General features: G+C 40.8%; 2 protein-coding genes and 1 non-coding gene across 4 annotated transcripts; 1 reads left to right on the forward strand and 2 right to left on the reverse strand.

Annotated features, from left to right (window-relative positions):
• TRNAY-GUA lies at positions 1,208-1,297 on the forward strand. The gene is given in 2 exon segments: positions 1,208-1,244; positions 1,262-1,297. It is a non-coding gene; the product is annotated as a tRNA-Tyr (tRNA).
• Positions 6,761-59,511, reverse strand: SNX6 (sorting nexin 6). Of its 2 annotated transcripts, XM_018066276.1 has the most exons (15): positions 59,423-59,511; positions 59,221-59,268; positions 44,021-44,125; positions 43,674-43,784; positions 40,347-40,468; positions 38,263-38,386; positions 30,417-30,512; positions 28,053-28,158; positions 24,118-24,193; positions 22,218-22,257; positions 16,336-16,422; positions 12,754-12,913; positions 12,586-12,671; positions 10,126-10,232; positions 6,761-8,438 (listed from the first exon to the last, which is right to left on the reverse strand). In XM_018066276.1, exons 1-15 carry the CDS (start codon positions 59,426-59,428, stop codon positions 8,324-8,326), a joined length of 1,389 nt encoding a protein of 462 aa, XP_017921765.1. In that variant the 5' UTR covers positions 59,429-59,511; the 3' UTR covers positions 6,761-8,323. The 2 variants fall into 2 exon arrangements, with proteins under 2 accessions (XP_017921765.1, XP_017921766.1); XM_018066277.1 differs by lacking the exon at positions 10,126-10,232.
• On the reverse strand, positions 30,621-31,086 carry LOC108638514 (40S ribosomal protein S26-like). Its single transcript, XM_018066278.1, has one exon. It carries the CDS (start codon positions 31,052-31,054, stop codon positions 30,707-30,709), a length of 348 nt encoding a protein of 115 aa, XP_017921767.1. The 5' UTR covers positions 31,055-31,086; the 3' UTR covers positions 30,621-30,706.

Consider the following 72,089-nt stretch of genomic DNA (forward strand, 5'->3'; position numbering starts at 1 on the left):
TTCTCCCCACCTTTCCCCTTTAGTAACCGTAAGTTTGTTTTCTATGTCTGGGATGAGACAGACATTTTAATGGGGGTGGAGGCCAAGGCAGGGACAGGACCTTATGCTGCTGAAAGCCAGGCTTGAGTCTGGTCAGGTCTCTTAGTGCAGGAAATGGTTTGGAGGGGTTGCTACCTGCTGCGAACTCTATAGTTCTCAACTTAAATGCTCTATTTTGTGACCAAAGAAGATAATTCTCCACATCCCCCTGGGCAAACCTTGGCTCCTGGCCCCTTCTTTTATATCCTGATCTCCTCTTTGACAGTACTGGGCACTTTTCCACTCAACAACTATGTACTGAATGCCAGACACTGTTCAGGAATTTGGCAACAAAAAGGCCTCTTGATATTCCTATTTTACTTAGAGAAAGGGGTGTGGGGTGGGAGAAAATTGACAAGAGACACAGTAGGTAAATTAATTAGTATGTTAAGAGCTATGAAAAAGAAAAGAAAAAAACCAAGGAGGAAAAGCGGATGGGAGTTGCTATAAGGAGGCAGGTTGCTATGTTGATTTCGGTGGTCAGGGAAGGCTCCCTGGAGAAGGTGACAGTGTGAGCAGACTGGAGGGAGGAGGGGGCTAGTCATGGGGCTGTCTGGGAAGAGCATCCCTAGCAAAAGGTCAGCTAGAGCAGTGTTCAGGTGGGACTGGGTCTGGAGAATAGCAAGGAGGTCCTGAGTACAGAACAAAATTTAAGAGTGGTACAGAAACAGAGAGGTGACTGCGTGGGGACAAGAACTGAGGGTCTTGTAGACCTTTGTAAGGGTTCAAGTCTGAGTGAACCAGAAGTTTCCAGAAGAGAGGCAGCTTCATCTAAACCCTCCACACCGCACCCCCACCCCTCTTGCCCACACTCCCCTAGCAAAGGAGGGAAAATCACTCTGGCTGTAAAGGTGGCAGAGCGAAAGCAGGGAGATCCAGAGGAGACCTGCGGAATGCAGGCAAGATGATGCTGGCTTTGAAGGGTGGCACAACGTGCCACAGCAAATAATACCATTTTATTCAAATGAGTATTTTGAACTAACGACACTTAAGAGCACTTAAACGGCACTTAAACGCTCTCTTCAAAGGGGCTTCCGACCAGCCCGGTCAGTCTCACCTCGGGCGTCCCAGTGAGGTGTTGCGGCATTTCCGGAGAAAGTAAGGTCCCCGGCCGCTTGGTGGCGCGCACCCTTCGATAGCTCAGCTGGTAGAGCGGAGGACTGTAGATCCGACACGTGTGGTCATCCTTAGGTCGCTGGTTCGATTCCGGCTCGAAGGAGGTGCTGGTTGCTTTTGCGCCCCAGGGAAAGGCACCCCGCCACCGGCGCCTCTGCCCCGCCCGACACCCTGCGGCAGCGCAGCCTCCTTCCTTCTTGGCCAGAGGCGGGAAAGCCTTTCGGGGACACCCTCACAGCCCCGCGTTGGCCGTGGCCTGGGGTCTCGCCTGCACCGTCTCCAGCCCGTAGGCCACGCACAGGCCCACAGCGCAGTAGCTTCGGCCGCGGGCCGAGCCCTCTCTGCTTTTATTCGCTTTCCCACCCCGCCCCCCCATCCCTCCCCCACTCCCGCCCAGGCCCACCAAACGGCAGCTGTGCTCCAAAAGCCCTGGAGCGAGGCCGACAGGCACCCAGGCCAACACAGAGTCAGGGACAGCGGGGCACCCTTCCTGAAACCCCCTCAATATCGGCTCAGTCCCTAGCTCTGTCCCCCAAGGAAGGTCACAGTCTCTGTTTGTCCCAGTACAGCCTTTCAACCTCCCAACCTCTGTCTCTCCGACCCTGCCTTTCATATGGTCTCTGCAGGCGCAGACTCAGGGAGACAGAACACCTTCCTAACCATCTTAATCTATTTGTGGGGCAGAGCTACCACCCGAAGATCTTCGGAACCACTGCTAATGGAACATTCGTAAATGTGATGGAAACAGGAGACTGAAAAGTAGGTGCTCATCAGGACTTGCTCTTATTTGCTGTCCTGAGACCACCATGAGAAGACTGATTTAGCCTATTGGAGGATGAATTATGGGAGTGAAGATGAAATATGTCTGCTGAGGCCCTTAGACCAACCTGCCCCAACTGTCGGACAAGTGACTGCAGCTGTATAAGTGAGCCTACATCAATGCCACAGAACTGCCCAGCTGAGCCCAACTGCAATTGATAACCCAAAGGATGGTGGGCAAATAACATGGTTGCTATTTTTTAAATTAATCACTTTATTTATTTGCCTGAGTCAGGTCTTAGTGATCATTGCCTAGGCTTAGTTTCTCTGCAATTTTTAACCATGGGACCAGGGAAGTCACCCACATGGTTACTATTTTAAATTGCTAAGTTTTACAGTAATCTGTCACACAGCAGTAGATGACTGTTACACCACCCTAACCAAATAATGAATGTTAGCACCATCAATAACTGAACAAACTGGCTTCACATGCTTCCAGTGTGATGCCCACAGGAGAACACTGGATTAACTTGATAGGGCTATCATAATAAAGTACTACAATCTGGGTGGTTTGAAACAACATAAATTTATTCTTTCACAGTTACGGAAGTTAGAAATCCAAAATCAAGGTGTCAGCAGGACCATGCTCCCTCTGAGATTCTGGGTAGATTCTGTCCTTGCTTCTTCCTAGCTTCTAGAGGTGACAGTCAATCTGTGACTTGCCCCTACAAGTCACTGCAAGACCACCGCTACAAGACCACTGCAGTCTGTCCTTTGTTATTACATGGCATTATATATCTCTGTCCTTACACAGCATTTTCCTCTTATAAGGGCAATATTCTTACTGGATTAGGGCCCGCTTTACTGACCTTTTACAGAAAGAAAGCTGAGGGCCAAAGAATTGATGCTTTTGAACTGTGGTTTTGGGGAAAACTCTTGAGAGTCCCTTGGACAGCAAGGAGATCAAACCAGTCAATCCTAAAGGAAATCAGTCCTGAATATTCATTGGAAGGACTGATGCTGAAGCTGAAACTCCAATACTTTGGCCACCTGATTTGAAGAACTGACTCAGAAAAGACCTTGATGCTGGGCAAGATTGAAGGCAGGAGGAGAAAGGGACAACAGAGGCTGAGATGGTTGGATGGCATCACCAATTCAACGGACATGAGTTTGAGCAAGCTCTGGGAGTTGGTGATGGGCAAGGAAGCCTGGCCTGCTGCAGTCCATGGGGTCACAGAGTTGGACACAACTGAGTGACTGGACTGACTGACTGACCTTACCTTAACTATATGTACAAAGATTCTATTTCCAAATAAGATTGTGTTGATAGGCACCAGGGATTGGGATATCGAGGTGTGTTGCTTTTTTTCCTGGTTGGGGGGTGGGGTGGGGCGGGACACAGACATAATTCAACCTGTAGACCGATGCAGTATCATTTATGTTGTCTACCTGTCAAAAAAAATACATACTTGAATGTAATTATGAGGACATACAGGACAATTTAAAAATCAAAGGATACTCTACACAATAATAACTGGCCTGTAATTTTCAAAAATGCCTGCATAATGAAATTAAAAAGATAGGGCTGGGAGTTATATCAGATTAAAATAGGTTTAAAAGTCAGGATACATAATGTAACACGTGATTCTGAATTTCCCTTTGTTATAAAGGATTACTAGGAGAATTGAGCAAATGGAATAATGTCTATAGAATAAATAACATATCAATGTTAATTTCTTGATTTTTATCAAGAAACACTGGGGTTAGATAAGAAAATCCTCTATTTTTAGGAAATATTCACTAAGAAAGAAAACTTCCTGAGACAACCAATAATCAAAAAGGGTGCTTGGGACTTCCCACTTGGTCCAGTGGTTAAGACTCCGTACTTCCACTGCAGGGCGGCGCGCGCGCGCGATTCCATCCCTGTTGCGGGAACTAGCATTGCCCCCACCAGACATCGCGGCAAAAAAGAAAAAGAAAAAAAGGGTGCTATAGCACGTGTTCTAGGATCTTTGAGCAGTCAGGACCCCAGGAAGCCTTCCCTAATCTTAAAATCTCCAGTCATGCCTCTCGCCTCCTGATCGCACAACAGTTCGTTCAGTCGTTTTGCTCACGTTTGAGGAGGAGCCACTTGATTCCGAGAAATAATCTTCATATACGGAAGAGGAAAAGACAAATCTGGCAGTTGAAAGGGCAGCCTAGTCTTTCAAGACTAAAACGTGATATTTGCGTACATTTGATTTTCAGGGACCATCCAACACCTCACCCAGCCCATACACATCTACCCCTTACAGGGACGCTTTGCCCTGATAGTGTGTTTCTTTCGCTGTTGCAAGATTAGATTACTACACAATCAGAAAGAAAGATCATGGACGAGGACTAAATTTCATGCTAAATTTATGACGAAACTCTGCTCTTACTATTTAACGTCCGATTGACATTCTGTTGCGTGTCAATTTCAGTAAAAGTGAAACCAGACCCAAGCCGGGACCCACCCACCCACCGCCTCAACTGCGGGGCGCCGAACGCCGAGAGCTCGCCTTCCCTGGTCCCCTCTGCAGGTCCCGACTTGTCGCCAAGCGCCATGCCCCACCTCCACTGCAGATATCGGCGCGTCTCGGGTGGGGTCAGTAGGCTCCGCGGTCCCCAAGGCGAAGCACGCCGGCGACACCCACTCAGGGGCGTGGCGTATGTAGATGAGCAGGCGCGCAGAGGTTGCTGGTCCCACTTCACCTGGGTCTGCGCGTCCTGCGTGTGGACACGCGGAGGCTTCGGGGGTTGGTCTACGGCTGAGAGAGGCCACGACGATAGGCGTGCAGGGGCTGAGGGCCTGGAGTGTGCAGTCGGCTGAGTAAGTGACCGTGCCTGGAGAATGGACCGAGCGCGAGTGTGCTGGGCGGAAACTCATATTTACCTGGAAAGGGAAATACCGTAATCACGAAGGCGGTTTTCCCAGGGCGAGACTTACTCATTGCACTCTGGGTGTGCTGACCGCTGTGACTTCCCCAAATGTGGGAAGCTCGACTGCATAATTTGGGGTAGCAGGGGACTTTGTTCGCCCTTTCCGCTGGTAATTGTGAATACAGATTATAAGGGACTTATTTGGTGTCTGGAGTATGTTGTGTTTCAATGTTTAATACCCAAAGGGATTTGTAGCGGTGCTCTTTTGTCATTTTTGTTTTCTGCTATAAACTTGCTGTTAGGTATTGTTCAGTGCCTCAGTCCTGCTGATTGTCACCCCATGAACTGCACCATGCCACCTATCGAAGTTTGCTCAAACTCGTGTCCATTGAGTCAATGATGTCATCCAGCCATCTCTTCTTCTGTTGCCCCCTTCTTCTCTTGCTCTCAGTCTTTCCCAGCATCAGGGTCTTTTCCAATGGTAGCCAAAATATTGGAGCTTCAACTTTAGCATCAGTCTTTCCAGTGAACATTAAGGGTTGGTTTCCTGCAGGACTGATTGGTTTGATTTCGTTGCTGTCCAAGGGACTCTCGAGTCTTCTCCAGCACCAATAGACGCTTCTTCCAAAGCATCAATTCTTTGGCTCTCAGCCTTCTTTATGGTCCACTTCTCACATTTGTATGTGACTGGAAAAACCATAGTTTTCTACGTGGACGTTTGTAAGCAAAGTGATGTCTCTGCTTTTTTAATATGCTGTTTAGCTTTGTCATAGCTTTTCTTCAAGGAGCATGCACAGAATTTTGGAGTCCAAGAAATTAGTCATTGTTTTCATTTCCCCCCCCCATCTATCTGCCATGAAGGGATGGGACCAGATGTCATGATCTTTTGTTTTTTGAATATTGAGTTTTAAGCCAGCATTTTTACGCTTTTCAAGAGGTTCTTTAGTTCTTCACTTTCTGCCATAAGGGTGGTGTCATCTGCATACCTGAGGTTATTGATCTCTCTCCTCTACCCATAAGCAGTGAACAATCAATTTTTTGATAGCTTTCCTTTTACACTATGTGCCCACTGAAAACAACTCTCATCCAGTTGGAGCCTCACTGGCTTCAGGCAGGCTTGCCTCACCTTTTTCACTGATTCCCTCTCCTGTCAGTCTGCTCGCTCACCACATAAACTCCTAATCCCTCACATCCTTGGTTCCCACTGCAACCAACGACTCCCCAGGCCGTTTCCACAGACCAGGTTGCTCCACTCCTCTTCCTCGAAAAGCATAAAGCATCTCCTGAGGGAAACCATTTTTTTCCATTGCTGTCCTGTCTCTGCCACTAGGTGTCTTCCTCTCGTACCTTTGCCATGCTAAAGCTTTATGAATGCCACAACTCAATCAAGAGCAGTGAATCCAGGGTGGGCTATTTTTAACAGGGACTAGGAGAAGGAAATGGCAACCCACTCCAGTGTTCTTGCCTGGAGAATCCCAGGGACGGGGAGCCTGGTGGGCTGCCGTCTCTGGGGTCACACAGAGTCGGACACGACTGAAGCAACTTAGCAGCACCAGCAGTGAGCTATGGAATAAATGTTTCAATTGTTCTGGAGGTACAAAGTAAATTTTTGCCATATGACTTCAAATGAGTAACACACATTCTTTCCCAAGACCCTTGGATAGTAATTAACTCATTTATACATGTATTTATTAAGCAGGCCTTACCTCCCCTCACCCATAATTGTCACCTCCAGTTTACCCCATTCCGTCAAGCATTCTAAAATGTAAACCAAAAGGTCAGGGGATGTACTTTCCACTGTACTCCCTTCCTAGAAAAAGGCCACCTTGGTAGAAACAGATTAGTTGATGGCTGTGTAGAAAATTGTGAACTTGCTATTTTTTAGCATTGACACAGCATCTTCACATTTCCAAAGCACTGTACCAACATTTATTAATCCTCACAACACCCCTGTGAGGTAGGTCAGTATATCCTTCATGGTGGAGAAACAGGCAAAGAGCTCAAGTGAACCCTGTGGTCTGAGGCCACAAGGGACTGCCCCTGAATCCAGAGGCTGGGGCCCTCCACCCCACGCTCACCCACTGGTGGGCATCACAGGGGCATATTCTCACCAGTGAAGGGGACATGGAGGACAAAAAACAATCTCTCAGCCAACACAAACATGGACAATTCAAACACACTGAGGAACAACAGTAACAGAGAGAAACATTGAGCAGCACACCAGTGAGGCAAGAGACAAGCAGCAGAGAAGTCGGGAACCGGAGTAACTAGCCCTGAGACCCAGGCAGGCGGTCTTCAGAATGGTTTGCAAAAACAATTAGGAACACACCGCAGGAGTGACCAACCCAAATGCCTGTGGTTTCTACATGGGAGACAACTTAGAATGGAAGAATCCAACCACTCAAGCTAATCTTAAACTAGGAATAACATAATGGTCATTCACATTAGAAAGGTCAATAATATTTGTAAAGTAGCTACTGACATTACCTTAACTTTGTACCCTAACTTTTATTCCAAATATTCCAACTTTTCCCCACTGACAAGTGCTATTCCCTATAGCAGGCCTCTTTCTCTCTACATACCAATCTATACTCCGGCATATGTCTCATGGTTAATTGGCTGAGCTAGAGGTGGAATCCTGGAAATTATAACAGATCAGAGTCTCTGTTCCAGTTTTAGAAACAGCGGTCTCTAACCTGTCTCTGTCCAATTCCATCTTACACGAAGTGCTCAAAGCACCCAGAGAAGCAGTTCATTCTTTTGGAAAGCGGTGAACTTGGTTCCATATGCCATTTTAAAAGAAATAAAGAAAAGCTAAGACCTGCACTGTAAAAGCATAGTATAGGAGTAGATTATAGCTACTCCAAATTTTAGAGTGATACAATGACCACAGAGTTAAAAACTATCACTGTTATCACTGTTTATTTGACAATAGTTGGTTTAGTCTACAAGTTTAAGGCAAACATACTAATGCATTTGCTTTTCTTCAGAAATCATACTTATAAAGAGTACATAAAGCCTGTCCCAAAATTTCTAAGAAATGTTAATTAATTAAAATAAGTCTGATTAAGATGCTTTACCAGGATACAAGAGTGAACTATGGTGGTGTATAATTTTTTAAACAAAATTAACAAAAAAAAAAGAGGTAATGGCAATTCTTATCTTCGTTTAAACCATGTATTTTTGAAAGGGTTAAACTTCAGAAATTATTTAAAGGTAAATAAGATTGGCAGCCAAAAGGAATACTATTCATAAACACAGTTATAGAGGCTACTTAAAAAAGACAGAACTTTGGACTTCTGAAGAGGAGGAGGGCGCGATGATGGGCAATTGTCCAGGGTGCAGGTGCCACCACGCAGCCTGCAGACCCGTGGGTGGCACTGATCCATTATTTTTCAGAAAAAGGAGAGGAGATGCACTCTGTCAGCTGTTTCTTTCATTTCCAGTGAGCAGTAAATGCCTAACATCATTAAGAAAAAATAAAATCTGAAGGAAGGCAGCCCTTTTTAACTGGAAGGCAAGAGTGTGGCTTATGTGTCTCCATTGAGCACTGCCAGGCAGTTCTGCAGCAACTGTAGATTACCCTGCAAAGGAAGGAAACAACAACAGTGAGGTTCAAATAGTGTGAAAGAGTCTTACTGAAAACACATGGCATTAGAAATCACATTAAGATACCAGAATTATGAAAACAGTCATTATGTAGAAATAAAGCTTTAAAGACATAAAATTACAGAATCTGTTCCATGCACAATAATATTTTCCATGTACTAGATGCTTCAGTAAGTTTCTATCTAGACTAATAATATTTGGCATGCTCTAGTAAGGGTTATAAAATATGCCCTTTGTATACAGATTAAACTACTGAGCATGTTCTGATGGTAAGGTAGGTTCTTATTCTTTAGCTATTAAAATATACATTAGCTTAGACTTATAGCAGTTTTATAAGAATAGTAATATCACACAGAAGTATTCTACAAAAGTCATACCTAAATGCCCATTTATAAAACGTGAACTGGCATCCAAATTTAGGAACATACAAAAGTAAATTTAAGTATATTTATGTTACAGTAATATATTAACAGGAGTGAAGCAAATCCTTCTCCTTAGAAATTCAACTAAAATGTATAAAGATGGAATTAGAAAATGAACATTTGGCAATCATCACAAATTAACTGACTCAGGCAAAAAACATGAATGGATGCTATTATGAGACTTAAAATGGCAATACTGTAGCCATTAGCTATGTACAGCTGCATAATTAAAATTTCTGTTAATTAAAATCAAATAAAAACTCAGTCCCTCAGGTGCATTATCCACATTTCAAGGGATCAAGAGCCACACGTGACTAACGCCAACCACACTGGGCAGCGCTGATGAGTACTCCCACCATGGCGTGAAGTTCTGCTGGTCAGTGCTGGTTGAGTGATGGGGTGTTTAACAGTCTCAAGTACCTCCCCACAGAATACCTCTTAATTCCAAAGTATAAAACAGCAACTCGGCCACTGTGAAGCCTGCAGACATCACTTTAAGCAAATGATCAATGCTGTACATTGTACAAGGCAGCTAATCAACAGCATGTATCTCCTCACACGTGATGCAATGAAACCATCTGAACATCACTTCTGTGTGGGACACCTTCCCAGAGTGCAGAACCCAAACCCAGGAATCAGACAAACCCGAACTGAGGGACATTCTACGGGCCTGTATCCAATGCTACAAAGCACAAAGACTCAGCAACTTCTCCAGACACCAGAAGTCTAAGACGACAGGTGCACTGAATACACACAATCTCTCCAGTCTCCTTTTGCCATTAAGGACATTACTGGCACAACTAGGGAAATGTGAATACTCAGGTCTCTGAGTTAGATAATAGAATTATGTCGATATTAATTTCCTCTCCTTTATAACTATTTTAAGAGAATTACTTGGTTTTAGGAAATTCACACTGAAACGTGTAAAAGGAAGAAGCATAGTATCTGCAACTTATTCATATGGTTTAAGACAAAAAAGGTGTGTACAGGGGTGTGTGTGTAAAGAGAAACAGGGAAGAAGGGAGAGAAAAAGACAAAACAGATGTGATAACATGCACATTTGGGGATCCTGGGTGAAGAGTATTCAGGAATTCTTTGTACTTTCCTTGCAACATTTCTGAAAAGTCTAAAATTAAGTGAAAATAAACAATTGTAGATGTTTAAGTTACTGTCAATTTTTGGCCAGTATAACAACAGAACTGACAAATGACTCTAAGCCTGCCTATTGTTATGCGATTACCTTCTTACAGCTGCATCCCCCAACGGGAACCGGTGAGTCACAAGATGTATGTGCTGCAGGCTGACACCTGCCAAAATGCCCCGCAAAAGGTGTATCTTTCTCTGCACCTACAATAGGGTATGTGGGGACTCACGTCACACCCTCACAGTTGGCTCATCACTTTCTTTTGTTACTGCCCCTATCATACATTTTTTATTTCCTTAATAAAGAATCCAAGCCTATTTTCAAGGAAACAAAAGTGACCTAACTATCGAGTTTTCTGTTATAACTCTGCTTCAATTATGTGGTAAAGTCATATATGTCAGTTATAATAAATAAAATCCAAAGTAGTTTCAAACATCTTGCTGTAAATTTAACCATTACCTACTCTTTCTGGAATGGTTTACCTGGATCCTGAGACCAAAATGAGATTTTGTTCAGACTTACAAAATCAGTAAGAAGTCTGAGACAACAGAGTTCTCCAAGCTCAGCACTCCTGACACTGGGGCTGTTCCCCTCTTGTGGGGGTTCTCTGGTGCATCGGAGGATTTTGAGTAGCAACCCTGGCCTCTGGCCTCTCCATAACCTACCCATCCCGATTGGTGACAACCATAAATGTCTTCAGAAATTACTTAATGCCTTCTGGGGGGCAAAATCACTACTAGTTCAGAACAACTGGACTAGAACAGCTGTGAGAAACTGGCACCCAAAGAACATACCTCAGAAAGAATTTGAAAAAGTATAAAACCTGGAAACCAGAGGCTAACACCAATCTATAGCATGGGTCAGCAAACTCTTTTTTGTGAAGTGTTAAACAGTAAACATTTTAGACTTTCAGAGACATTTGGTCTCTGTTTCAACTACTCAACGTTGCTGCAGTAGTAGTATGAAAGCAATCATGGACAAAGCATAAGTGAATAAGCTTGGCTGTATTTCAATAAAACTTTATAGGTTAAATTTGAGTTTCATATAATTAGCAGGTCAAGAAGTATTACTCTTTTGATGTTTTTATAATCATTTTAAAACATGAATGCTATTTCTGACTCACAGGCTTTACAAAAACAGGTTATAGTTTGTCAACTCATCCTTAATCTATAACAAAATCCGTGATAGTTTATAACCTCTTTAAAAAGAACATAAACAGTGAACATCAGAAAACCGACACAGGCTCGATCCTAATGTCCTTCACAGATAAAATGGAGAAATAATGGTGGATAATAGTATAAATAAGTGAATTCATAAGTATTCAAATGAATATAACCAAATAATATTAATTAATAAGTTAATGTCAATTAGTATAGAAAGAACAGAAGGGAACTAAAAGTTTTTTGGTGCCACTTTTATAAATTAGATTAACAAACACTGATTCATTTAATCTTGATCAACCTTTTAAATCAAAACTTAGATGACATAAAAAGGAAGTTCATACAAACTGCAAATATCAAACTGACAGGAAAAACTAGTGTAATAGTCAACTACTACATGACCAAACCCAAGTTTCCAAAAGATCTCAATGAGCTGGGCTAAGACTAGCAAGCTAAAATTTCACAGACACACATGTGGCCTGCAATTACATTTTTAAAATAAATGCTCAATAAATGAAAAAGTTCTAGAGATCCGGTATACAACAATGTGAATATACTTAACACTACTCAAACTTTACATTTAAAACTGGTTAAGATGGTAAACTTTATGTTTTTTAACCATAAAAAATATGAATTTGAGAGTAACATATACACACTTTTTTTTCTGAAAGTCGCTCAGTTGTGTCCAGCTCTTTGCAACCCCATGGACTATACAGTCCATGGAATTCTCCAGGCCAGAACACTGGAGTGGGTAGCCTTTCCCTTTTCCAGGGGATCTTCCCAATCCAGGGATCAAACCCAGGTCTCTCGCATTACAGGCGGATTCTTTACCAGCTGAGCCACAAGGGAACATATACATGCTACTATATATAAAATAAACAACAAGGACCCACTGAATAGCACAGGGAACTATACTCAATATTCTATAATAACCTATAATGGAAAAGAATCTGAAAAAGAATATATACATATACGTATATAACTGAATCACTTTTCTGTACACCTAAAACCAACATAACATTCTAAATCAACTATATACTTCAATTAAAAAAACATGCTGCAACAAGAAATGTGTACAATAATCATTTCACACATGCAAAAGTGTTTCCATTTTAAATGAGTATAGTATTTTAAATGAGCAATGACAGTAGGGTAAAGAAGATTTATTTTTTTAACTAGTCAAAAAACGATACTGTTTTTCCATATTAGGTACTAGAGTCTTGCAGAGCTAACCATTAGAGACACTGCAGATACTATTCTTGCTGAAATTAGATAATCTTTAAAATCCCTCTCAAGTCTAAGATTTCCTATTTTTAAAATTAGTATAAAGTATCGTAACAGACTCATTCCTAAATTTTAAGTCACTTAAATTGTTAAATCTTTAATATGACACTACCTTTGCATGCTTCAGTTCTAACTCCGCCAGTTCCACTAAATTTTTTCTGAATGCAGCAACTCTTCTTGTCTTAAAATCTATAAGTTCTGTGAACAAAACAAATTAGGATTAACTACTTGTGTAACAGTGTAAAACATACCTGATGACTAAAGATTAATATAAAAGTACCTTGTTTTGCAGATTCAGATATTTTTTCAAATTTCTGACAACATAACTGTTGGGATGTTTCAGCCTGCAGAACATCTTTATTTTTCGCTCTTGCTTTATCCAGTGCTTTATTGGCATTTTCATAATCCACTAATGACCTAGATCTTCGATAGAGGAGATCCTATAAAACAGAATGCTTCATGATAACATATGCTGCTTGTGTCTAGTAGCTGCTGCCAACCTCCCCCACCCCGACAATCATCATCGGAGCTAACAATTACACACTGAATGCCACAGGCCAGTTACTCTTCTAAATTTTTTTGCTAACAGCTTTATTGAGGTATAACTCATATCACCATATAATTCACCCATTCAGAGAGCACAATTCACACAGAGTTAATATGCACACAGAGTTGTGTACCTATCACTACACTCAATTTTAGAACACCTCTGTCACCCAAAAGGAAATCTCATATCCACTGGCAGTCACTCTCCATTTCCTCCTACAGCCCCCACCTCCAGTCATGGACAACTATTCACTGGCTGTCTCTACAGATTGCCTATTTTGGACATTTCATTAGAAAAGGAATCCTGGGCTTCCCTGGTGGCTCAGGGGTAAAAAATGTGCCTGCCAATGCAAGAGATACAGTTTCCCTCCCTGATCCGGAAGATCCCACCTGTCGTTAGACAACCAACCCCATGTGCCACGACTATCGAGTCTGTGCTCTGGAGCCCGGGAGCCACTGCTGCCCGCGCTCTGCAGCAAGAGAGGCCACCACAATGAAGTCCTGCACCACAAGCGGAGAGGAACCTCACCTCGCCACCACTAGGGAAAAGCCCACATAGCCACAAAGACCCAGCACAGCCGAATAAACAGTCTTAAAGGGATCATTTCATATGCGGCCTTTTGTGCCTGGCTTTATTTTTTTTCCTTTTTTGGCTGCTTGCCTTGTGAGATCTTAGTTTTCTGACCAGGGACTGAACTTGGGCCCTCAGCAGTGAAAGAGTAGAGTCCTAACCACTGGACTGCCAGCGAACTCCCCTGTCTGGCTTTTTCACTTAGCATAAAATTTCAAGTTCATCTATCTATAGCATGAATCAGTATTTCATACCTTTTATTGCTAAATATTTCACTGTATGGATATACCACACTGATTTATCCATCCATCAGCTGAAAGATTTGGTTTGTTTCAACTTTTTGGCTATTTCATAAAAATGCTGTTACGAACATGTGTGTTTAAGCTTTTCTGTGGACATTTTCATTTTCACTTCTCTTTCATAGCTCTTTATTTAGAAGCAGAATTGCAGGGTCACCTCATAACTCTATGTTGAACCTCTTGAGAAAATGCCAGACTACTTTCAAAGCGACTGCACCATTTACATTTTCCCACCAGAACTCTGAGGGGCCTCGTCTCTCCACATTCCTGTCAACGCTGCTGCCTTTTTTATTAGAGCTGTCTAGTGGGTGTGAAGTGACAGAACTCCATGGTTTTGATGTGTACTTAGTGGCTCAGGGACTCCCCTAATGGCTCAAATGATAAAGAATCTGCCTGGCATGCAGGCAACCTGGTTTCAATCCTGGACTGGGAAGATCCCCTGAAGAAGGAAATGGCTACTCCCTCCAGTATTCTTGCCTGGAGAATCCCCATGGAGAGAGGAGCCTGATGGGCTACAGTCCATGAGGTCGCAAAGAGTCAGACATAAATGAGTGACTAACACTTTCCTTTCCTTTCCCTAACAGTTAAAAATGTTGATAGAAAGGACCACTATCCAAAATACACAAATAACTTTTTTTTTAAACAGGTAGCTGCCACAGAGATGGCAAATAAGCTTGTGAAAAGATGCTTTACATCAAATGTTATCAGGGAAATGCAGATTAGAACAAGGTATCACTACACACCTTGTGAGAATGGCCAAAATCTACAATACTGATAATACCGATTGCTGGTGAGGATGTTATAGAACAGGAATTCTCATTCATTCTGGTGGGAATGCAGTGATATAGCCCCTTTGAAAGACAGTTTGACAGAACTACTCTTATCATATGGTCTAGCAATTTCCCTCCTTGCTGTTTATTACTCAAAGGATCTGAAAATTTATGTTCACACAAAAACCTGCACATGTGTGTTTATAGCAGCTGTACTCATGACTGCCAAAACTTAGAAGCAACTGTTCAGTGAGGTCAGTGGATAAACAAACTTGATGGATAGAGGCTATTAACTGCTGAAGAGGTAAGAGCTATCAAGTCCTGAAAAGCACAGAAGCAACTTAAATGCATGTTACCAAGTGAAGAAACCAATATGAAAAGACTCAACAATATGTCATTTTGGAAAAGGCAAAACTACAGAGGCAATTAAAGTATCAAAAAGTGTTAGGAGGAAGGTGAATGAACAGATGGAACACAGGATTTGGGGGCAGGAAAACTATTCTGTATGATACTTATGTCACCACACACTTGTCCAAATCCACAGAATGGACAACACCAAGAGTGAAGGCTAATGTAAACTGCAGTCTTTACTGTTGGACTTCTTTCACTCAGCAAATAATTTTGAGAGTGACCCATCCTGTTGTATATATGCATAGCTTATTCCTTTTTATTTGTTGAGCAGCCTTCCCTTTTATGAATGTATTACAAACAATTACATATTATAATAATAAGTCTTCAAAGGTGAACAATTTATTTTAACCCTGCCCAACCATGTTAAGCAGTTCATAATACACAATCTGATTTAAAACAAATTTGATATGGACAGTATATCTGCAAGTACTTAAGTCCTCAAAGTTAGAAGAGTTGTTTATAATTTGATGAGAGATAAAAGAAGGATATTCAAAGCACCAGGGACCAGATGGGAATTTTCTGTACATCTCAATTCATAAAGTAACACTGAATTGGAGTATCTGAGTCACTAAGATTTCAGTGCTTTTAGAAGTTTTTGTTAAACATTTTTTTTGACTAGTAAAGAGTATTAGGTTTTACACATGGACAGATTTCCAAAAGGAAATTTGAGATGCCTTAAAATAAAACATATCCTTGTTTTTTGACTCTCTCACCCTCAACAGAGGGCTTCCCTGGTGATTCAGTGGTAAAGAATCTGGGAGACACAGGAGACATGGGTTTAATCCCTGGGTCAGGAAGGTCCCCTGGAGGAGGACATGGCAACCTACTCCAGTATTCTTGTTGGGAAAATCCCATGGACAGAGGAGCCTGGCAGGCTACAGTCCATGCAGTCATAAAGAGCTGCACACAACTGAGCAGACACCCTCAACAGAGGACTTAGACAGGCCAAACTAGGACTCCTCTAGCTGTGCAACTGTTATTTGGGCGTTTTCCTTGTCTTTGCAGGTATTTCACCTGGCTAAATGTATCAAATTCAAAAAAAAGATAAGTTCCAGACAAACTGTATCAGAAGTTAATAGAGGAGACTTTAATGTGGGGTTCTGTGACATACAATCTATAAAAGGAGAAAAAAAAAATCACACTTGAAAGTAAGATTTAAAATCAAGAGATAAGTCATCTTAAACCATCTTAAGTCTAACAACTTCTAAAGAGATGATGGATTTCTGTAAAGCAGTCCATTTTAAAAAACAATGAATAAAATTTACCTTAGCAGCTTGGGATTCTCTTAAGTAATATTTTAAAAGGTCAGAAAGTTTGAGGTCCTCATCAGCTGACACTCGTGCTTCTATTTTCTAAAATAGGGAAAAAAAATTAAGTATTTAATCAGTATTTACATTCTACACTCAGTACTTTCTTCCTTATTGTAAAAAAATTAAAGTTATATCATACATAAAAATAAACTCAAAATGGATTAAAGATCTAAATATAAGACCAGAAACTATAAAACTCTTAGAGGAAAACATAGGCAGAACACTCTCAGACATAAATCACAGCAAGATCCTCTATGACCTACCTCCCAGAGTAATGGAAATAAAAACAAAAACAAACAAAAGGGGCCTAATTAAACTTAAAAGCTTTTGCACAACAAAGAAAACTATAAGCATGGTGAAAAGGCAACCTTCAGAATGGGAGAAAATAATAGCAAATGAAACAACTGACAAGGAATTAATCTCTAAGATATACAAGCTCATGCAGCTAAATATCAGAAAAATAAATGACCCAACCAAAAAGTGAGCCAATAGAACTAAACAGACATTTCTTCAAAGACATATAGATGGCTAACAAACACATGAAAAGATGCTCAACATCACTCATTATCAGAGAATGCAATCAGAACCACAATGAAGTACCATTTCATGCTGGTCAGAAAGGCTGCCATCAAAAAGTCTACAAACAATAAATGCTGGAGAGGGTGTGGAGAAAAGGGACCCCCTGTTACACTGTTGGTAGGGATGCAAACTAGTGTAGCCACAATGGAGAACAGTGTAGAGATTCCTTAAAAAATTGGAAATAGAACTGCCATATCACCCAGCAATCCCACTGCTGGGCATACACATCGAGGAAACCAGAATTGAAAGAGACACGTGTACCCCAATGTTCATTGCAGCACTGTTTATAATAGCCAGGATGTGGAAGCAACCTAGATGTCCATCGGCAGATGAATGGGTAAGGAAGTTGCAGTACATATACACAATGGATTACTCAGCTATAAAAAAGAATGCATTTGAGTCAGTTCTAATGAGGTGGATGAAACTGGAGCCTATTATACTGAGTGAAGTAAGTCAGAAAGAGAAACACTAATACAGTATATTAACGCATATATATGGATTTAGAAAGATGGTTAACGACGACCCTATATACAAGGCAGCAGAAGAGACATGTAAAGACAGACTTTTGGACTATGGGAGAAGGTGAGGGTGGGCTGACTTGAGTTATTAGCATTGAAATATATATATTACCATATGTAAAACAGATGACAAGTGCAAGTTCAAAGCAAGAAGCACGGCACTCAAAGCTGGTGATCTGGGACAACCAACGGATGGGGTGGGAAGGGAGGTCGGAGGGGGGTTCCGTATGGGGGGACACGTGTACACCCATGGCTGATTCATGTCGATGTATGGCAAAAACCACCACAATATTGTAAAGTAATTAGCCTCCAATTAAAATAAATTTTAAAAAATGAAGATAAAGCAATTAAAGTTATAAGTAACTACAGTATCAGTTCCTATTTAAGCTGTTTCCTTCCATTCTTTCTATGAGCCTGTTATTTTGTCTCTATGTGACTGACAAAAAAAATTTAACAGAAAAATGATGAGATCAAATGAGATTAGTGAATTTATGGAAGGACTCTATATTTGACTCAAGTTCTTGGCTGTAACTAGTTTCAATATCATCTTTTAGGTTCACCTGTATTTTTCTATTCATTTTAATAGCAACTGATATGTACACATGACTATAAAATAATAGAGGCTGGCAGTAGTAATGGACTAGGTAATTCAAACCAATCCCCCTGCTGCAGACAACCACAAAACAACATTAAAACATTTACAAAATGTGCCTGAAAATACCAAAGAGTAAAAATTAAAAAAAAACAAAACAAAAACATAGAACTAAAGTGGTGTGGTGAGTCTGAGGTGAGGTGAAGTGGGAAGCAGCCACATCAGACTATAAAGATGAGAACTCTTCATTCACTCTGGAGAGACAGAGGATAAAGAAGAATGCATTCTGTCAACCAAATCTAATATGGGAACCTCATTTGAATCCTGACAAAAGAAAGTCCACCGTAAAAAGCCACTTATAAATGACAACTGGGAACATTTGTAAAACAGATATTGATGACGCTAAGGAGAATCACTGATAATCATCCTGCTACATTAAAATTGATTCTTAGAAAACAACAAAATTCTGTAAAACAATTACCCTTAAATTAAAAAATAAAATTTCAAAATTGATTCTTATCTTTAAAAGAGACAGAGAAATGTACACAAAGGGCAAAAAACAATAAATATGGACCTTTTGGAATAAAATAACTTTAATGTAGAAAATGTTAACATTAAGGGAATCTGTATGCAGGACAAGAAGCAACAATTAGAACTGGACATGGAACAATGGATAGGTTCAAATTGAAAAAGGAGTACGTCAAGGCTGTATACTGTCACCCTGCTTATTTAACTTATATGCACAGTACATCAGGCAAAATGCCGGGCTAGATGAATCACAAGCTGGAATCAAGACTGCTGGGAGAAATATCAACAACCTCAAATATGCAGATGATACCACTTTAATGGCAGAAAGTGAAGAGGAACTAAAGAGCCTCTTGATGAAGGTGAAAGAAGAGAATGAAAAAGCTGGCTTAAAACTCAACATTCAAAAAACAAAGATCATGGCATCTGACCCCATCAGTTCATGGCAAACAGATGTGGAAAAAGTGGAAACAGTGTCACAGTTAGTTTTCTTGGGCTCCAAAATCACTGCAGACAGTGAATGCAGCCACAAAATTAAAAGATGCTTGCTCCTTAGAATAGCTATGACAAACTGAAACAGTGTATTAAAAAGCAGAGACATTGCTTTGCCAACAAAGGTCCCTTTAGTCAAAGCTATGATTGTTCCAGTAGTCATGTATGGATGTGAGAGTTGGACTATAAAGAAGGCTGAGCGCCAAAGAATCGATGCTTTGGCACTACGGTGCTGGAGAAGAGACTTGAGAGTCCCTTGAAGTGCAAGGAGATCCAACCAGTCCATCCTAAAGGAAATCAACCCTGAACATTTATTGGAAGGACTGGTGCTGAAGCTGAAGCTCCAATACTTTGGCCACCTGATGCAAAGAGCTGACTCACTGGAAAAGACCCTGATGTTGGGAAAGATTGATGGCAAGAGAAGAGGGAGACAGAGGATGAGATGGTTGGATGGCATCACCAAATCAATGGACATGAATTTTACAAACTCTGGGAAATGGTGATGGACAGGTAGCCTGGCTTGCTGGAGGTTCATGGAGTTGCAGAGTTGGACAAGACTTAGTGACTGAACAACAACAAAAGGAAAGGAAAACTGGGTGACACGTGTACAGGAATTCTTTTACTATTCTTGCAATCTAAGTCAGAAATTGTTTTCAAAAAAAAAAAAAAAAATCCCATACATCCACCAGAACGGCTAAAGTAAAAAAAAGATACCAAATATTATAACCCTGTGCAGCAGCTCAATGCTCACATTCATTCTGGTGGGAATGTAAGCTGGCAAAATCACTTTGGGAAACAGTTCTCCTACAAAAGCTTTTCACATGGGTATCCTACAAACTATCAGGTCTCCAAGTTACATACACCCAACAGAAATGTATACTTATGTTCCGCTGCAGATAAATAAAAAATGGTCTTAACAGTACTCTGTGTCAAGTACCTCAAACCGGCAACTATCCAAATGCCCACCAGTAGAACAAATAATAAAGCCAGGTATATTCTTGCAATGGCAAACAATACAGCAGTAAGAACGCAGGTACTATACCTACATGCAACACCACCAATGAATCTCATGCATATAACAAAAGAAACCAAAGGAGAATATATACTGCATGTATGTTTATATAAGATATGAAAATAAAACCAATTTTTGCTGTTAGAAGCTAGGACAGTGGTTAGTCTTGCAGAAGGTGGTGACTCAGAAGGCAGCTGAAAAGGGAGTCAGGCACCTGAATTGCTGTAATGCTCCGTTTCTTGATCTGGGTATTCATTACATGGATGTGTGAAATAATAACAGTTCACTGAGCTGTACGTTTCTGTTATGTGCTTTTTTCTACATGTATAGTATACTTTAATAAAAAGTTAGAAAAAACTTTAAATTTCTTTGCGGAGAAACAAACTTAACTTCCTGATATGCTACTTAATGTTCTGTGCTTTTAAACGGGGCTCCTCTCCTGCCATTAATAAGGAGGGTGTGTGTCCTCTCTCTCTGAATCTGGGCTCTATGACTGCTTGGCCAATACAGGAATGACGCCATGCCAGTTTCCAGGCCCCAGCTTCCTCTTCCCATCATTTGGGATGCTCACTTTTGGAACCTCTTTACCAAGCTGTGAAGAAGCCTAAGCAGCTCCATGGGAAAGCCACATGTAGGTGTTACAGCCAACAGCCCTAGCAGAAGTTCCAGCTGCTAGCCAGTATCAACCCTCGCACACAGGAATGATCGATCCTTCAGACAGTTCCAGGCCCTGGCCTTCACAGCCTTCCTGTGGAGGCACACAAGGGGGCAGAGGCAATCATCTCTGCTGCACCCTTTCTGAGTTCCTGAACCAGAGTTCATTGGCTTTATCAAATGGTTGCTGTTTAAAGCTACTGATTTTAGGATGATTTGTAACACAGCCATAGTAACCAGAACATCACGCACATGCTAACGGAAATAAGAATTTGGGGGTTATCGAAATGTGCCGCCTGGACCTTGGTCAAGAGAAATGCTTGCTGAGGCTGGCTGACAGCCTCAACTGCAGTATCTCTGGATCTGGAATCATGTTCATACCAAAGTTATGTTCTGTCCTCCCCAACCAGCCCATTTTTGCCTGATGCAGAACTCCTCTAACGGGTGGCTCTGGCTTAAGGACTCCCCTGTGACCTGGATAAAGCTTTCTTAGAACTATGCTCTAGTCTGAAGCCCTGCCTAGCCAGTCCTCTTTCCTCTCCCTCTCCTTTCACAGGTGCAGACTGGCACTGTCATCTGAAGGCTCCTCCTGTCTATCATTGCTCCTTCCTTTTTCCTTTTCACAATAAATCTCTGTGCATCTAATCCCATCTTTACATCTACTTTTAGTAAACATTTTCACTATTCTATCAATTTATAAAAATGTTAAATAGTATTTAACTATCATAATGATTATACATAAATACAACCCCTAAAAACCAAGACTGTATCAGTATTATTACTCAAATGACTGAAAATTTCATGCAGTTATATATTTGCTTTACATTGATACAACTCACTTTTAACTCAGTATTTCATGGGGGATCAAAAACAATAATCTTGGTAAAGTTAAAGTGAATCCAAGATTTTCTTCTAGCTTACAAAATCCCCAAGAAAAAATGATTTTTTTCATAAAAATACACCCGGTTTCCTACTGAACACATTTTCTGATCAAGAATTTGAACTTAGGTGGGATGATTTGGGAGAATGGCATTGAAACATGTATAATATCATATATGAAACGAATCACCAGTCCAGGTTCGATGCATGATATAGGATGCTTGGGGCTGGTGCACTGGGATGACCCAGAGGGATGGTATGAGGAGGGAGGTGGGAGGGGGGTTCAGGATGGGGAACACGTGTACACCCGTGGCGGATTCATGTTGATGTATGGCAAAACCAATACAATATTGTAAAGTAATTAGCCTCCAATTAAAATAAATAAATTTATATTAAAAAAATTTGAACTTTTACACCATAACAAAAAGTGAATTTCCTGAAAAAACTCATTATTTTCAAATTTAAATCTGTCTTTATTCTTCTAAAGTATAACTCATCTTTCTCATAAAGTTAAACACAGCCCAACAAGTTAAACATTATTGTTTGCAGAGATTTACACTCCCAAAGGTTAGTTATTAGTACTTACTCTTGTCTTATCAAACAGTTCTGAAACTTTAAGAAAAAACCTGGAAGGGAAAAATATTTCATCATAAGCTACCTTTGAAATAATTTTCTATTCCAAATGTTCAAAGAACACACCCCCAAACCATATTAATAATGAACATTTTTATCTCATTACAATAATAATGATCTTTTTCACTGCAGATTTCATCTAGTTCAATAAAAATCTTTCTTTGTACAAGCACCCATATAACAGATTCCCCTTGATGTACTGTTATAGAAAACCCTCCCATTTCAAGGTAACAGTCTAAGCCATACATTAAAAACTTTGTCTTGGGAATTCCGTGGTAGTCCAGTGGTTAAGACTTCATGCTTCCAATGCAAGGGCCTAGGTTCAATCCCTGGTCAGGGAACTAGATCCCACATGCCTACTAAGACCCAGTGCAGCCAAATAAATATATTAAATAAATATTAAAAAAAAAACTTTTGTCTTGATATCCTTTAGTAATATGCTACATAATATTAAATAAAGTCTATACCTTTAAATTACTACAGAAGTACAGAACAATCACATCCAAAGAACTACATTTTAAATATTTTCAAATAGAGCTGTTTTGTTTTGGAAAACAATAGAAAGGAAGAGCCAATTTCTATTTCAGGATTCACTTTCACTTTTTTGGGGGTGGAGAGGGGAGCTGCACTTGCAGCTTGCAGGATGTTCCTGACCAGGGATGGAACCGGGGCCACCACAGTGAAAGCCCGGACCCTAACCGCCAGGCCACCATGAAGTCCCCACTGGTGCTTTTAACTAGAAAGTCCATCTTTCAAATGCTAATTCCAACTAAAAAAATATCCCAAATGCCGAACTATTAAAGGGTATTCTGTAAAATATGACAGACAACATTATATTTGGATTAGGGCATATACTATTGAAAGCTGAATTTTATGAACTTCACTTTACTAAAAAGAACTTGCTTTGACAGGTTTTTGTAAGATAACACATGGCAAGGTTGCCTTTTTTTCCATATCAAAGACTTAAGAACTGTTTGGGAAGGTAGCATGTTAATTAGTTAATTAGTAGGCTATGGTATCTTGTTTTGCTGAAAAATTTGATCTGACATGTCTACTGAGACAGGATATACTAGAGAAAAGTTCAAGGATGTGGTTTAGAGAAAGGCATAGACTATGAAAACAGTTTTTCCTCTTAAATTTTTAAAAGTATGTTTGAGCTGTTTTCAACGGAGAGTTAAGTTTAAACAACATTACACAAGCAACTAAGATTTATGGCTAGATTAAAACTTCAGTTCAGTTGCTTAGTCATGTCTGACTCTTTGCGACCTCATGGACTACAGCACACCAGGCTTCCCTGTCCACAACCAACTCCTGGAGCTTCCTCAAACTCATGTCCATTGAGTTGATGATGCTATTCAATCATCTCATCCTCTGTCATCTCCTCCCCTCCCTGCCTTCAATCTTTCCCAGCGTCAGGGTCTCTTCCAGTGAGTCAGTTCTTTGAATCAGGTGGCCAAAGAGTAAAACTTGGCCTCCAACAAAATATATATTAATATATATATTGTAATTCTAAAAAAGCATTTCTTATTTAAAATAAACTTTATTAAAATCTAAGAACATTTTAATATAAATTGTTTCTCTCTCACACACACAAATTGGCAAATTTTTATCAACTATAACACTGTAAATGTTAAAAATTATATATACTGAGGTCAATTTTTATTTCTCAGATTTAAAAAAGAGAGAAAAGGAAGAGAAAAATAACACCAACCTAAGTTTATAAAGAAGCTCTATACTGTCAGTGTGTTTTGACAAAAATATTCCAAAATGCCTGCTGGGTCAGCAGTAGTGTGTGTGCCCGAGCTGCCAACAAAAATTTTGTTTTATTTAATGTTTTAAATCAGAATCCTTACTTGCATATATCTGTAGAATCCTGAGTTCCTAAAGCATATAATGAAGAACCAATTCTATTGTAATCATCTGCAGCACCTATGGAAAAAGTTTTAAGGATTTAATATATTTATTCATGGATTAAAAAAATTACTGAATACGTACCTGCCAAAAAATGTGTATGTAATATGAGATACCGAAGTCTAGAGAAAGAAACGACACAAACTATAATACATTATGGTGAATGGAACTGGAAGTAGCTATAAACTACTTAAGGAGCAGGGGAAACAGATATTCCACCTGAGGATGTCAGGGATGGGTTTACAGACGCTACAGCAGGAGCTGGAGCTTGCAGGGTGAGGAAATCTTTACTAGGTAAAGTGGAGGAAAGAATTCTAGATAAAGAGAAGGGCATGGAAAAGGACCAGGGAGACATACAAGAGCAAAGAATATTCAGAGAGACTTCTGGGTCTGTAGCACTGTATAGAGGGTTTTTTTTTTTAAGTAAAACAAAAAAAATTTAAGTATTTACTTTTTTTTTTCTTAAGGAAACTACCGAGACAACATTCTCTCCCTCTTACTCTCCCAAAGGAGGAGGAGAACAGTCTTCAACAGCAAATAGCAACTGCAGAAGCAACACCACGAGCTGGCTTCACGCTGAGGAGAGACTGCTGTGTAAAGTGTGTCTCCTCCTCGTGGTTTCAGGTGCTCTACATGTTCAGAGAAACTTCTAGAGTAACAAACGATAGAAACGATCCCCAAAAGTATAGTCTTAATATTTACTATTTTAAAATAACAGTATTGAAACCATTATATGTTAACATAATATTTAAATGAAAAATATTTAAAGTCAGTGACCACGGTGACACTTAAGATTTTTGCAAATCTCTTTTTTGTGTCTGGATTAATAAGTCAATAGCTCTGTTCTCTTATCTGCTTCTGCATTCACTGTACTGTGAAACAATATTTTTGCTCAAGTATGTGGGGAAAAACAGAGAAGGCGATGGCACCCCACTCCAGTACTCTTGCCTGGAAAATCCCATGGACGGAGGAGCCTGGTAGGCTGCAGTCCATGGGGTCCCTAGGAGTCGAACACGACTGAGCGACTTCCCTTTCACTTTTCACTTTCATACACTGGAGAAGGAAATGGCAACCCATTCCAGTGTTCTTGCCTGGAGAATCCCAGGGACGGGGGAGCCTGGTGGGCTGCCGTCTCTGGGGTCGCACAGAGTTGGACACTAAGTCACTGAAGTGACTTAGCAGTAGCAGTGGGGGAAAAAAAAATCTAGCTTCAAACAGGTATGTCACTGGAAAAGCAGGAGGTATTTTACTAATATTTTCAGATAACTGTGGATACTCTACTCAACAAGCAGTAGTTCCTTTAAGGGTTAGTCACACTGGGGAACCTAAAGTCCTATCAATTAAATCTGTGTACTCTATCACATTATACTCCAATGATATGTGATATTTATGCCAAGAATATAAGATTGGTTTAGTATCTGAAAATCAATCAACATGATTAACCATATTAACATACTAAAAAAATAAAAACCGTATGGTTATCTTAACTGTTGCAAAAAGAGCATCTGACAAAATCCAACATTCATTCCTGACTTAAACCTGCTAAAAGGCTTCTAGGAAAAACCTATACCTAACATCACAATTAAGATGGATGCTTTCCCAAAAGATAAGGAACAAGGTCAAACCGCTTGCCCTCACCACTTTTACCAACACGGTACTAGAGGGTACAGCTACAGTATAATGGACAAGGAAAAGAGAGAAACATCATTTCAACCGGAACTGAAGAAGTCTAACTGTTTTTATTCACAGATAACCCTTTATGTAGAAAATGCTAAGGAATCTACAAAATAGTTAATAAACTAATAACTGAGTTGATTTAGGAAGGCTCCAAGATATAAGCTCAATGCTGAAAATACAATGTTTTTCTATATATTGGCAAAAAAACCACAGAAACTCAAGTGTAAAAAACACATCATTTAGAATCACATCAAAAAACAGATCTAACCAAAGATGTATAAGAGCTTTACAAAGGAAGCTACAAAAAATTGCTGAGAGAAGACCAAAGTAAATAGAGATATACCCTGTTCATGTATCAGAAGAACCAATACTTTTGAGATCTTAATCCTCCCCAAATTGATCTATATTCTACACAATTCCAATCAAAAATCACAGCAGGCATTTTTGTAGAAAGTGACGAGCTGATTTTAAAATCCATCTGAAAAAATAAAGAACCGAGAGGGGCCAAAACAACTTTGATAAAGAAGAATAAAGTTGAAAGACTTATACAAGAAAAGAAGTTCAATATCATCAATCACTGAAATTAAAACCATATTGGCCTAGCAGAATGGATAAAATTTAAGACTGACTTTGTTGGTGAGGATGTGAACCAGCCGGAATTCTCGTACACAGCTGGTAGGAATGCAGAATGATACAATCATTTTGGAAAAATGTTTGGCAATATCTTTAAAAAAGTTACTTATATACTTACATTTGACCCAGTCATTCTACTTCTAGGTACTACCCAAGAGAAATGAAAGCATATGTTCATAAAGACTTACATATGTCAGCTTTATTTTGAATGGGTAAAAGCTAGCAACAATCCAACTGTCCACCAACAGCTGCATAGACAACTGTGGTGTATCTATACAATGGAATACCACTCAGCAATAAAACAGAATGAATTATTGATGCATACAACAACATGGATGAAACTCAAAATAATTTTGTTGAATTTCAAAGCCAGACCATAGAAAGTATATACTGTATGATTCCATTTATATACAACTCTAGACAATACAAATTAATCTACAGAGACAGAAAGTATTATCAGCAGTGGCCTGGGGACAGGGACAGGATGGAGGGATTATGAAGGGCCACAAGAGGACTGTGTGTGGTGATGGAAATGTTCATTATACTGTCTCTAGTGATGATGTCATACATGTGTGAAAACTTATCCAATTGTAAACTTCGAACATTGCAGTTTATTGATATCAATTACACTTCAATACAGCTGTTAAAAAAAACCATTAGTCTATTGTGTACTTAACATGATTTTGATTATTTAGAAAATACTGGTTCAATGAATCACACACATCTTCCAAATGCAGATGCACTTCAGTATATAAAAAGTATCACACTCAGTAATATCACCATCAGTCTCCTCAGACAAGTCTTTAATTACTGAAAACCAAACTCATGGTGACTGATACAAGTTTTCCAAGATTCTAATAATTGCTGGAAACCTTGATTTTTATCACTGTCAACAAACACTGCCAGTAGTTTTCCATGAAGTGTGAGGGTCATTTAATTAATTTTTTATAAAATGGCTACCAATACACAAGTTTGCATAATAGCAGCTTGTCTGTCAGTTGTTCTTTCAAGATTTTTACTTGATGGTATTGAAAAACAGCAGCCAGTTCAGTTACAACTCAGTTGCTTTTCTAGAAAGAACCATCATAATCCATATGCGAAGTGCTTTATGCATACCTCCCAATCCATCATTCAGCATATTAAAAAAGTATACTCGAGGGAGGAGACTTTCAATAAGTAATAAGTTTCACTGCTTCATCAAGGACATTCTTAATTGAATTTTTAAAATTTTGAATGCACTGTGGGAAAGAATTCAAAGATTATTAGTACAGTTTGGTGCCACTGCTTTGATTTGTCCTAAGACACCAGCAATTTATTCATCACGGCTTTTGCATCGTTGGTATAAATGTTAACATGGTGAAAAGGACAAAAAAATCATCCTAGTATTATTATGAAATTAGTTTTGTTCTCAGAGACTTGCTTAAAAAGGCCTTGAGATCAAAGCTTCATAGACCATAGTTTGAAAATCACTGCCCTATATCAAGAATTTTACAACTGTAAATAACATAACAACTTGATAATTATTCCATTAAACAATGCAAACTTGAGCCACAGAGAAAAACCTTACTTTTGTGGGATCTTGTCATCCTATCAGATTTAGCAGATGCATCCTTAACTCGGTTATGATATTCTAAAAGGAATGTTCGTTCATGCTCAAAGAAATCATCTACATCCTATGGGATCAAAAGAAAATATCACTTATTTGCTTTAGTCTAATATATAAATCACTTTGCTTCCCTTATAATCATAAAAGATCATCATTAAACAGCATAGCTATCCTCTAATAATCAGACATTATATTGATTTCACCAACAAGTTCAAACTTCAAAACATGTAAGTTCAAACTTCAAAAACAAGTTCAAACCTCAAAAACATCTATCAAGTAAGAAACCTTCCACAGTTCTACAGCAGAAGGCTTATGTTCCCATATGGTCCAAGCTCCCATGTTGTACTTGAACCTATTCCAGCTTGTGCTCTTCCACTACAATCCTGCTTCTCCAACACACTGATTTCCTCCAGTAGGAGCAATCAATTACTTCTGAGGGGAAAAAAAAAAGGGAAAAAAGCCTGGCAGACAAGTAGAAATCTGCTTCTCTTGGTCTGTTATGCATTTTATGAACCATTCCTGAATGCTGCCAAGCCTTAGTCATTGGCCCTCTCTGACTGCTTTGGGGAACCTGGCCAAATTAGCTATCTGGGAGCAGTTTTCGTATTAAACACTGTTTTCAATCTTTTTTGGAACAAAGCTAGAAATCCATTAAAACTAAAAACAATGAACTACTTTCCTCCCTTCTAAAATAGCAACTGTTTACTGAAAAAGCACCAGTTGAAATGATGTAACTTGAGACCCATATTAACAGAACATAGTAGCAAAAGTTAGTGTGACAAAATGTGACTTAAAATCTGTTAATGCATGTGTACTAGTTTTCTTAACTAGTACAGGTGAGGTCTATTGTAAAAACAGAGATAAAACTAACTTGCAGAGTTGTAGTGAAGATTAATGAAATGTGTGCTACCAAACACCACACTCCAAATGTTCAAAAAAATGTCAGCTATTACTTTAATAAAAATTATCAAACTCATAATCAATATAGTGGTTTATACTTAATGTTAATCAAAAAGTTCAACATAAGTAGCAACAAAATGAAAATAATCTGAAAAAACAAAAATAAAAACAAAAACCAGCCTGAATCTTTTTTTGGTCTCACTGCACGGTTTGTGAGATCTTAGTTTCTTGACCAGGGATTGAACCCAGGCCCTCGGCAGTGAAAGCGCTGAGTCCTAACCACTAGACTGCCAGGGAATTCCCATGTCAACTCTTTATTAAAAGTAGCCACAGGAGATGCACTGTCAACATATCAACTGACCTGTCTCTACAAAATCAAAGTATAAATCAAATAGAACTTTACACCCAAGTTTTAGTGTAGATATATTTATAAAAACAGGCAACGATGATAAAGCATTATTTACTGCTTATTCGCTTAATATTATTATTGGCGTATAATATACCATCATATGATTCTATAAACTTTGAAAATACATTCTGCAATAAACATTTTTCTCAATATTTTGATGGTAAGAGTTTTTTAAAAAATCAATTCTTGTACCATTTTCAGACCATCATTAAGAAAAATCTAGGTGTTATCTAGGTAATTATAAGTATATGCATACCTAGCATCTCATTCTTTCTAAATCTAACTCAGTGTTTCGAACAATCCTGTAGCTAGGTAGCATTACTAACGTTTTCAAAATGGGAAACCTGAGATTTAGAGAAAGAAAAGTGACTTTTCTCAAGGTCACGTAGCTACTGTGAGACAAAACCAAAACTTCAACTCAGCTCTTCTAACTTCAAATCTGAACCCAAGTCGGCCCCTAACATTTGTAAAGCCAAGGCTAAGTGTACAAACCGCGGCAGCCCCTCGGTGCCCCACCCTGAGACTCTGTAAGGCACCCAGAGGGACCTCCCGTGCATGTGGCCGGACAGTCATTCCATCCTGCACACTGCTCTTCCCTGTGCTGGCCCTCTACGCCTTGACTACCTATGGAGGACAGGCCATCAGAGGCACGGTCTGCTCACCAGCAGATGAATTCAAGGAGGAAGTCCAGGCAAGACTTGAAGGCAGGTTCGGAATTTGGGCAAGAAAATGTGGGGTTCTAGATAAGGAGAATGGTCTGGTTTGGAGGACAAGGGTGTGGGCTCTGGGTTGGCAAATCCCCTTGGAGCTGCAGACCTATCACCCCTTAGAGAAAGGAGCTCTCTGAAGAGGGGAACTCAGAGCAAGGGGCCCAGTTTCCCAGGCCTAGGTCTACTATCCAAACTTCTCTTTCATTCCAATATAACTGCCTATACATCGGAAAATCTCAAAGTATCTCTCTCGTAAAAGAAGTAAATTCTCAAAGCAGTACCTCTGTTAACCAAATAGTGTCTTACCTTTACTCCAGAAACAATTACTCCATCTGCTGATTTAACCATGTTTTTAAAGAAATCTTCCAGTTTCTCTTTTTTATTTTTTCCTCGCACACTCAACTGAAAGAAAGGTAAATTTAAGTTAGTATTTCTTTTAAGATTACAAATGAGAAGTTAATACCTCCTTTATTCTCTGTCATCAAAACAGCAATCTCAAAAGGACTCCAGTTTTTTTTTTTTTTTAATGTATAATTTCCATTTTATTGTCTTTTCAGAGACACCAATATTTCTTCAGTCTTTAAGGACTTGGATCCTTACATGGGCTTTGGTGGAGGACGTGGGGCAGCACCCGCAGGTCTAAATCGGGGTGGAGGTGTTCGGTCCTTACGGGCTTCCCGAGAGCGATTCCTGACTACCTTGCTGTGAATGGCACAACTCACGCAGTAATGTAGTTTCACATACAGCTTGGGAAGCATGTAGGCGTCGAAAACACTCGCTTCAGAAATGTCCCTGACGGCTGCCGCCTCTACGATGTTCCGAATGACGAACTTCTTAATGGCCTTATCCTTGGGCACGCATCGGGCACAGTTGGTGCAGCGAATAGGCTGCACGTGGCCGCGGCCCTTTTTGGCACGACCATTGTTCCTTCTTTTCTTGGTCATCTTGGAAGCGCCGAGGCGAGAGAGCAGGACTCCAGTTTTTAAACTTAATAAAGTGGCAATTTCATTATGTGTGATCAGTGATTTTCAAATTCTGGGAACTTAAAGCAGTCTGGCCCCACCCCCAAAAATTCAGGTTCAGCTGATCTACAGTAAGGCTCAAAAGTGAAAGTGTTAGCCGCTCAGTCGTGTCTGACACTTTATGACCTCATGGACTGTAGCCTGCCAGGCTCCTCTGTCCATGGAATTTTCCAGGCAAGGATACTGAACTGGATTGCCATTCCCTTCTTCATGGGATCTTCCCAATCCAGGGATCAAAACCGAGTCTCCCACACTGCAGGCAGTCTTTACCGCTGAGCCACTAGGGAAGCCCCTCCAAATTGTTAAGTGTAGTTGATAATTCTGCTCTAAGGAGCCCTTTCATCATACTTTGTCAAACACTACTACAAAATATAAAGTCAACTAAAAATTCACTCAGGAGCTTCTCTGAACATGTAAAATGTATTGGAGTACAATATACCATCATATGATTCTACAGAAACTCTGAAAATATATTTTGCAAAATTTTCACTCTGAACTCCTCCAAATCTCATCTCCCAACCTATTTTGGGGTCAGCAACTCACGAGACAAAGGACACAAAAGATGACTCTGAATGGCATGAATAGTATATATCTAAAGGCAAAACTGAGAAGCAGTCAACTCTGACTTTACCACTTATTGCAGCAGTGCCCCATGAAGGAACATCTCATCTAACTTCCTTATCTGCTGCCACGGCTTCAATACTCACCATTAAGCAAGTGACTAGCAGATCTCAATCACTACGCCTCGGCTCTTTCCTGAATCTTAGATTCTATTTCCAATTGCCTACATCATATTCTCTACATACATATTCTGCTAACCGCACATTAAATATTTTTAAAAGTACTTATTATAATCTAACCTCCAAGTTTTCCCTCTTCTTGGTTCCCTATTCATGGTTTTCCTATCTATACAGTCTCTCAGATTCTCATCTGTTCCCTAAAACCCCATCAGTTCAGTAGCTCAGTCATGTCCTAATCTTTCCGACTCCATGGACTGCAGCACACTAAGCTTCCTTGTCCCTCTCCAACTCCCAGAGCTTGTTCAAACTCAGTGCAATGAGTCGGTGATGCCATCCAACCATCTCTTCCTCTGTCACTCCTTTCTCCTCCTCCCTTCAATCTTTCCCAGCATCAGGGTCTTTTCAAATGAGTCAGTTCTTCGCATCAGGTGGCCAAAGTATTGGAGTTTCAGCTTCAGCATCAGTTGTTCCAATGAATATTTAGCACTGATTTCCTTCAGGATGAACTGGTTGGATCTCCCTGCAGTCCAAGGGACTCTCAAGAGTCTTCTCCAACACCACAGTTCAAAACCATCAGTTCTTTGGTGCTCAGCTTTCTTTATAGTTCAACTCTCATATCCATACATGACTAATGGAAAAACGATAGCTTTGACTAGACGGACCTTTGTTGGCAAAGTAATGTCTCTGCTTTTTAATGTGCTATCTAGGTTTCTCATAGCTTTTCTTCCAAGGAGCAAGTGTCTTTCAATTTCACGGCTGTGGTCATCAACTGCAGTGATTTTGGAGCCCAAGAAAATAGTCTCTCACTGTTTCCACTGTTTCTCCATCTATATGCCATGAAGTGATGGGACCCGATGCCATGATCTTTGTTTTCTGAATGTTGAGTTTTAAGCCAGCTTTTTCACTTTCCTCTTTCACTTTCAACACAAGGCTCATTAGTTCTTTGCTTTCTACATATTAGTTAAATAAGCAGGGTGACAATATACAGTCTTGACGTACTCCTTTCCCATGCTGGAACCAGTACATTGTTCCATGTTCTATTTTAAATGTTGCTTCTTGACCTACATACAGATTTCTCAGGAGGCAGGTCAGGTGGTCTGGTATTCCCATCTCTTTCAGAATTTTCCAGTTTGTTATGATTCACACAGTCAAGGCTTTGGCACAGTCAATAAAGCAGAAGTAGATACTTTTCTGGAACTCTCTTGCTTTTTGATAATCCAATGGGTGTTGGCAATTTGATCTCTGGTTCCTCTGGCTTTTCTAAATCCAGCTTGAACATCTGGAAGTTCACAGCTCACGTACTGTTGAAGCCTGCCTTGGATTTTGAGCATTACTTTGCTAGTGTGTGAGATGAGTGCAGTTGTGCGGTAGTCTGAACATTCTCTTGCATTGCCTTTCTTTGGGATTGGACGGAGAACTGACCTTTTCCAGTCCTGTGGCCACTGCTGAGCTTTCCAAATTTGCTGGCATATTGAGTACAGCACTTTCACAGTATCATCTTTTAGGATCTGAAACAGCTTAACTGGAATTCCATCACCTCCACTAGCTTTGTTCATAGTGATGCTTCTTAAGGCTTACTTGACTTTGGACTCCAGGATGTCTGGCTCTAGGTGAGTGACTGTGGTTATCTGGGTCATGAACATCTTTTTTGTATAGTTCTTCTGTTTATTCTTGCCACCTCTTCTTAGTATCTTCTGCTTCTGTTCGGTCCACAGCATTTCTGTCCTTTATTGTACCCATTCTTGCATAAAATGTTCCCCTGGTATCTCTAATTTTCTTGAAGAGATATTTAGTCCTTCCCATTCTATTGTTTTCCTCTATTTCCTTGCACTGCTCACTGAGGAAGGCTTTCTTATCTCTCCTTGCTATTCTTTGGAACTCTGCATTGAAATGGGTATATCTTTCCTTTTCTCCTTTGCCTTTAGCATCTCTTCTTTTCTCAGCTATTTGTAAGGCCTCCTCAGACAACCATTTTGCCTTTTTGCATTTCTTTTTCTTGGGGATGGTCTTGATCACTGCTTCCCGTACAATATTCCACTGTATAATTGTTAAGGGATTTGATTTAGGTCATAACTGAATGGTCTAGTGGTATTACGTACTTTCTTCAGTTTACATCTTAATTTGGCAATAAGGAGTTCATGATCTGAGCCACAGTCAGCTCCTGATCTCGTTTTTGCAGACTGTATCAGGCTTCTCTATCTTCAGCTGCAAAGAATATTATCAATCTGATTTCAGTATTGACCATCTGGTGATGTCCATGTGTAGAGTTATCTCAAGTATTGTTTGGAAGAGAGTGTTTGCTATGACCAGTGTGTTCTCTTGGCAAAATTCTGTTAGCCTTTGCCTTGCTTCATTTTGTACTCCAAAGCCAAACTTGCCTCTTACTCCAGGTATCTTTTGACTTTCTACTTTTGCATTCCAGTCCCCTATGATGAAAAGGACATCTTTTTTGGGTGTTAGTTCTAGAAGATCTTGTAGGTCTTCATAGAACTGTTTAAGTTCAGCGTTTTCGGCATTAGTGGTTGGGGCATAGACTTGGGATTACTGTGATGTGGAATGGTTTGCCTTGGAAATGAACAGAGATCATTCTGTTGTTTTTGAGACTGCACCCAAGCACTGCATTTCAGACTCTTTTGTTGACTATGAGGGCTACTCCAGTTCTTCCAAACGATTCTTGCCCACAGTAGTAGATTTAACAGTCATCTGAATTAAATTCACCCATTTCAGTCCATTTTAGTTCCCTGATTCCTAAAATGTCAGTGTTCACTCTTGCCATCTCTTGTTTCACCACTTCCAATTGATTCATGGATCTAACATTCTGGGTTCCTATGCCATGCTGCTAAGTTGCTTCAGTCGTGTCTGACTCTGTGTGACCCCAGAGACAGCAGCCCATCAGGCTCCTCGCCCCAGGGATTCTCCAGGCCAAGAATACTGGAGTGAGTTGCCATTTCCTTCTCCAAAGTATGAAAATGAAAAGTGAAAATGAAGTCGCTCAGTCATGCCCGACTCTTCGCGATTCCTTGGACTGCAGCCCACCAGGCTCCTCTGTCCATGGGATTTTCCAGGCAAGAGTATTGGAGTGGGGTGCCATTGCCTTCTCCAATGCCATATCGTTCTTTTATTGTTCTTTACAGCACTGGACTTTACTTCCATCACCAGTCACATCCACAGCTGGGCACTGTTTTCACTTTGGCTCTGTCTCTTCATTCTTTCTGGTTATTTCTCCACTCTTCTCCAGTAGCATATTAGGCATGTACCGACCTGGGGAGTTCATCTTTCAGTGTCATATCTTTTTGCCTTATCATACTGTTCATCACATTCTCAAAGCAAGAATACTGAAGTGGTTTGCCATTCCCTTCTCCAGTAGACAACATTTTGTCAGAAATCTCCACTATGACCCATCCATCTTGGGTGGCCCTACACGGCATGCCTCATAGTTTCATTGAGTTAGACAAGGCTATGGTCCATGTGATCAGTTTGATTATGTTTTTCATTCTGTCTGCCCTCTGATGGATAAAGATAAGAGACTTATGGAAGCTTCCTGATGGGAGAGACCAACTGTGAAGGTATGAAAGTATGAAAACTCCATACCTTTCAATAAAAATCTTGACACAATCTACAACTTCTTTCTTTTTCCTTCCAAAATCACACTTTGAGCATCTCTTCCATACTTAAATAAGTTTATGGAGTTTCATAATGTTCAGAGACTGAACGCCAATCCCCTTAGCAATATACTCAACACTTTGAAAAAATCTGGTTCAGGTTACCTTTCCACCTCCACCCCTACCCCTAAAGAGCCTCATGCTCCACACTGTTCTCGAAAGAGGCTCTGATCTTAGGTTCCTCTGTATCTGAAATGGTATCTCCTCTCCCACCAAAAACTCTATTCAGACTTTAATATTCAAAATAAAAGGCATCTCTTCATGAAGCCCTTTCAAATTCCCAGTTAGAATTCACTGCTCTATCTTAGGCCTCTCAAAGCACTCCAGCTTTTTTTTAACCTTATTTTTTAAATTAATTATTTCACTAATTCACTCATTTAACAAACCGTAATGAATGTATATTATAACCACATGCTGTGCTGGGTGTTACAAATATTAAGATGACTAACAGGTGGTCCCTACTCTTATAGTAACTAATGGTACAGAGGAGGACAGAGAGAAGCAAACATATAATTACATACAATATGTGAAGTATAGTGTTAAAGCTATTCATGGGATATCAGCAAAGCACCCAAGAAACTCAATATGACTGAGGGGTTGAGAAAGCTAAGACTGGAGGTTGCCTGACCAGTCAGGGTCTGCTTCAATAACCCAGGCGAAGATTATGAAAGTCTGGACTAGTCTTTAGGTCTAGTGATGGAAGCAAGTATGCACAGTAAAATGAGACAGAGAGAATCTGGTGACTCCTGATAGGAACAGACAGTAGGGAGTCCTCAGCAATTTTCATGGTGGAAGGGAATGGGAGTTAGTGATGCCTTCTTTGAGATAAGACAGAGTACAAAAGGAGGCATGGATTTAAAAGAAGGGTTCAGCTGATGGTAAAAGGCCGAGGGGACATCTAAATGGAGGTTTTTTAGGAGGCTATTTAATGAATAGTGCTGGGCCTCAGGAGTAATAGAGTTGGGGCAGGGGGAGCGGCCAGGCGGGGCTGTCCCATGCAGCTTATGGGATCTTAGTTCCGTGACCAAGGATCAAACCTGTGCTCCCAGCAGTGGGAGCACAGAGTCCTAACCAATGGACCGCCAAGGAATTCCCATAGATTTCTAAGTTAATAGCATATTAGAATTGATGGAGCCACAGAAGCAGGTATTAGAGAGAACTGACAGAATTCGAAATCTTACAGACTTGTAGAGAACTCAATGAGGAACCTTGAAAGAATCAGATTTAAATGAATGGATATACGGCGGGAAAAGCCCATGAAGGAGACTGGGAAGCAGCCATAGAGTTAAGAGGTGAACACATCAAGATGGATTCCCATAGATCCACAAGAACATGGGAGTCAGCATAGCTAGAAAGGTATCTCAGTCAAAATGGAAAAGCATGAGGTACTTCACCACATTAACAGAATAAAAAACACGATCATCTCAACAGATGTACTTTTTCATGATAAAAACACTCAACAAACTAGGAATAGAACTTCTTTAAGCTGACAAAGGGTATCTATGTAAAAACTCACATTTAACATCACACTTGATAGTGAAGGAGTGAGTGCTTTCCCCCTAAGATCAGGGACAGAACACGGATGTCTGCTCTTATCACTTCCATGTAACACTGTACTGGAGGTTCCAGCCAGGGCAGTCAGGCAAGCAAAATTTTAAAAAGGCAACCAGATCGGAAAGGAGGAAGTAAAAAAGAAAAAAGAAAAGAAAGCTATTAAATGAGTGTGGCTGCCAAGGTGGTTGAAAGCTAATGGGGGGGATACAGGAGGTTTGGGTGTTTGCTTTCTGATTGGTGTCCACTCCCAGTGAACAAGGTCATTATCTGATCAAGAAGAATTATTGCAATTAGCTTTAATGGAAAATGAGAGAGAGCTGTCTAAAGTCATAACACTGCTATAAGTGACAGAGCAGGCACTCAAGGCAAGATAAGAAAGAAAAACAAAAGAGCTCCTGACAGGGTCAAAGTGCAGGGGAAGTCAAGCGTCTAGATGCAGCAGTGAGTCAAAGAACTACTGCAGTGGGAACAGGGAAAAAGGGAGTCGTGGGGACAGAAGGCTATGTTTGGAGTCCATAGTATCAGGGCTTAAGAACTTGGGGGTGAGATGAGGTCCTGGGTGGTCACTGATGCCACAGGAAGAAATGAATGAAGGTTAGGAAACATCTCTCTTCTGCTAAAATTATGAGTTAATCTTGTCATCCAAATAGAGACTCCAAGATCTGTATCATCCATCCACTAAAAAGATTTTTTCCAGGACCACGAATGAAGAAACCTCTTGAGGAAGGGAGGGAGGAAAATTAGTAGCAACCAGCACTGAGGGAGGCAGGTTAAACAGATTAAGAGTCAATGATCAACCCAAAACTAACTGGGAATTCTTTAGCTCAAGAACTTCTCTGGAATTCTCCATAAGGCTTCAGAAGCCTCCAAACTCAAATTTAAGAAACATTAACCAATTTAATAGCCCTATTTCTTAAGAAGGTCACAATTCAGGATCAAAATCAATATCTCATGTAGTAACATAGTTTAGCATCATTTAAAAAATTAATCTACTCAAGTTCTACTGAAATACTGTATCATCATTAAAAACGTCATATTAAACTGCCTTGAACAATCAGAGCATTTTATAAAATGTATTTATAAGGCCTTAAGTCTTTTCTAACAACTCCCTTCTCCTTCCAATGACTCTTTAAAAATAAACCTTGATCACTGCTTTGATCAATTCAATACTCACATCTTGATTATATTCCAGGAAGACATGGAAATTTAAATCTTTCCTCAAAATGGGATGTGCAGCCACACGACACAGAAACACTTCATGCATTGCAACCGTCTTCTTGAATATTGCCAAATACTCACTAGAAATAATACACAAAATTAAAGGTAAAACACTGCAGAAAAACACCTGCAACAGTTTTTTAAGCAAATACTAGGAATTATTCTAAATGCAAAACTAGAGGCACAAAGATATAATCCATGTAAACAAAGGTTTTAGTTGAACTGTTAACAAAATATATAAAACCCAGCTCTGAAAAGACTTCATGCTAGTTAATAGTATTTGTTATATATAAACATTAATATTTTTAAGTTTTATGAACCTTTCTTCCTATGAAAGTTGATGTTAAAGGTAACTATAGGGCTTTTTGTTTTTAGCTTCAGAGAAAGTATACTACAAATTATAGCATACAATTTTAATGATTCAATTCCTAGATAATTACTGCTTTTAAACACCTTCATACAAATAAATAAAACAAACCTGAGTAAACATATTTTCAACTTTAATAACTATTTTCATCTAAAGACCCAAGCACACAAGAAAGAAACACACGATGGAGAGACTAGTGTTTTCCATTATACTGAAGAACTGTGTTTAAAACATTTTAACATCATCAGTGAACCACAGCGATCTTACAGTAATACATGTCAGTTTGGGGGAAAAAAAAAAAAAAACACTCAAAGAAAAGGCCTAATATTCTTGCTTCAACTACGTGTGAGGAGGTTAAGTTTTACATACCAGCAAACCAGCAGGACCAATGTTGGGAGAAGTTTGATCTCTGTGAGGGTAGTCATTCAGTGAAGACAAAAAAGAAGGATGCAGAGGATGGAGGTAGCAGTAGAATAAACCCAAGGTTCTCTGTTATCCAACCCCTAACCAGACCACAAAAGAATCATGATCAGGGCCACGGGAAAACCACAGATTCTTTCAATGTTAATGTGCGCTGCTCATTTCCAGCTGTCAGGCTTGTAAACCATAGAAGTTGTACCTGTCCACTATTAGGCTACTGCTTGCACTCAGTATTGACAGAATTCTTAAAATATCTGTCACCTTACACTTTAACAAAGAAGACCCACTTTGTTAATTTCCCTTGTCAAGAGTTTAGCATTCTGAAGAAGAGTCTAGTAGCAGCATGAATATATGCTTAAAAACTGAAATTCGTGGAAGAGGAGAAAAGGAAATGCACAAACGGGAGAAATGACCAGAAAAAGTGATGGAGGTGATGGTAATGCAAGGAAAGCTATTTTCTTGTTTAACTCTCAAAATACAGAAAAACAATATGCAACAATCCAAAATTATTTCAAATGTTCAAGAGAAGGGGAAAAACTATTTTCAGCGAATATGCTAACAATGAAAGAATTTTTTCAAGAATTTAATATATGTCTAGTATATATGAAACTAATAATCATTTAATAAAAAACACTAAAAAACTATTCTCTCATTGCTCTGCTCCTATTCTTTTCCCTTCAGGCAGAAGCCACAGGCAGACAAAAGAAGAGTGGGAAAATTATACACACACGCACGCGCGCACACACACACACACACACACACACACACACTTTTTGAAAAAGAAAGAAGAAAATATCCAGAGTTGCTTAGTGCACACTTATATGAGAAACAGAAATCTTGGTAGTAAGCACTTGTTCAAACAAGAGAACCAGGTGGGTTAATGACTAAGGCCTTGTAAATAAAAATAAAATGATCTACATGTGTAGATCATAATGACTTTAAAAAGTCATTACTTCCCTTTCTACTATCATTTATGAACTTGTGGATCTTTTGTTTTCAATCTTCAGAGTTTATTTAAAACAGCAATTTAAAGAATTTTACAATGCAGACAATTATTCTATAATTTTCCTGTGGGCTCTGATCATGATAGTTAACACTGGTTGTATGGCTTAAACCTGCATCTTCCAGAAAGGGTCACTGTGGTGAAATGATTGAAAGCATGGGATATCAGAGAGCAGAGAAACAAAAACAAAAACCAACCAAACAAAAAAAGGGCATAAAAACAAGCACAAATAACAACAAAAGTCACATACGCTTCCAATTCCTGCTTCATCTTCGTGAATTCCTCCTTTGTCATAGACCCTTCTCCTTCTCCAAGTTTCTGTAGTTTCTCCCTTGAGGCATCAAAATCAGGTCTTGGTGGTGCTGGAGGGATCTGTCACAGAATAAAATCACTAGTTTTGTTTGGTTTTGACCGTGCCATACAGCAGGAGGATCTTAGTTCCCGAAAAGGGATAGGTCCCACGCCTCCTGCAGTGAAAGCACAGTCTTAACCACTGGACCATCAGGGAAGTCCCCTAAACCACTAGTTTTTAAAGATTTTTATTTCTTTCAGTAGTTGCACTACTGCCACTATAAAAGACTGTTGTCTCATCGGTTCTCCCTTGAGCTGGCCCGCTGTTCTAACAGTGTCTCCCACTCTAATAAACTTTATTTCCCTCTCAAAAAAGAAAAACAAAAACAGACTGCTGTCTGAGGGAGCTAACGACATCCTGAATGAATGAGGAATATCCTAATTAAGGTTAGAGAAGTTGATTAAGTCTATAAATTAAGTTTCTTGAGGTCCTTAACATCAAGGAAGAAACAGAGCACAGCACTATATTCTGGTATTAGATCAGTAGGACCCAAACTTTAGGAAAAGGAGTACGTCAAGGCTGTATATTGTCACCCTGCTTATTTAACTTATATGCAGAGTACATCATGAGAAATGCTGGGCTGGAGGAAGCACAAGCTGGAATCAAGCTGGGAGAAATATCAATAACTTCAGATATACAGATGACACCACCCTTATGGCAGAAAGTGAAGAACTAATGAGCCTATTGATGAAAGTGAAAGAGGATAGTGAAAAAGTTGGCTTAAAGCTCAACAATCAGAAAACTAAGATCATGGCATCCAGTCCCATCACTTCATGGCAAATAGATGGGGAAACAGTGGAAACAGTGGCTGATTTTATTTTGGGGGGCTCCAAAATCACCACAGATGGTGACTGCAGCCATGATATTAAAAGATGCTTACCCCTTGGTAGGAAAGTTATGACCAACCTAGATAGCATATTAAGAAGCAGAGACATTACTTTGTCAACAAAGGTCAGTCTAGTCAAGGCTATGGTTTTTCCAGTGGTCATGTATGGATATGAGAGTTGGACTATAAAGAAAGCTGAGCGCTGAAGAATTGATGCTTTTGAACTGTGGTGTTGGAGAAGACTCTTGAGAGTCCCTTGGACTGCAAGGAGATCCAACCAGTCCATCCTAAAGGAGATCAGTCCTGGGTGTTCACTGGAAGGACTGATGCTAAAGCTGAAACTCCAATACTTTGGCCACCTGACGCAAAGGGCTGACTCATTTGAAAAGCCTCTGATGCTGGGAGGGATTGGGGGCAGGAGGAGAAGGGGACGACAGAGGATGAGATGGCTGGATGGCATCACTGACTCAATGGACATGAGTTTGGGTAAACTCTGGGAGTTGGTAACGGACAAGGAGGCCCAGCGTGTTGCGGTTCATGGGGTCCCAAAGAGTCGGACACGACTGAGCGACTGAACTGAACTGAACCCAAACTTTATTTAGTCTGTAGACTCCTATGTGACAACCTAGAGCTCTCAAATGTATATGCACATTAAGCTCTAAGTTCATGTATGGATGTGAGAGTTGGACTGTGAAGAAGGCTAAGCGCCGAAGAATTGATGCCTTTGAACTGTGGTGTTGGAGAAGACTCTTGAGAGTCCCTTGGGCTACAAGAAGATCCAACCAGTCCATTCTGAAGGAGATCAGCCCTGGGATTTCTTTGGAAGGAATGATACTAAAGCTGAAACTCCAGTACTTTGGCCACCTCATGCGAAGAGTTGACTCACTGGAAAAGACTCTGATCCTGGGAGGGATTGAGGGCAGGAGAAGGGGATGACAGAGGATGAGATGGCTGGATGGCATCACCGACTCGATGGACGTGAGTCTGAGTGAACTCCTGGAGTTGGTGATGGACAGGGAGGTCTGGTGTGCTGCGATTCATGGGGTCGCAAAGAGTCGGACACGACTGAGCGACTGAACTGAACTGACACGCTAATTAAATGTGTTGCAAATATGCATGCTATTTTTTCCAAAGTATGTAAATGGTATGACTGGAGTGTACCAGAGGCAGAAAGCACTGACTTAACTACAAGAGAATAAGGCAGACTAATGACTAACCTCCCCCTATTCTCCCACAGTGAGGGGGAAAGTAAGCACTTACTTTAAATAAAAACATAAGGTCTAAAAGAGACGTATCACTCAAGGGAATGATATAAGAAAAAAATCTATCTTAGAGGAAGAGCCTGCAAGTAAGAACTGTGAAAGGGAAATGATGAAAGGCAAAGATAGCAAATAAACAGAAGGAAAGGTAAGTAGGGCTAAGTTAAAACAGCAATGACCAGAAGAAAAGGATTATACCAAGGAAAGCAACAGGGAAGGAAGCACCAAGTACAGACTGGCACATATTCATTGCTGCCAACACACGACATCTACCATGTGCCAGGGGTGATGCTGAAAGACCAGCAGATAAAGATAAATAAGACATGGTCTTGATCTTTGAGGAGTGTTTAGTCTACGAGAGAAAAAAGCAGTAAAGTATAACACCATAAAAGAAGATGACGGGGAAGGGGGTGGAAACAGGAGAGCTTCCAGGCTAGTAAACACACTGACATGATGGGAAAATGGAAGGTGGTACATCCTGGAAAGGGCATGAGAGTCCTGTGCCAACCCCTCACCCCAATGTCTCATCCTATGCATCTTTTCCACTGAGCTGTTCCTCAGTTGTATTCTTTATAAAAACTGGCAATTAACAACAACAAAAGCACTGCCACTTGTGTACCAAACTGGAGTTGTAGAAAGGGAAAAAAAAAAAAAGGCAAATGACTGAGAGTAAGGGCCACAGGGATAAAGATGGAATCAGGTCAGGATGATTTCAAGGAAATCAAATGAAACAGTTCCAGAAATCTGAGTGTGGTCCACAGCTGAGGCACACCACTGGTGCATATTCACATTAGATAACCTCTCAGGAGCCCTCCAACTCTAAACAGCTGTCTACCTAAGGGTTCAAGACCAATACGGTCTGTAACATCTCCTTAGTTATCACCCCCCAGGACAAGCCCATTTCAATTCTAGTAAACAGTAAGAATTTAAGTTTAAATGAGGGAGCGTTACATATCGATATCACCACACTCCCAAACAAGACAACTTGGGATAAAAGGTGGCAGTCAATTATGTTTTATAGCTGGCAATTTTTTTAAAAATTACATCAGTTCACTAGAAGTGTTGAATAAAATTTCCAAACATAATAAGTATCCAAAAAGTTCCTAGAAAATAGGATTAAAATGGAACCTCAATACTTACAATGTAACCTGCATAGTCTTCATTTTCAATGAAGGAATCGTGAAGCCAGATAAATTCCTCATGTTGTCGAACAACAGAAAACTCGTTCTGTTTAAAATTTGGCAATGAACTCTGCAAAGACAGAGATTTTCTCAAATAAAAATTAAGATTAGACTATAAAAGTTTCTATGAACATTTTATACCTTATTTTCTAAACTTAGTCTTTAATGAAAGATAACAAGCAGCAGTGAATTATAAACTAAAATACAATTTCTAATTATGTTGAAAACCAAAATTCTAGTCGGTGTACTATTACATATATAACAGCACAATAATTAAAATAACACAAGTTAAAAACTCCCATTTACCTTTGTGTGAACAGTGAATTTTACTTTGTCTCTCTCACTCAGAGCATCAGAAATGTCCACCTGCAGAGCAGCATCACTCTGAAGATCTACATTTATTGCTTTAAGCTACAAAAAAATAATACCTCAGTGAAAATTCTATAGGTTTTATGCAAATTCATTCTTCTCCTAGACAATAAGACAGTGCAAAAACAAAACGAAAATAGCAAATCTTAGATCTAACAAGTACACAAGTTCATTTAATCTATCTTCTGGGGGAGGTGCTTTGGGTATGTTATCTTAATCAATTTTCATTCTACACCATTCAACTATCCTTTGAATGAGTCAATGTGCTAACTATGATTTACTATAGTTTCACCCAAAAAGTAAACTAGTAAACTATTTTCCAAAATGATAGTCCTTTACAAGTTCAAGTGTCCTAAAATTAAGAAACTTATCTACTTTTAAGAATAAGAAAAATAATAAAACGAATAATGGCCAATCATTTAAATTTCATTGCTTATTTTAATTTAGGAATATATAATAAAATAAATAACAGTTAAATGTATTATATATGCAAAGTGCTAAGAAAATGCTAACAAATAATTATTAACTCCTGTGATATGTATTAAATTTTACTCTACAGCTTTAGTACATTAGAAGAACTGGGTATATTCCCTATTTAGTGCTTCTATTTACTCATCTACGAGAAGACGTCACTTATAATTCTAATCACAATTTTACTTATTCTTAAATATCAATCATTTTCCTTCCCTTTTAAACAGATTAACATTCTAACATCTTAAGGTAATTTGGAGATTTACAAAAGCTAATACACTAAAAGATAAAATCAAGTCTTAGCCAGATGCAAAGATACAAAATATTAAAAATCTAACTAACTAGCCTGCTTCAAATACTCTAGCTGTAAAAGCAGGATTGCCTTTGGAAACTTACCTAATCACTAGTGTTTCAAATTTCAATTACGATGCAAATGGAAAAAATGCTAGAAGCAAAATTGTTCACTCTATGATCTCAATTATATTTTTAAAAACGGCATACATAAAATTATTATGTATAGGAAACACAACAAAATGTGAGTTGCAGTGGATTTTCTTCTATGTTCTTCTATTCTCCCAACTTTCCACAATATGCATGAATTTTATAAAATTGGAAAAAAGCCTTTAAGAAATCTTGTCACTTATTAAAAGATGAATTTTGTGAAGTTTCTCATTAAATAGAGTTGTTTATTAGTAATGAAAGTAAAATACTATTTCACTTTTGCACTACTGGTTCTGTATTGAGTAGACATATTTTTTAAAAATAAATACCATTACAATCTAACTTAACAGTCACAGAAGAAATGAATCATTATTTAAAATGCATGACACTATCTATGATGGCCTTTAACAAAAACTTTATTGGTAACTTTAATGTTTATACTGAATTAAATTTCAATCAGCAATCATATTTTTAACACTATAAACTTACATTAAAATGTTTTAAAAATCACTATTGTACTCCACTACATGTAGCCATTGTCTGATAAAAGAAATTTAAAGGCTGTCCTGAATTACAAAGTTTTCTTTTTCATTTTCCAATAACTTCATTGCTTCCGCAATATTGGAGACATTAGAGAGTACTCTATTCTTTGGTTTTCTTGCTTTTATTTAGTCTTATCAGGTCTTCAAACTGTTTCCTACCTCTTCTCTAACACCTTACCTTAATTCTAATTTAAGAAATCTGTTTCCTTATTTCTTTTTACTCATATTGAGGCCACTCTTAAGAAGTTTATTGTGGTTGGTTGAATCATAGCTCCCCCAAAGACATCCACATCCAAATCCCTGTGGATGTCACCTTATATGGTTAAAAAAAAAAAAAAAAGATGTGGAGTTTATCCTGGACTATCCAGAAGGGCCCTAAATACAATTACATATCTTTATAAGAGGGAGATTTGACACAGACAAAAGAAGAGAAAGCAACTTAACTAAGGAGGCAGAGATTAGAGTGGTAAAGCCACACGCCAAGGAGTGCAGGCAGCCACGAGAAAGCTGGAAGAGACAAGAAACTAATTCTTCGCTAGAGCCTCAGGGAGCATGGCCCTGCCAACACCTTGATTTCAGCTCAGTGATACTGATTTCAGACTTCTGGCCTGCAGAATCATGAGAGAATAAAATTCTGTTGTATTAACCCATTAAGTTTGTGGTAACTTGTTACAGCAGCCCCAGGAAACTAATAAAATTATCTTACGGATTTTGGAATAACAATCTTGGCAGTTCTTCATTTATGTTTTCACTGCCTGGTCTAGCATTTCTCAGACACACCTGGTAAGACTCAACTTGAATGCTTATTAAAAAACACAGAATCCCATGTCCTATCACAGACATATCAAAACAATTTTCAGAATAATCCTTAAAAACCATATGAGGGAATGCTAGTCTAGATTTTTCTGTCAAAACTTTATCTCAGTTGCTAATATTTTCTTTTTAATGATTATATAAAACATTTTGCCAGACTTCATATCTCTAAGTACATTTTAACTTTCAGGTTTATTTTATTTTTTTAACCATTGCACTATTAATCTGGAAACACACCTTTCAGGATTTCTACATATGAACAGCTGTTATTTATTCTTCCAATTAAAGATTATTTCAAATTATTAACATATTTCTCTGTCTTCCATTTCAGTATCCTTTTATACCACACCCACTATTTCCCTTTTTTTTGCTTTGTTTCAGTTCAGTTCAGTCGCTCAGTCGTGTCCAACTCTTTGCGACCCCATAAATCGCAGCACGCCAGGCCTCCCTGTCCATCACCATCTCCCAGAGTTCACTCAGACTCACGTCCATCGAGTCCGTGATGCCACCCAGCCATCTCATCCTCGGTCGTCCCCTTCTCCTCCTGCCCACAATCCCTCCCAGCATCAGAGTCTGACAGTAAAACACTTGGCTTTTTAAAATTGCAACTCATCAATAAAATATTCCTATATACAAAAAGTATACCTCTATTATACATTCCTATACTCCTATATCTCACTTTTGGTCTTGTACTCTATTTTTTTAAGTACAGTTTACATATAATGAAATGCAGATTTTAAGGATATAATTTGAAAAGTTTTAACAAATACATAGATTATACCCTTGTAATCATCACCATAATCAAGATATGGAACATTTCCATCAGTCCCAGAAGTCCCCTCCTTTGCTTTTATTCCTCTACTTCTTTCTAACCTTTCTATAAATTTTCTTCTTGTATGCTTTACTAAAGCATCCCATATAATAGCTTTAATAGCTATTAATTCAATCTGCCATTTGCTTCTTTCATTCTTTTAACAACTGAGTTCTAGAAATGATCTCAGGAAAATGTACATCAATTACAAATGTGGTCACAGCAAAATGCTGATGGTAAGATTCTGATTCTTCCTCTTCATATCTCATAGGAACTTTAGCTAAATATCAGCAGAAGCATTCATTTTGATAGTGCATGTTCCTATGGTCAGTTCCCATATACACTTCAGACTTCAATTTTTTTCCATTTCCTGGGCCTATGGAGAAGGATTATTTTGTCTGACCACAAGATTTGTTTCACATACATAAGGGTTTGCCAGCCAATAAAATCATCTCCCATATCAATACAAAACTTTCGCTGAAAGATAATCTAGATGGATAAACAACAAGCTCCCACTGTATAGCACAGGGAACTGTATTCAATATCCTAGGTTAAGCCACAATGGAAAAGAAAAAACAAATGTCGTATGTGTATGGGCTTCCCTGATAGCTCAGTTGGTAAAGAATCCACCTGCAATGCAAGAGACCCCAGTTCAATTCCTGGGTGGGGAAGATCTGCTGGAGAAGGGATAGCTATCCAGGCCAGTATTCTTGTGCTTCCCCTGTGGCTCAGCTGGTAAAGAATCCACCTTCAATGCAGGAAACCTGGGTTTGATCCCTGGGTTGGGAAGATCCCCTGGAGAAGGGAAAGGCTACCTACTCCAGTATTCTGGTCTGGAGAATTTCATGGACTGTATAGTCCATGGGGTCCCAAAGAGTGGGACACAACTGAGCTATTTTCACTACTATATAACTGAGTCACTTTGCTGTATTGCAGGGGTTGACACAACACTGTAAATCAACTATACTTCAATTTAAAAAATTAAGTTAAAAAAGATAATCTGATATCATATTTCATCAATTCCAGATGCATATTTTCCAGATTTTAATATATCTGAAATAAGGATGCCCTGTAATTGATGACAAATTAATAGTTTAGTTGGCTGTATTTTTTCCTTAGTGGTACATGTAAGAAAATATATCTTCCAATCAACTGTACCTTAGATTTAATAAAATATCTTATTATAAATTTAGTGGGGTTTTTTTCCTCTTTCTTTTCTGGGCCCTGTTGTGCAGTTTGCAGGATCTTAGTTCCTCAACCAGGGATGGAACCCCACCCCCTGCAGTGGAATCAGAGAGTCCTAACCCTGGACTGCAGGGAATTTCTGTAAATTTAGTGCTAATTATATACAATGTACACTGACCTTCCTGGAGAAGGAAATGGCAACCCACTCCAATATCCTTGCCTGGAAAATCCCATGGATAGAGGAGCCTGGCAGGCTATATTCCATGGGGTCACAAAGAACCGGACACAACTGAGTAAACACACACACACACACACACACACACACATGCAGATTTTGCAAGCAGAGTATCTTCTTGGTTTAGAGAAAAGTAAGTAATTTTAGGTAGCTTTTATTAAGGGGAGGAGTGAAGCAAACAACTGTGATTTATTAACATTTAATTAACTTTGTGCAACTAGTCAGGTCAGTTTGAGGATATTCTAATTAGACTACATTCATCAGTTTAATCCTTATCTGGGTCAATAAACTTTGTACTTTCTTTTGTCAAAGACTTACTAGGTTAAACATTTGTGTCATGGTCAAGAGAAAGCCCAGGCAGAGGAAATGGATTAAGCAACATAAATACACTATCCTTAGAAATATAAAGACACTGCCCTACTGCTGATAGATTAATTCATGTGTAATTAGTAAAGACGACATTCACTACTAGTTTAGTACACTGATGTGTTTACACATTAAAGTACCTACCTTATGACACTCCTAAAAAACTGTTCATCTTTTGTCAGAAAAGTAAATACATGTACAGGGATAGACTGACGCAAGGAGGAGGAAGAAGGAAGCAAGTGAAAGTGAAGTCGCTCAGCCGTGTCCGACTCTTTGCAACCCGTGGACTGTAGCCCGCCAGGCTCCTCCGTCCATGGGATTCTCCAGGCAAGAATACTGGAGTGGGTTGCCATTTCCTTCCCCAGGGGATCTTCCCGACCCAGGGATCGAACCCAGGTCTCCCACATTGCAGGTAGACACTTTAACCTTTGCACCACCAGGGAAGCCAGTATCCACTTTATGACACTCCTAAAAAACAGTTTATCTCTTGTCAGAAAAGTAAATATATGTACAGAGATAGACTGACGGAAGGAGGAGGAAAAAGGAAGCAAAGTAACTGATTATTGCCACAGCTTCCCAACCAGTCTCTTGCTTCTGTCCTCTTGCCTCCTCAATCTATATTCCATACAGGGCCACTGGAGCGATACCACTAAACTAGAACTCATTCCTCTGCTCGAAACCTAAGGGGTTCTGGCTTGCAGAAAAGCCTAGTCCTTACAGTGAGCCCCCAGGCCCTATTCTTCTGGCTCAAGGCAGCCCTGAAAGAAAGGCACAAACCGTACTAGTGCTAAGAAACTATTTCTAGGGAATTACAGTACAATCAGTGAAAAACCCCATGAGACAGACAGAAATTCTGTTACGTTCACTAGTTCTGGCCAAATTTTAAATCTATTTTACTCCTAGCTCAGTTAGGATTTAAAAAAGCATTTTTTTAAAATTGAGGTACAGTTGATTTACAGCCAGTTATAATTTTAGAGATGGTGAGGGACAGTGAGGCCTGATGTGCTTCAGTCCATGGGGTTGCAAAGAGCTGGACACAATTTAGCAACTGAACCACAACAAATAATTTTGGAAGTCCTGCAGTGAATTATTTCCATTATTATACCCAGTATACTCAGCAGTCAAATCAATGGTTGATTATACATACATATACTTTCTGGAAACTAGATTGCCTTTCATCTACCATACCAAAAATAAGTCACTCGATGTCACTCCAATGCCTTTCTCACCCGTCTTGTTAACTCTCACTGCTCTTTGCCATACCTGACTTGCAAATTCCCACCTGGAGGATCAATTCAATCGACATTTTTTGCTTTCTGAGCTGAGTGTGGCTAGAGAAAAGTCACAACTGCTTGTTGCACTTATCCACTACAAATTACTGGTCTCCAAACTGCATAAGATCCTTAAAATCATTCAACAGTCCTTGGCCGATCTGCTCAGCTCCCCTTCTGACCCCCTGAGCAACTACTCCAAACCTTTCCTGTCTCAAGCCTCAACCACATTTCCACCCCTATGCTCAGTAAGTGACACTGCTTCCCACATCTCCAAGAAATCAACACTAGCAGCTGTTACCCCTTCAGACCCATCAATAAGCCTTTCTACAAATAGATTTGGATGGACTCAATGCCTCTGCTTTCTCAGAAGACATGGTATCCTACAGAGAGCGGAGCTCTCTGGCCACCTGAGCATGTTACCTTCCTGTCTGCTCTAGCACTGCTCTTCTAGTCAAATTAGCCCTGGTCTCACAAAACCTCCACACGGTGAGGACCTAATTTCCAAATCCAATACTTTGCAGTCTTTTTGACCTCTCTTCAGTATTTTGCCTTAATGATCATTCTAACCCTTTCCATTAAAACTCTCAGCTTCTGGGAACGCTTCTCATTTTCTTCCCGACCATCTCAGCCCCATCAATTAGTCCATTTTCTCCCCCTGGCATGTGAATCTTTGTTTCCTCTGGGTATCTAGCCTTCGTAACTTCAGCCATTCTTGACTAATAACTCCTGAATTTATACCTTCAACTCACATCTCTTATTCTAAGTTTCCAATCATAATTTCAACTTACCAACTAGACATGTCCACCTGGATGTATTTGTTGTTTAGTGTTTATGTATTTATTTCTTAATACTTATTAAACAACCGAGTGCCTTCAGTGTGCCAACTACTGTCAAAGGTGCTAGGATGAAAAGACACAATCTTTGTCCTTTCAGATCTTAGTTTGTAGTTTTGGGGGAAAGGGATGAGGCACTTCAAATCCAGCATATCTGAAAACCAAACCTATTATCTACCTTCTAACTCTACTCTTCTCTCCTGTATTCCTCATCTCCTTCTCCTCTGCCCAGCCCATGTATTTCTTAAGCCACTATGCCCTGTCTATTCTCTCTCTGAGACATCTCTACTACGTCCTCTCCTTCATCCCTTCTCCCACTTCACGGCCTTAGTTCTACCTTTAACATTTCTCATCTGGACTGCCATAATGGCCTGCTAACTGCTTTCTCTGCTTTCTGCAAGAAGGCAGCAATCCATCTTCCACACTGGAGCCATCTATAATGCTATTTTCATCTGGGTATATGTCCTTCCCAGCTAAGAACCCTCAGAACTTCCCACTGGCTGGATTCTTTACCATTATGCACTTTATCTGTACTACTGGTATTTACTCCTGCTTCCAATGTGAGAGACCTGGGTTCGATCCCTGGATTGGGAAGATTCCCTGGAGAAGGAAATGGCAACCCACTCCAGTACGCTTGCCTTGAAAATCCCATGGGAGGAGCTTGGTGCAGGCTACTATCCATGGGGTTGCAAACAGTCGGGCATGACTGAGCGACTTCACTGCACTCCAATAAGAACAAGCACTGCAGGTGGAACCAGATGGCTTATCTACACATGTTATCTTCTCTGCTGACAAGCTCTCCCCTTCCATGACAGCCTACACAATTTCTGATCAACATTTAAGGTTTAGTTCCTTTAGGAGGAGGAGCAACCCCATGTCCAAGGAGCGGTGGCTGCGCGAGTGCAGGAGGGCCTAGAGGAGCCATCCCACGTTGAAGGTCAGGAAGGGCGGCGGTGAGGAGATAACCCTCATCCCAGGTAAGGAGCAGCCGTGAAGAGATATCCCACGCCCAAGGTAAGAGAAACCCAAGTCAGATGGTAGGTGTTGAAAGAGGGCATCAGAGGGCAGACACACTGAAACCATACTCACAGAAAACTAGTCAATCTAATCACACTAGGACCACAGTCTTGACTAACTCAATGAAACTAAGCCATGCCAGTGGGGCAACCCAAGACGGGCGGGTCATGGTGGAGATGTCTGACAGAATGTGGTCCAGTGGAGAAGGGAATGGCAAACCACTTCAGTATTCTTGCCTTGAGAACCCCATGAACAGTATGAAAAGGCAAAATGCTAAGATACTGAAAGAGGAACTCCCCAGGTCAGCAGGTGCCCAATATGCTACTGGAGATCAGTGGAGAAATAACTCCAGAAAGAATGAAGCTGCTGCTACTGCTGCTAAGTCGCTTCAGTCGTGTCCAACTCTGTGCGACCCCATGGACTGCAGCCTACCAGGCTCCTCTGTCCATGGGATTTTCCAGGCAAGAGTACTGGAGTGGGGTGCCATTGCCTTCTCCGGAAAGAATGAAGGGATGGAGCCAAAGCAAAAACAATACCCAGCTGTGGATGTGACTGGTAATAGAAGCAAGGTCCGATACTGTAAAGAGCAATATTGCATAGGAACCTGGAATGTCAGGTCCATGAATCAAGGCAAATTGGAAGTGGTCAAACAAGAGATGGCAAGAGTGAAAGTCAACATTCTAGGAATCAGCGAACTAAAATGGACTGGAACAGATGAATTTAACTCAGAGGACAATTATAACTACTACTGTGGGCAGGAATCCCTCAGAAGAAATGGAGTAGCCATCATGGTCAACAAGAGGGTCCGAAATGCAGTACCTGGATGCAATCTCAAAAATGACAGAATGATCTCTGTTCGTTTCCAAGGCAAACCATTCAATATCACCGTAATTCAAGTCTATGCCCCAACTAGTAATGCTGAAGAAGCTGAAGTTGAACGGTTCTATGAAGACCTACAAGACCTTTTAGAACTAACACCCCAAAAAGATGTCCTTTTCATTATAGGGGACTGGAATACAAAAGTAGGAAGTCAAGAAACACCTGGAGTAACAGGCAAATTTGGCCTTGGAATGCGGAATGAAGCAGGGCAAAGATTAATCGAGTTTTGCCAAGAAAATGCACTGGTCATAGCAAACAACTTCTTCCAACAACACAAGAGAAGACTCTACACAAGGACATCACCAGATGGTCAACACCGAAAGATTGATTATATTCTTTGCAGCCAAAGATGGAGAAGCTCTATACAGTCAACAAAAACAAGTCCAGGAGCTGACTAGGGCTCAGATCATGAACTCCTTATTACCACATTCATACTTAAATTGAGAAAGTAGGGAAAACTGCTAGACCATTCAGGTATGACCTAAATCATATCCCTTATGATTATACAGTAGAAGTGAGAAATAGATTTAAGGGCCTAGATCTGATAGATAGAGTGCCTGATGGACTATGGAATGAGGTTCGTGACATTGTACAGGAGACAGGGATCAAGACCATCCCCATGGAAAAGAAATGCAAAAAAGCAAAATGGCTCTCTGGGGAGGCCTTACAAATAGCTGTGAAAAGAAGAGAAGTGAAAAGCAAAGGAGAAAAGGAAAGATATAAGCATCTGAATGCAGAGTTCCAAAGAATAACAAGAAGAGGTAAGGAAGCCTTCTTCAGCGATCAATGCAAATAGAGGAAAACCATAAAATGGGAAAGACTAGAGATCTTTTCAAGAAAATTAGAGATACCAAGGGAACATTTCATGCAAAGATGGGCTCGATAAAGGACAGAAATGGTAGGGACCTAACAGAAGCAGAAGATATTAAGAAGTGGCAAGAATACACAGAACTGTACAAAAAAGATCTTCACGACCCAGATAATCATGATGGTGTGATCACTCATCTAGAGCCAGACATCCTGGAATGTGAAGTCAAGGGGACCTTAGAAAGCATCACTACGAACAAAGCTAGTGGAGGTGATGGAATTCCAGTGGAGCTCTTTCAAATCCTGAAAGATGATGCTGTGAAAGTGCTGCACTCAACATACCAGCAAATTTGGAAAACTCAGCAGTGGCCACAGGACTGGAAAAGGTCAGTGTTCATTCCAATCCCAAAGAAAGGCAATGCCAAAGAATGTTCAAACTACCACACAATTGCACTCATCTCACATGCTAGTAAAGTAATGCTCAAAATTCTCCAAGCCAGACTTCAGCAATACGTGAACAGTGAACTTCCTGATATTCAGGCTGGTTTTAGAAAAGGCAGAGGAACCAGAGATCAAATTGCCAACATCCGCTGGATCATGGAAAAAGCGAGAGAGTTCCAGAAAAACATCTATTTCTGCTTTATTGACTATGCCAAAGCCTTTGAAAAGGAAAATTCTGAAAGAGATGGGAATACCAGACCACCTAACCTGCCTCTTGAGAAACCTATATGCAGGTCAGGAAGCAACAGTTAGAACTGGACATGGAACAACAGACTGGTTCCAAATAGGAAAAGGAGTACGTCAAGGCTGTATATTGTCACCCTGCTTATTTAACTTCTATGCAGAGTACATCATGAGAAACGCTGGACTGGAAGAAACACAAGCTGGAATCAAGACTGCCGGGAGAAATGTCAATAACCTCAGATATGCAGATGACACCACCCTTATGGCAGAAAGTGAAGAGGAACTAAAAAGCCTCTTGATGAAAGTGAAAAAAGGAGAGTGAAAAAGTTGGCTTAAAGCTCAACATTCAGAAAACGAAGATCATGGCATCTGGTCCCATCACTTCATGGCAAATAGATGGGGAAACAGTGGAAACAGTGTCAGACTTTATTTTTGGGGGCTCCAAAATCACTGCAGATGGTGACTGCAGCCATGAAATTAAAAGACGCTTACTCCTTGGAAGAAAAGTTATGACCAACCTAGATAGCATATTTAAAAGCAGAGACATTACTTTGCCAACAAAGGTTCATCTAGGCAAGGCTATGGTTCTTCCAGTATTCATGTATGGATGTGAGACCTGGACTGTGAAGAAGGCTGAGCACCAAAGAATTGATGCTTTTGAACTGTGGTGTTGGAGAAGACTCTTGAGAGTCCCTTGGACTGCAACCAGTCCATTCTGAAGGAGATCAACCCTGGGATTTCTTTGGAAGGAATGATGCTAAAGCTGAAACTCCAGTACTTTGGCCACCTCATGTGAAGAGTTGACTCATTGGAAAAGACTCTGATGCTGGGAGGGATTAGGGGCAGGAGGAGAAGGGGACCACAGGATGAGATGGCTGGGGCCGTCACTGACTCGATAAACATGAGTCTGAGTGAACTCCGGGAGTTGGTGATGGACAGGGAGGCCTGGCATGCTGTGATTCATGGGGTCACAAAGAGTCGGACACGACTGAGCGACTGAACTGAACTCCTTTAGGAGACAGCACCACAGTTAACAGGATCCTCTGGTGGCTCAGTGGTAAAGAATCCACCTGCAATGCAAGAGATGCAGGTTTGATCCCTGGGTCAGAAAGATCCCCTGGAGAAGGAACTGTCAAACCACACCAGTATTCCTGCCTGGAGATTCCCACACACAGAGGAGTTGGGTGGGCTACAGTCCGTGGGGTTACAAAACAGTCAGACGTGACAGCCTAGGACCCATAGCTAGATTTCCTCTGAGTTTGAATCTATTTCATACTGGCTGTAGGAATCTGGGCAAGTTACTTACTCTTTCTAAACCTCACTTTTCCTTTCCAAAGTAGGAATAACAGAAGCAGTTACTTCACAGGGATTTGAGAAGTGAGTTAATATATGGAAAGTCCCTGGCATGCAGCAAATGCTTCAGCAGCGTGTAGCTATCGCTACGTGTTCACCCTCCTTGGTACTCCCTCAGCACTTCACCGTAAGTCTCATACTACACTGCCACGGACCCAGGGCAGAAGCTTCCTCTTCTTCCTTTGCCAACATTCATCTTATCCTTTGCTAACAAAATCTATGTGACATTTTTACCTGAAATAACTATCAATAAATTTGGAATGTATTCAAGCTAAATGCTGAGGAGGCACAAAAGAAAATGTAGACATCTGGGCCAAGTCTTAAAAGACAGGCCAAATTTCATGTGGAAAAAAAGAAGTGAAGGGAAAAAACCACTCCACAACATTGACAAGCATGCATAAAATAGACATTAGAGAGGGCGGAGGTGCTTGAGCAATGACAAATAGACCAGAATATGCCTACACTGTGTGTGTTGGGGAGGGGATGTCTGCTGTGGCATCTTGAGAATGAAGTCAGCCAGAAAGGATAAGGAACGGTATTCAATGCTACGATAACGAGTTTAGACCTTACTGCCAAAAGAACTGGGTCCAAGTAAGTCCCTGTGACTACTGGTGCCGTATGATTCAATCATTTCAGTTAGGTAAACTAGCGGTCATGTGAAGTCTGGACTGGCAAACAGAAAGACCAGAGATAGAGACCAATAACAGATACTGCTACAAGGCAGGCAAGAGATGGCAGGGACCTTAACTGGGGTCACGTAAACAAAAGATGGGCTAAACAATATTTCTGAGGTGAAATTATCTGGCCTTGATGACTGTTCTGCTATGGGGATGAAGGATATGATTCAGAGGCTTCTTGCCTGCAGGAATGGAATTGATATTAATGAAAATAAATACAGAGGGAGGAGCAAGGCAAGGAGTTCAGGAAAGGTGCAGTTCCTCCACCTGAAGTAATTCTGAAAACAATAAACATATTATTTAGAATTCAAATCAAATACTAACAGAACTATGCCATCATGCTGGCACCTACTGCTCTATTTAACAAGGACATCAGAGCAAAATGCGTCCAGTTCAAAGGGCTCATTTGTTTTACTAAATAATATGTTACTGTCCTGCCTTTGGGAAAGAAAAAAATACCCTATTATGTAGAGGTGTAACTGAAGAGATTAAACATGACCAATATTTTCAATACTGTGTATTCTTAAAGTCTGCTTTTTATGTTTTCTCACGAAACAGTATTTCCTTAAAGCTTTAAGATTCTCTTCTGTTCCAAATATAATGAAAATTCAAGGCTGCTTATAAACGTATTTAAAAATGCTGTCTTTAATTTTGTTTACTTGCTGCTTTGAATGAAGTGCTTACACTATTATTTTTGAATCTGTGACATTCCCCTCTGTAATTTGTATCAAATAGGTATTTCATGCTTTCTCTTCATCAAGACTTTCTTAAAAGGCTGAACAAGACAATCTGAACTGAAAGTTCTACTAATCTATTTCTATCAAGACAAACACAATATAAGGAAATTAACAGGCCTGCAATTTCTGTTCCTGAAATGAGGAAAGAGCAGGATAACTTTGTGCAGCCATAATCAAACTTCATGTGCAATGGAATCTTCTTGCTTGTTAACAAAGTAGTTTTTGTCCCTCCCCATCTCAAGAGACTGATTTACTAGACAGTGAGCCCAGAACCTTTTGACTTTAGCTTTTCAAACACCCCAGGTGATTCTAATGCAAGTGTTTCAAGGAGACTTTGAGAAATATGTGCACTGGCTTTAATGTCAGCTCCATGGTTTAAAGTCCACCTCTCCCACTCACTGACTGTATGACTTCAGACTATTTACTTAGTTTCCCTGAGGTTCAGATTTCTCATCTGTAAAGGGGGGATACTAAAAGCTTCACAAGAACGATGAGAAGATATAAGGGAACTGTGCGTATACAGTGCTAACACACTGTCCGGCTGCGGCTGTTACTATGATTCACCTAGTCTCACAGGACAAAAATAAGGACGAACTGGACATGCAGACATATTCATCATGATATTCTAAATGCTTTCAAATTCATAGTAATGTTTGTTGGTTTTTTTTTTTTCCATTTTCATATTAAAATTTTCATCTGCAAGGTTCTGTAAGAACCTCCTGGTCACCCATGCCTTTCATCGCACCCTGCTTTTAATCTTTAATACATGAAAAGTTTCTGGACACATTACTTAAGAGGGTCCAGTTTGATAAGTAAATCTCATCAAAGGCATAAGGCTTGGAACACAAATATTCACCAGAAAATACTCTATTTTTCACATCAACATAAATACTCAAAAAATTAATACTTTTACTGAACATTAGTTAGATTTTACGAGAGCAAATCCTGTTTGCTTTTCCTGTTTTGTGTAAACAGAGAAATGCATTAACTCCTCACCTATAAAAGTATACGGCACCCTCTGCATCTTTCTTACCATATTAAAGCTTTATAAAGGTCATCAGTTAATACTAACTACCGTTATCTTTACTTAAAAAAAAAAACAGGAATAAAATCTTATAAGAATACTTTATCATCTGCCAAAAACCGACTAAAAGATGTGTCTCTCGCATTATCAAAGTTATTAAGTAAGTAAAAGCCAAACAGAAAAGTAAAGCTCACGCTGTTAAATGTGAAGGAACCATGGAACGCTGCTGAGTTGCAATCAGCATGTATCAGTATCTTTCAAGTGCTCACTTGTACAAGGCACTACAGAGATTACTACCCTTCAGCCAAGGTAAATGGGGCAGAGTGGAAGGGAGGAATCACAGCTCTGAAGGCCCTTTCTGAAGGGAACTGCAGTTTGCCTCAAACCACCACCAAGGGATCGCCGCAAAAGATGTGTCTTTTGGACATTAGGAAAAGTAAAGGTACAGTGGGCTACCAGCACTTTGCAAAATCTCGTAGGATACTGGAGAAGAGATAAGATCCGGCGACTGTAAAATCCCTTGCAAAAGGATAATTTACAACAAGCCAATACTACAATGTTTTAGAGAGAGAGAGAAGGGTGGGCGGAGACGGGTTCGAGATCCCCAAGGGGAAATTCAGGGTGCGGGCAGGAAGGTCTGACAATGGGTTTCATAGCCCCCAGTGTGGGGCGGGGGGCGGGGACTGTCTAGCTCAGGCTTCCCCCTCCACTTCCCCAGCTGCACCCGGAGCGGGCGGGGAAGGAGGTCCACCGGAGGGTCGGAGCCGGGGCGGGGGCCCGAGAGCGGCCGCCGGTCCCCGGGAAATCAGAACCGCACGGCCCCAAGGGAGCAAGGGCTGCAGGAGGGCGGGGCGCGGTGCGGCGAGTAAACCGAAAGGAGGCCGGCGGGGACCGGGTGGCGCCGGGCAGGGGACCCTCCTCCGGTAACCCACCCCAGAGCCAAGGCGAGGGAGGGGGGTCCCGCGAGCCAGAAGGAGACAGAACTTACTCCGCGGTCCTCCTCCGAGAGGAAGTCGGGGCCGTCGTCCAGGCCTTCCTGCGGGGTCGGCGGGGCCCAGCGCGCCGGGGGAGAGGATGGAGCGAGGGAGACACAAAGGGAGACGTTAGTGCCCAGCCGGCGCGGCCCCCGCGCCCGCCCCGCGCCCGCCGCCCCCACCGCGCGCCCTGGGCTCGGCGCCGCGAACACCCACCATCATGGCTGCTCCAAGGCGAGAGCCGGCGCAGGCGCGTACCGCACCGCGGGCCGTAGGGAGCCGGCGGCGGCGGCGGCTGCAGGCGGGCGGGGCCTCGGAGCAGCTCCGCCCCGCCCCGCCCCGCCCTGCCCTCCCCGCCTCTCCCTCCCAGACGCTGGGGGCCGGGGTCTGAGAGCGCGGAAGAAGGGCTCAGTGCGCTCCGCCCAACGTCTTCGCAGCGTAGGCTGAGAGCGCCCAAACCCAGGCGCACGTGTCTGGAGACCGCTCGCGGCTGGCCGGTTCAGACCCAGGAAGGGCCGAAGGCCACCCGGGGAGCTGTCCAGTTCCCTTTTCCTGAGGGCTGAAGCGAAAACCAACCAAGTGCCCTCCGGAGCCACAAGAAACCTTCTAGTCTTTGTATGGTGCCACACGATAATTAATCACAATTAATATTTTGCTCGTAGATGTTGTGGGAGCCAAGGCCCTTTACACAGTCATCGGTCAGGGGCTGTAATAAAGCTTTTTACTGCTGGCAAGGTAATAACTACCTCAGGGTGTGGTGCGCTAATAGTTGAGCACTATATAAATGAGCTGTACACATGAGTAGAGTATTCTTTTCTTTATACCAAGAACTGTCCCCAGGCCCACTCTACCTGTCCAGTTCTATAGCACCACACAGGTGTCCACAGGCACTTGAAACAAGACCATTCCTTACCCCCTGCCCCACTTCGGTTACACAGAAGTGCACACACGTACACAAACAAAAAAGCAATCCTACGTTTCCATTCAGTTTATGGCATCAGCATGTTCAGATGTTCAGGCCAGAAACCTCAAAAGTCCCATTCAAGTCCTTCCTTCCTCTCCCTCAGTCCTCACATCATTTAGTAATCAAATCCCATTACACCTATAGTTGATTATCTGCCATTATCTCTTAAATCGTTCTCATTCCTCCTTCCAACCCCCTTCCACAACAATTACCTTCAGCATCTCTTGTCTGGCCTGTTTTTAAAGACCATTTTTAAAAATTGAAGTAGAGCCCCTAGTGTATAGCACGGGCTTCCCTGGTAGCTCAGCTGGTAAAGAATCTGCCTGGCAATGCGGGAGACATGGGTTCATTCCCTGGGTTGGGAAGATCCCCTGGAGGAGGAAATGGCAACCTTCTCCAGTATTCTTGCCTGGGAAATCCCACAGACAGAGGAACCTGGCAGGCTACAGTTCAGTTCAGTTCAGTCACTCAGTCGTGTCCGACTCTTTGCGACCCCATCGACTGCAGCTCGCCAGGCCTCCCGGTCCATCACCAACTCCCAGAGTTCACCCAAACTCATGTCCATAGAGTCGGTGATGCCATCCAATCATCTCATCCTCTGTCGTCCCCTTCTCCTGCCTTCAATCTTTCCTAGCATCAGGGTCTTTTCAAATGAGTCAGCTCTTCGCATGAGGTGGCCAAAGTACTGGAGTTTCAGCTTCAGCATCAGTCCTTCCAATGAACACCTAAGACTGATCTCCTTTAGGATGGACTGGTTGGATCTCCTTGCAGTCCAAGGGACTCTCAAGAGTCTTCTCCAACACCACAGCTCAAAAGCATCAATTTTTGGCGCTCAGGTTTCTTTATAGTCAACTCTCACATCCATACATGACCACTGGCTAGAGTTCATGGGGTCACAAAGAGTAGCACACAACTGAGCGACTGAGCATGAGCGCATACTACACAATAGGTCCTTGTTGTTCATCTATGTGATATAGATAACAGTGTGTATATAGCAGTGTGTATATGTTAATACACACACACACACCACACACACACATATATATAGCAGTGTGTATATGTTAATCCCAAACTCCATATTTCTCTCTCCCCACCCTTGTCCGGCCCTTTGCCATAACTTCTCTTGTCATCCTATTTATTTCTCATAACTTCTACATATTCTATATTTTCTACATTCTATATATAAGATATTCTATATATTTCTCATAACTTCTTTGCCATTCTATATATACTGCTGCCAGTTTTCCTCCTAAGACACAGATATTGGTGATTATGTTACTACCCTGTTCAGTAATCTTCCCAGGTCTCCGTTATGTGAAAGTCCAGCTCTTCAGCCTGTGGGTCCCTATTTTGCCAGGCCCTCCCATCCTATCTTATTAAATTGAAGCTCTCAAAACAGTAATGGGTTTCATTTTGCTTGGGTTTTTTTTTTTTTTTGGCCAGGTTCCATGGCTTGCAGGATTGAACCTGTTACCCTCTGCAGTGAAAGCACATAGTCCTAACCATTGGACTGCCAGGGAATTTCTACAAAACAATAATGTTAAACTTCCAGACATTTTCATGAGAAATTGTAGGTTTCATTTTATATGTAAGGAGAATTGAGGCATAGAAAGATTTATTGGCCCAACAAGGGTTATTCTCCAACATGGGAGCGGGGGGGTGACTTTATTTTTTGTTTGTTTCTTGTTTCCAGTGCAATGTAATAACTACTAGGGTGATGTTTTTCACTGGGAGTCATGAGGCATCATGTGGTGTCAGTGTAGTGTGATGAAATGTCAGGAGGAATGTCCCAGTAACTTGTTGCTGATAAAATGTGTCAATATTTCCCAATAATTTGTTTTTGGCTTTAAGATAATGCCTATAAGGTTACACTTCCTAGGCAGAGACAGAAGCAAGGAGCTACAATTAATGAACTCAGGATTTGTACACAACTGGTAGGAGGGTCAGGTGTGTCCTTGTGGACAAAGATCAAGAAGCGCCACATAAGATGATTTCAAATGCTTCTGCATTAACCAAGGGTTTTAAATTTCAATATTTAAGCCAAGTCCAGGAACACTATACAGAAACACTGAGACTCTCAAATGCCAAAACTTTAAGATCACTAGTTCTGAAAAAAAAAAAAGGCAGGATTTAAGTTATGAGTAACTGGGACTTTCCTTGTGGTCCACTGGCTAGGAAACTGAGCTCCCAGTGCAGGGGGCCTGTGTTTGATTCCTGGTCAGGGAACTAGATCCCATATGCTGCAACTAAGAGTTCACATACCACAACTAAGATTTGGTGCAGCCAAATAAAAATAAAATTTTAAAACAAGATATGAGTAACCAACTAAAATGATCAACAAAGACATATAGTAATTACTGTAGCTAAAATCAATAGCTGAAAACTCACATGAATAGAGAACCCAATCTTGAAATAATAAAGTTGTTCATTAACATCTGAGCCTTCCTTTCTGAGCAAAGGTCTCAAGATATATTTTGTAAATGATAAAAAAAAAAGGAGTTATAAGTAACTGATACAACTATCAAGAAGATAGTTATAGAAGTTCGGGAATATGAAAAGAAATTAAGGTAGAAGTTTACATAACAGATTTTTCAACTACTTGTAAAATCAAGAAGATATTAAAGCTAAACCCCTTTCCTAATACTTTTAACCAAGTAATTAATTTTCATCTTGTTTTGATAGATTTCTGTGAAACTACCTACTTTATATAAATTTCATGAGCAAATTATGTTGAATCACAATTTGATTACTTCACAAATTCAACAGGAAAGTAAAATGTTACAATTATGAATAGTTTCCCAGTGGCGTGCTTCAAAAGGCATGCATTGGTGGTATAGTGGCTAAGACTCGATGCAGGGGGTATGGGTTGGATTCCTGGTCAGGAAACTAAGATCAAACATACATGATGTAGCCAAAAAAAAAAAAAAAGACATGCATTAGAAGATTTTAAAGAAGAGTAAGATTTCAGAGAATAATGAGTGAGTTACTTTAAAATTCTGGAAATAGACTATTGGGGTTGAACATTTTTTGTCAAACAAAAGTCAAGTTTTGTTTTTTTTTTCTAGAAGAAAAACTTTAAACATATGAAATAGTAATTGTTTAAGTTAGATGAAGAAGGGGCTTCCCGGTGGCTCAGTCATAAAGAATCTGCCTGCCAGCGTAGGGGACCTCGGTTCAATCCCACACGCCACAACCAAGACCCAGCACAGCCAAAAAATAAGTAAAGAAAAGAATAAATTTGAGAAAAAGAAGTTTACTATCTGTTTTCTTCTAAGAGTTTTATGGTCTCAGGTCTTACATTTAAGTGTTCAATCCATTTTGAGTTAATTTTTTATATAGTGTAAAAAATTTCATTCTTTTGCTTGTGGCTATTTGGTTTTCCCAACACCATTTATTGAAGTACCAGATATTAATTGATGTGTTTTTTAAGGAGAAAGTTTCAGTTCAGTTCAGTTCAGTCGCTCAGTCGTGTCCGACTCTTTGCGACCCCATGAATCGCAGCACGCCAGGCCTCCCTGTCCATCACCATCTCCCAGAGTTCACTCAGACTCACGTCCATTGAGCCAGTGATGCCATCCAGCCATCTCATCCTCTGTCATCCCCTTCTCCTCCTGCCCCCAATCCCTCCCGGCATCAGAGTCTTTTCCAATGAGTCAACTCTTCGCATGAGGTGGCCAAAGTACTGGAGCTTCAGCTTTAGCATCATTCCTTCCAAAGAAATCCCAAGGAGAAAGTTTAGAAAATTAAATTGAAGATCGTCTCTTCACACACATATATCTCGAAAAGTAGATTGTGATTGCCAAGGGCTGAGGGATGGGGAAATAGGGAATGATTGCTAAAAGGTATGTGGTTACATTTTTAGGGCGATGACAATGTTCTAAAATTAGTGGTTTTGGTTACACAAGGTGAATATACTAAAAACCATGGAATCATACACTTTAAAAGGGTGAATTTTATGGTATGTGAATTATCTCCCAATTTAAAGAAGAAAGAAAGAAGTGATTTGGGGAATTTCTTTTTTGGGATCCTACACGTGGTCTTTTTTTTTTTTTTTTAAAGAATTACATTCCAAAAGGTCACAGAACTCTTGTGAAAAGACAGCTGCATCTTTGCATAAAGGGAAGATGAGGACTGTTTACAAATCCCAGGCCTTGCTTGGAAAACCTGCTGCTTCCCTACTGCTTTCATCTTTTGTTATTGTTTAGTCGCTAAGTCATGTCTGACTCTACATTCATCTTTTTAGAAGTAGCTTATCCCTTTGCTTAAGATCTAAGAGTACCTGGGGAAGAACCATTTTTCCAGCAAAGACTAATGGGGTTAAACCCCAGGAATCCTGTGAACTGGCCTCAGCCTACGGCTATGTCATGGGAGTCTCAAGAAAGAAAACTTTTAGGAATCAGAAAACTCTCTGAGTTTCCCAAGCAAAAGGCCTAGAAATCCTTCCAAAAGGCTGAGCCCAAGGCCCTGCTCCTCCTTCTGTCTGTCTCTTCAGAAGTGTTGCTCGGCCCCAGCTGGCACAAGAGAATCCACACACATGAAGTTCTCCACTTTAGGAGTCAGTTTAAACATTGCACTCAGTAGGAAAAAAATGACAGGTCCAGGAACCCTTCGCTTAGTGGTGCTGAACTTTCCCTCTCATTATAGGGAATAGAATCAGACTGTGTCTGGCCCAGAAAGGGGAGCTGCCCAGATTTTAGTCTGTACAGGTAATGCAAGACCTCCCCTGTTCTCACAGCCTGAACTCACTTCCCTCCTCATCTGTGCCTCCCCAACCTAACCATCCTTCAAGATGGGCCCAGAAGTTGCCTCCACCACTGCCCCTGCTTTACCTGGAATAGTTAGGAAAGAACATGGGCTTTGGGGACAGTCTCCTGTCCAAATCTTGGCCCTGTATCCTGTAACTGTGGGTGAAGAAAGTTATCTTTCTGACCCTGTTTCCTTGCTTTGTAACATGGCAATGCTTATGTAGACTCTGGAGTTAGATGGGCTGAGTGTAAATCTCACCTTTGCCATTTCATTATCATGGAGCCTCAGACACTTTTATAAACTTTTTTGGTTCTTTGGTTTCTTCATTAAAATGGGAATAATAGCACATACCTATCTTAAAGTGGTTGAAGAGGTTTAAAATAATCCTTATAAAGCACACAGAAGAGTACCTGGCTTACAGCAAAAGCTCAGATATTTGTTTTAATGCTATTGTTATCATTTGCTTAGAACTATCTGTCCACTCAAGAGATAGTGGGCCTCCAAAAGCATGTTTCAGTCATGGACAGTAAATCCCTGGTCACAGACAACTGGGCCAGAGAAGGATATCTGACTGAAGCTGGCTGGGCCAATCAGATTCTTCTGCGTAAGGGTCTTGCTGCTGCTGCTGCTAAGTCGCTTCAGTCGTGTCCGACTCTGTGCAACCCCATAGACGGCAGCCCACCAGTCTCCCCCGTCCCTGGGATTCTCAAGGCAAGAACACTGGAGTGGGTTTCCATTGCCTTCTCCAATGCATGAAAGTGAAAAGTGAAAGTGAAGTCGCTCATTCATGTCCGACTCTTAGCGACCCCATGGACTGCAGCCTACCAGGCTCCTCCATCCATGGGATTTTCCAGGCAAGAGGACTGGAGTGGGGTGCCATTGCCTTGAGACATGCAAAAACAGAGCTGGAAGCCCAGTCATATTAATGGCAGGGCCTGTCAAAAGAGGCAGGCACCCCAGAATACTGCTGAGGTTCCTAGAGCTGCTCTGACTCCAGTCCATTAAAATGCCTTTGTATCCAGTGAGATATTCCAGCTCTCTTTCAGTAACATCTCCTCCTTTGGTTAAGCTTTTGGTTACTTGTAAGGAAAAGAAGTCTCAATGAATACAAATATATGTACTTTTGTATTGTTAGTTAATATAAGTGTACATATAAATAAAATTTAATGTTTAAGAGCCATATTATTTGAGATTATGCCAACCGCTTTAATAGATACACCTAAAACTTCAATGGTGTAACCCTGTATGATTTACTGCTAACTTAGGCAAAATGTATTTGGCAGTGGTGAGGGTGCAGGGGTGCTATTTTGAGAGTCTCAGCTACATGAAGATTGATATTCAGGAACTCAAGCTTCCAATCCTGGGGTTCTGCATCCCTTTTAAGACAGTCATGGTGGCCACAGAATTCAGAGAATCTGTAGACTTGGATGGGAAAAAATTTACATCTCTATTTTCTCTAGCCTTTACTGTAGGCAAAAAATCTCAGTACCCATGACTGCCATGGAGACAACTCACAGATATTTTCATGTTATACTACAGTTATTACAGAATCTCAAAATAATGTTTATGTTCACTACTATTTCAAAATCAAGGTAGCTACTAAATTTAGTTATGTAATGTGCTGCTGCTGCTGCTGCTGCTAAGTCACTTCAGTCGTGTCCAACTCTGTGTGACCCCATAGACGGCAGCCCACCAGGCTCCCCCGTCCCTGGGATTCTCCAGGCAAGAACACTGGAGTGGGTTGCCATTTCCTTCTCCAATGCATGAAAGTGAAAAGTAAAAGGGAAGTCGCTCAGTCGTGTCCGACTCTTTGCGACCCCATGGACTGCAACCCACCAGGCTCCTCTGTCCATGGGATTTTCCAGGCAAGAGTACTGGAGTGGGGTGCCATTGCCTTCTCCATGTAATGTGTTAAGAAAAGAAAAAGCACATAAATTATTGTATCACAGTTTTAAAAAATTCCAATACCTATATTTCATTGTGGTTTGTTTTCTTTATAATCCTGTTTTATGCGTGCAAAACATTATTCTGGAATTCCACAAAATTCCTGACCAGTTCTTCTCAAAAGTACCTGTCAAAGTCATGAAAACCAGGGAAGACCAAGACATTGTCATAGACTGAAGGAAGCTGAGGAGACATAACCACTAGATCCCAGAACAAAAGAGGGATGTTAACAGAAAAACTGGTAAAATTGGAATAAATTCTGGAGTTAACTTAATAATACTGTACCAATGCTGGTTTTGGCAAATGTACTGCAGTAATGTAAGATGATGACATCAGAGGAAACTAGAGCTGAGTGGACAGCATGTGGGAATTCTACTATTGCAATGGACTGAATGTTCATATCCCCCAGATCCATATCCTGAGCCCCACGGTGATGGTATTAGGAGGTGGATTCTTTGGGAGGTGATTAGTGTCCCCATGAATGGGATTAGCACCCTCATAAACAAGGCCCTAGAGAGACCCCACACCCCTTCCCCCATGTGAGGTTACAGTAGGTAGATGACTATCTTCCTATGGTAGGAAGTAGGCCCTTACCAGACACCAAATCTGCTGGTGCCTTGATCTTGGACTTCCCAGCCTCCAAAACTGTGAGAAATAAATTTCTGTTGTTTATAAGCCACTGGGTCTATCTTTTGTAATAGCCCAAATGGACTAAGATACTATCTTGGCCACTTCTCTGTAAATCTAAAATTATTCTAAAGTATAAAGTTTATGAAAAAAGAAAAAGGTTCTGAGAAGGAATGCAGGCATCCATGGTACAAAATAAATAGGAACGCCTCCCCAGGAGGCTCAGATGTTATTTTAAAAGGGCTGAGAAAGCACCAGGATCAAATAGGAAGCTTTGGTGGCCCAGGCCTGGTAACAGGAACATCTCTGCCCACATTCAGTCACATGGCCCCTCCTGAGGCAAGGGGTCTGGGAAATGACAGTAACCTCTGGGCTGAGCAACAACTCCATGTTTTGGAAGGGCGTGTGACTCAGCTAGCCATCTGCCACTAGAGTTCAAGCAGTGGAGTCACAGACTTCCTGTCTACCAGTCAAGATTCTAACAGGAAACAGATGTCACACTCCTTAAGAGATTCAAAAGAGGTTCATTTACAAAGTGAAAAAGTTCAAGGTTGAGGGTGGGGATAAGGCAGGACTAGGGCCAGCAGAACCCAAGCCAGCAGAAGTCCCCAAAGGACTTCAATCTTTAGGACAGGAATAAGTCCACCATAGCAGTAGCACAGTAAGAAATCCTTAATGGATCCTCAACAAATAGTATTAACTAAATTGCAATAAACTGGAATTTAAAAGCTGGGAAATATATATGGAATGGTCTCCAAGATATATTATGGGAATTCTTAACTGATAGCTGCATATGATATGAAATTAAAAGATAAAAAAGTAAGAGAAAAAAGCTGGGAAATACGTTATAGAGTAAGGCTGATGATGAGCAAAAAAAAAAAAAAAAAAGAGGTTAAAGAATAACTCCTTCAGGTGCAAAGAACTGAGTCAGAACTGTACTTGAGTACGTACTCTGTCATTTCTTGGTGAAATAGGGCTTGTTTTTTATAAATATGAAAACACAGAATATAAATACATCCCTAAATTGTGTTCCCTAGCTTTCCACCTCTGACTTGAGTCTAGAGGGTGACTGCCCCAGGGGAACAAAGTGTGGTGCCTTGCTCTTGTTTGCAGGAGAAAGTAGTTATAACATAGAGCGCCCACAACAGCTGAAACAAGATATACATATTTAATTTTATGGCTGCACAGTGGGTGGGATCTTAGTTCCATGACCAGAGATTGAACTCCTGCTCCCTGCAGTGGAAACTCAGAGTCTTAACCACTGGACCACCAGGGAATTCCCTGACGATATGCTTGCTTGTTCCTAAGACTTTGCCATGGGGCTGGAGTGAAGAGGGAGAGAGTATCACCAGTTCCTTTTAGCCTTGATGGAGAGAAAGGGAATCGAGAAGAGAAGAGGGCATGGACAGTCACAGGGGTCTTGATTTCCTCTCTGCCGACTTTAGGTCTGGAAAGCATGGGGCATCAGATGCATAGGGCATACGCTAATGTAGGGAGATATTCTTGCTCAGTTTTAGGGCTGAGAGGGCTGCCCCCTTGTTAATCTAGCAGTTCAGCCCCACCAGGCAGCGAGAAGTTGTGAGTCTTTTTCTCTTGGGATATGATTGAGGCCCAGAGTTTCCCCACCCCTCAGCCCTTCCTCCAAGTCAGAAGACAGCTGAGTTGGGTGCCAGCAAGTCTTCCATGGGCAAGGCACCTAGCAGATACTGGTATTTCGTATGTCAGCTATGAGGACTCAGACAATACCTTGGAAGTTCTATACAACCTTCTCCATGCTTAAAGATCCTGGAGCAGGACACATGATACCTTAGTGTCTCCACCCGCAATCACACACCTCCTGGCATGACTTCCATCTGGGCCTCCTCAGAAGCAGAGAGTTGGGCCAAATGACCTCTTGAGTTTTCTTTTTGCTCGCTGACTCAGAAAAGGTACTGAATTATTTACTCTTTTATGTTCTCAGTTCAGTTCAGTTCAGTTCAGTTGCTCAGTCATGTCCGACTCTTTGCGACCCCATGAATCGCAGCATGCCAGGCCTCCCTGTCCATCACCAACTCCCAGAGTTCACTCAGACTCATGTCCATTGAGTCAGTGATGCCATCCAGCCATCTCATCCTCGGTCATCCCCTTCTCCTCCTGCCCCTAATCCCTCCCGGCATCAGAGTCTTTTCCAATGAGTTAACTCTTTGCATGAGGTGGCCAAAGTACTGGAGTTTCAGCTTTAGCATCATTACTTCTAAAGAAATCCCAGGGTTGATCTCCTTCAGAATGGACTGGTTGGATCTCCTTACAGTCCAAGGAACTCTCAAGAGTCTTCTCCAACACCACAGTTCAAAAGCATCAATTCTTCAGCGCTCAGCTTTCTTCACAGTCCAACTCTCACATCCATACATGACCACTGGAAAAACCATAGCTTTGACTAGACAGACCTTAGTCAGCAAAGTAATGTCTCTGCTTTTGAATATGCTATCTAGGTTGGTTATAATTTTTCTTCCAAGGAGTAAGCATCTTTTAATTTCATGGCTGCAGTCACCATCTGCAGTGATTTTGGAGCCCCCCAAAATAAAGTCTGACACTGTTTCCACTGTTTCCCCATCTATTTCCCATGAAGTGATGGGACCGAATGCCACGATCTTCGTTTTCTGAATGTGCTTTTATGTTCTACAACCACATTTTTAGCCACTTCTCTGACCTTGCTATTTTACACAATTTCCTTTGCCTTGCTTGCAATTTCTAAAAAGGAAAGTCAGAACATGTTTGTCATCATTTTAAAGGCATCTTGGAAACATACACTAATTTCTGAATCATTAAAAGTATTTCTTTTGCCCTCTTGTATTTAACTGAACAGAAATGTATAAACTTGGTATGGGAGGCTCCCAGAAATTCAGGTGAAAACCACCATCGCCCCGATAAGATTCACTGCGAGACTGAGGCTGCAGTCACTGTAATGGTCTGATGTGAGGCAGGAATGTGGTGCTCTTTAGGCACTAAAAGATATTCAGTTTGACTGGCTGGCTCCATGGTTTGGAAGCTTTCTTGAAAGGCTGTGGAAGAGACTGGCCCGATATTCACCAAACTCTCTTTTTTTTCCCAGCCATTCGAGGAGGTTACATTCCGGGGACCCCATCAACACTGGAGTGACTGTCTGACTAAGTTGAATGAGCTGTGAGTGTAAATGGTGTGCAAATGTCTGCCCCTGAAAAACCTCTTATGCAATTATATCATTTTTCTATTACTTCTGCAACAAATTACCACAAACTTAGTCACTTAACACAACACAAATTTATTCTCATTTCTAGAGGCCATTCCTCCCAAATCAGTTTTACTAGCTAAAGTCAGGGTATTAGCAGGACTCATTTATTCTGGAAGCTCTAGTGGGGAATCCATCTCTGCCTTTTTAAGCTCCTGGAGGCCACCCACTGCATTATTGATCCCTTTCTTATATCACTCTGAAATCTCTGATCTTTACATCTTACTTCTTTCTCCTTTGACCTTCTTGCCTCCCTCTAAAATGAGGACCCTGCTGCTGCTGCTGCTGCTGCTGAGTGGTTACATTTAGGGTGCACCCAGATAAGCCAGTGGGAGAAGAAAATGGCAGTCCACTCCAGTGTTCTTGCCTAGAGAATCCTGTGGACAGAGGAGCCTGGCAGGCTGCTGTCCATAGGGTCACACAGAGCCGGACATTACAGAAGCAACTTAGCATGCATGCATACATTGGAGAAGGTAATGGCAACCCACTGCATTATTCTTGCCTGGAGAATCCCAGGGACAGAGGAGCCTGGTGGGCTGCCATCTATGGGGTCGCACAGAGTCGGACACGACTGAAGTGACTTAGCTGCAGCAGCAGCAGATAATCCAGGACAATTTCCCCAACTTAAAAGCCTCACTGCATCTGTAAAGTCCCTTTTGCAGTGTAAGATAGCATTCACAGATACTAGAGATGAGAATGTGGGCATCCTTGGGGGCTATTACTCAGCCTACCACAGCGATCCTACACACTTTGTCTCTCTTTCCATATCTTTGAGCTGAAAGGAGAGAATGATCAAGCCCAAAGAGATGAACGAACCACACAACAGAAGGAGGCTGGGTTGCTCCTGCCTACCAGAGTTTCCCTGCCTACCACACAAGATAGACTGTGAAATAAGGAAGGAAACTCAGTTCAGTTCAGTCACTCAGTTTTGTCCGACTCTTTGCAACCCCATGGACTGCAGCACGACAGGCCTCCCTGTCCATCAGCAACTCCCAGAGTTTACTCAAACTCATGTCCATCAAGTCGGTGATGCCATACAACCATTTCATCCTCTGTCGTCTCCTTCTCCTCCTGCCTTCAATCTTTCCCAGCATCAGAGTCTTTTCCAATGAGTCAGTTCTTTGTATCAGGTGGCCAAACTATTGGAATTTCAGCTTCAGCTTCAGCATCAGTCCTTCCAATGAATATTTAGCAGTGATTTCCTTTAGGGTTGACTGGTTTGATCTTGCAGTCCAAGGGACTTTCAAGAGTCTTCTCCAACACCACAGTTGAAAAGCATCAATTCTTCAGCACTCAGCTTTCTCTATAGTCCAACTCTCACATTCATACATGACTACAGGAAAAACCATAGCTTT

This window comes from Capra hircus, chromosome 21, assembly GCF_001704415.2.
Source record: "Capra hircus breed San Clemente chromosome 21, ASM170441v1, whole genome shotgun sequence".
Classification (NCBI taxonomy): domain Eukaryota; kingdom Metazoa; phylum Chordata; class Mammalia; order Artiodactyla; family Bovidae; genus Capra; species Capra hircus.

Bases quoted from the DNA above. Each gene is read 5' to 3' on its own strand.
- LOC108638514 (XM_018066278.1), bottom strand. From the start codon at position 31,054: ATGACCAAGAAAAGAAGGAACAATGGTCGTGCCAAAAAGGGCCGCGGC.
- SNX6 (XM_018066276.1), bottom strand. The intron at 44,126-59,220 runs GTAAGTTCTGTC...ATTTTTTTGTAG, and splicing joins TCTCGGAGGAGGACCGCGGA to CTTAAAGCAATAAATGTAGA. The intron at 8,439-10,125 runs GTAATCGCATAA...CTTCCTTTGCAG, and splicing joins GGGGATGCAGCTGTAAGAAG to GGTAATCTACAGTTGCTGCA.